At 40.3% G+C, this 72,089-nt stretch overlaps 1 pseudogene; it reads left to right on the top strand.

Annotated features, from left to right (window-relative positions):
- The first annotated feature begins 44,460 nt into the window (after positions 1 to 44,460).
- Positions 44,461 to 57,887, top strand: LOC141014938 (uncharacterized; annotated as a pseudogene).
- Positions 57,888 to 72,089: the final 14,202 nt, after the last annotated feature.

Below are 72,089 nucleotides of genomic sequence, written 5' to 3' on the forward strand. Positions count from 1 at the left end.
TAGTAGTAACATAATGGTGCTACAACAGCCTGCTGTTGGCTAACACAGAGCTAGCCAGCCCTGAAGACACTTCCTGGGAAGCCCTCCAGAAGGAAGTGTGGCTCCCACTGGCGTCGTGCCTCTCTGCTGCCCAGCTCTTCGTCTTCTCCGCCACCCGAGAACTCTGTTTCCCCTGCTGCCCGAGATCCACAAAACCCCTGTTTTTGGGTGACCATTCTGACTTTTCGTGTCTGAAAATCATCATCCATAAAATTGCAGCAGACATCAGAAAGACCAAACACAAGGTTATCCATTTCCCAAACTTAAATGCCATTGCTGAAGTTGGTCAGATCTCTTCAAGACTGGTACAAAATGATGCCTTTAGCAAAGCTGTGGGAGCCATAGATCGATGCCACATTAGAGTCAAGGGGGGGGGAGTCATGCTATGGGGGGTTGAAGTGAAGTCTGAACAAGTGAGTCTTGAGTCTTTTGAAGATGAAATATGCAATGCATCACGAGTGCTATTGGGTATTTTTGTTGGGTATCACAGTTCAGTACATTACAGATGCATTCTAAAACACAGCCCCATTTACGGGATGTTGACACCCTCGATCCTCCACCAGGCTATTTTCTTTTAGGTGATGATGAAGAACCCATCACAATCATAACACCTTTCAGGCAGCTGCTAAGAGACAGCCTGGGCTCGTTCTGTGATCGAGTTGGGCCTATTGGGTTGATGAAAACAAGGTGGAGGGCATCACTGTTTAATGCTCTGGAGGTAAAAACTGGATTTTGTTCTAAGGTCAATCTTGCTTGTGCCTCCCTGCACAATATACAGTATGTGTCAAGGTAGGATATACTGTGGAGGAGTACAATCGGCCAGACGATCCTCAACAGCAGGGAATGGCTGTCTGCTCAGGTTTCAGCACCAGCTCAGCTGCCAGTCATGCTGAGAGACCACTGTTATGCAGGCATGTAAACACCATGATCATTTATATTTTTCTGTGCTTTTTATATCTTAGTTTAACACCATGCACTGTGTAATGTGGGGTAAATCAAAAAGGGAAAAGCTTTGTTTTCATGCCATGGGATTTTTTAATGTGTTATGTGGTTAAAAAAAAAATTGAGTTCCTTTTTTCCCTTTTGAAAAGAAAAAAAAAGAAAAAGCAACAATGGTCAAAACAATGCTGAACAAAATGAACAGGGACATACTACGCTTCTTTCTTAAACACAAAACGAAGTCAATCATTTCTTTCTACCATTTTGACAAATACAAGAATTTGTCGAGTTCTTGTCTTTTATTTTCTCTCCTCTCTTCCTGGTCCTCCGGCTCCCTTTGCATCTGTTGTTCAGCTTATTCCTTGAGGAAATCCAGGGTTTCATTGGTCCTCTTTTCTTACGTGATGCTTGGCTGGACGAGGCTTGATTAGACGAGGCTGCTGCAGAAGGTGATACCTGTGGTTCTGGTGGAGCTCTGGCAGACTGTTCAGCTGTGGAGGGGTCAGGACCACAGTGTCCTTGATCAGAGGGACTTGTCCTCACAGTCTGAAGTATAACCCCTCACATGGGCTATGACGTATATTGGCTGGATACTGTCAGTTCCTCATGGCACTGTGCATGTAGCCTTTTCTGCTTGCAGTCGGGGGCTCTCTATCCTCTGTTCCCATGCCGGTTTCTGGAAGATAGACATCCTATTGAAAGAAAGCCTTATTAGAAGACAGTGAGAAGAAATAATGAGCATAATCATTTTAGATTTGCCTCACATTGTGACCAACCCAAGGCACACATGTGCACTAACCATGCTGTTTAATCAGCATCCTGATATGCCACACCTGTCAGGTGGGTGGATTATGCTGACATGCTCACCAACATGGATTTTAACATATTTGTGCTCAAAATTGGAGAGAAATAATTCTTCTCTGAGCATAGAAACAGTCTTGGGTCCTTTATTTCAACTTGTAAAAGATGGAAGTGAAAACAAAAGTGATTTTATGTTTTTATTTAAAACTCAATTGGGTGTTAAATCAATACAATGTGAACAGGCAGCATTTTCAAATAGTAATAAGATGTAAACGTATGGAAAGAAATGAAGTCATTTCCAGCACAGCAGTCTTACTATAAGCTGCTAGATTGTTTCTTTGTTCATTAACAGTCACAGTAAACACCTTGCTGACATGTTTATACTTGGATTAAATGTAACCAGCTGGGGGACTGACATCACCTGTTGCTTAGCCTCATCTCAGCTGTCTGTACGGTCCCTGACAAGGAGGAATGATCGTTCATTTTGGTTGTATAGAGCGGCATCACTTGCTTCCTTCTTTCAGCCTGCTTACTGAGGAAGGCCGACATGCGCCACCCCTCTTTGGCCTTTCAGTGATTGGCTGAGAGCAGGTGGAAGGCTTGGACTCCTTCTCACTATCTGTGCCAGGCAGCAGGGACATTTGAGAAGGATCCTCACATCCTTCAGCAGAAGTCAGACCCTGGTTTCCAAGGGTGGAAGAATTGTATGGACAGGCTTTCCCCAAGTGCCTCATGCATGCCATTAAGCCACGGCCAAGTAGCTGCTGTTGTCTCACCACTGTCTGTGACAATGCTGGTGGGGGATTCTTTAGCTCCTATTAAGACAAAGGATAACAGAATGTTACTGAAAGGGCTGTTGGGGCAGGATGCACAGTGATTGATTTTGCCTTGCCATACCCATTTTTAAAACATTCTGAACCACAGATATGCTTGCTCCGAGACTGATTTGGCTGTATTTCTCTTCCCACTGAAGAGATGATTCTAAAGATGGGCCGATCCACTTTTTTTTAGTTCCGATCCGATTCCGACAACTGCTGATACAGATCCCGAACAAGGGCTCTTTTTATTTTAATATTATCATTATTATTGTTGGTATTGTGTTTAAGGTTACATCATGAGGCTAAAATAAACCACACAGCACTTCTTATTAGAAAAGCACTTCTTATTAGAAAAGCAAAAAATAGTTGCAAAACAGCAGAGAAATAATTATCTACTTCATCAAAATAACCTTCAAGCAAGCTCATGGCTTCAACATCTATACAACTGCGATGACACTCAGTTGTATAGTTCGGGCATAGCCGTCTGTGAAATGTATTTTCTGGATGGCAGACTATACCTGGGCTCTAAGTGCTCCAACTGGCTGCGATATCCATCATTTTCCACGACAGACATTGGTTGGTTCGAGTAGGAAGGAAGTTGGAAGTTTTTTGCATCTCTGGAAAGCATCAGCGAGAGTCTGCTGCCTGGTGGTGTCTTTTTGGTTGTTGGCTTGCATAATTTCCTGGTACTCTTTCACGTGAAACTTCTGCAGGTGCTTGATTAAACTAGTGGTATTGTACGACACAACCGTACCTCCACCCCTTGACTTTACATACATTACATGTTGCTGTCCTGTTTTTCTGCATTTTTTGACTAAAATATCTACAAACTAAGGACATTTTGGTTAACCAACAGCTACTGTCTATAGCTCACTCAGCTGCAGACTGCAGTTGCAGAAAGTTGTCGCGGGTGCATGGTAAGATGTGGGATGGATTTTAGAAATCAGCCCATCCACTATATGTATTAGAAATAGTATCACTACGGTTTGTGATTAAGTTTTTTTTCCCTCACTTTTCCTTAACTTGCTTAAGTGCAAGCAAGGTGTTGTCCAGTGCGGCTTGTGGAGTTAGTTCAGTGCCGGTGGAGTCTCGTCCTTACCTCTCGGGGTGTGAGGAGGACACATCAGGTACATCCGACCAAGCTTTGTTGCACAGCCACGTAAAAAATTCCGAAGTCCTTTGTAACACTGATAACCTGTTGTCTTCTCTGCCTGGGTTACGACGTACTAGGGTGGCCTGGCTAATCCAGAGTCTGTTGTGTCTGTTTGGCGTCCCACACTTAATTGAGCATTATATTGACGTTGAACTTATTAAACAGAGATTTAGTCATGGAAATGCTAATTGAACATGTTGCCGTAGCCAGACCGATAACAATGTGGCAGACACGTTATCCCGCGCTCACCAAATTTAATCTTCCTCTTAAATTGCTTCCTAGGTTGGTGGGCGCAAGGGATGCTCTGGAGCAGACCACTGGTGTATTCTTGATCATTGGCTCTGAGATAAGACCAGCCGGTAATGTATGAGTGACAAAATTAGATATTTGATAATGCATGCCGGTAAAAACCACTTGCTTCATGTAACAGTCAGTGTCAGGGGTTTCAGCCGCCAGTTGTTTTTGGGTGTAATGATTATATTATGTATATTTGGTTAAAGTCATGGTAACCTGGTGCTGTGGTTCTTTCAGGACCCCGTTCTTATGGAGGGGGATGTGACAGCTCCCTGCTTGTTGTTCACCCCGTTTGTGTTGTTATGCAGCAGGTAGCCTGTCCAGGAGGCAGAGCTATTAGTTGAGGCACCTGGGCCCGGTGCACTCACCATAAAAGCCCCACCGCTCATGTCCGCCTTCTCTTGGCTCCACTCTTCACTTCTCCCTCCATCTGCGTATGTTTGTTTGTTTGTTTTTCAGCCATCCAACATCCTTCACACACACTACATTTTACGCTCATGCACACACGCACTCACCTCATTGGTTTTACTGATAAAACACAACTTGTTTAAGCATTAGTTCCCTTTGTGTTGCAAGAATATGTTGTTTTGTTAAATAAATTATTTGTTTGCCTTCAGCCCCCTTGTTTTTGTCACACTTTAGAGCCGGGTCGTGACGCACGCACACACGCACACACACACACACACAGGCAGGCGAGAGTTCCCTCTCACAGTTCATCACACAAGGTGATGTTAAAGTCCTCATAGGTAATTCTTGCCACTGGGCAGCCATCTTGGCAATGTCCCCAGGCAGTTATGGTCACTGGGACATAAAAACTGCATAGAATCATCAGTTAAATCTGATAAAAGCAGCTTAAAAAGTCTGATGATTTTGTGTTTGCAACAACATGGTTGGCTGATATCTTTCCTGGTTCCTGATGATAAGTATGCGACTGGCTTTTTGGGGGATGGGACAGGATATACAGTATGCCATACAACTGCCATTTCTGCCATCACAGATTTTTCTATTCAAAATGCTCTGAGTGGTTCGTCTCCTCTATAATGTCTCTGGTGATGGTCCTTTTAACTTCATTGTTGCAGAAGAAGTGATGCCCTGCTTATCCAGAAATACATAAAAAGGTTTACATTATAAATTCATGAGGTTATTATAAAGATTAGCTCTAGGTATGATTAGAAAGAGCAGAGCAGCGCTATAGCTTGTTGGTCGGCGAGGAGAAATGCTCTTCTTGTGTGAACGGCCAGGATACTGCTCGACTGAGAGTTGACCTATCTTGGCGCTTCTTGGCATCTACTGTGAGTCTGTGAGGACATAAATGGACTGCACCACTCTAATCTGTTCTTAGCAATTAAAACACAGATTCAGTGATTATTTTTAAACCCAAAAGTAGTTTGAAAAACCTTATTTCATCCCTTCATAGTGTGTGCAGGTATTCCTTTCACCAACCTTTTCTTTTTGCCTCAACAACCTTCAGCATTAAGGTAGGTGCAACACACAGTACAAAAATAGTGTCCAAAGCTCGCGAAGGCTTGCTATTTCCCCACCTTTGTTTCTTCACACTGAACCAAGCAGCTCCGGCGTAAAGCCACACCAGTGTGTCATTTCATACAGCACGCCGGTGCTGTGGATCCAAAAGAGGCTTGACGGTACACATCATAACGTTGAGATCTGTGTGTTTTTTTCAACGTGTTTCCCCCGGTGTCCACCTGTTAATCTAAACATGTACCCGCCGACTGTTAATAATCATATGGATGCAGTTATAATGTGTTGTGATTGTGAACAGCTTCCACAGTACTGTTGTTTGGTCCTGTAACGTTGCTTTGTGGGTTGAAGTGTGGGACATTACTCTTTTATTTGATGAGTGAAGGATCTGTTTACGCCATCAGACCGACACACCCCTGATCCGCGCCCCCAGCTTTTCCATTCACATAGACGCTGGCTCGCCTCTGCTGCGTCTCGGATACCACCCTCGGAGGCGCAGTGAAACTGTCCCCCCTCTCCGCATGTCCCCCCTCTCCGCATCTGTAACTTTCACACAGATGGCGATGCAGAGAATCGGAGAATGATTCCCACACTGAAAGTGCAGTGTGAATGGGGCTACTGAGAGCAAGAGCCTTTGTAACACTACAAATTCACGCTGCGCAACTGTGTCAGCAGAATATTGATGACCTAAAAACTTGCGTTTACAAAACATGTAGCGCCTCCTTATACACATTCAAATGACCTCTTAGTAGTTTTTTTTCATCAGTCAGTTACTATAATAATGACAGAAATAAAAATAAAGAAATTAACAATAATATATGTCAACAATCACAGTCTTGTTTCAAAATCACAGTATCCCAAATTATCCCAAAGAATGATTCATTCTAATATATCAAAAGGTATTCTTTTCTATAGGTTTACTAACTATTAAAATCATGCATACTGCTGAATACAAGGGATCTTATCTGTATTTACTGATTCTGCACTATACAGTATTCACATTCCATCAGCCCATAACGTTACGTCCTGTTTAAGTGGCAACTGCCGCTAGCACATATTAGCTAGTTTAGCCCCCACCAAGAACAATAATCCATAAAATTACCATTTGGCGTAGTTGAACAAAATCAACAACAGCTACCAACAGCCATAGTCTTTACAACCTTAACTAATGTGCTGTCATGGGTTAGACTGTCAAAATCAGAAAAATAACATCTTAAATCCCTGAGGAGCTACATTAGCATTAGTGATAGTTGCATCCACAAGTATGCAGTCACCTATAGTTCCCTCAAACAATATAACAAAGATACGCATCAGAGCAGATTTAGAAGTGGGTATACACAATGCCGACTGAAAACTAAGTAGTTATATGCCGTATACCAGCACCACTGGCTAAAGTTATATCACAAGTTAATCTGGGTGTACCGCACTCTGCCACAGCTAATTAACAGCGATCTCCACACTGCCTTCGAGCTGGATGTAAACATATACCTCAGACTGTATGTTTCACTTATAGGCTTATGTAAGGACAAACAGTAACTTAATGTTACACATCTTTAGTTTATTTAACTTAGTTCACAGAAGAGCTGTGACCATTGTAACGCAGCAGCAACAGGTCATATGAAAGGAGAAACATCTGTAGTGAGGTTTATAGGGGACCAATGATAGCGCTGATGGTTTCATTATTCTATGTCCATCACATTGTGCGATCAACATTTACTTCATAATGATGTTTTAATGACGGAAAAAAAATGTGTCTGTTACCAGTTTAAGTAAATGGACTTGCATTTCTATAGCGCTTTTCCAGTCTGACTGCTCACAACACTTCACAACACTTCACAACACTTGTCACGTTCACTAATTCACGCACACATTCATACACTGATGGCAGAGTCTGCCATGCAAGGTGCCAACCTGCTCATCGGGAGCAATTTGAGGTTTAGTATCTTGTCCAAGGATGCTTCGACATGCAGCCAGGGGAGTCTGGGATTAGAGCCAGCGACCTTCTGATTACTGGACGACCTACAGCTATTTCTTGTGTTTGTACAAAACTAACTAATTATAGTGTCTAGATGGGTCTGCATCTGATCCACATTGATGCAAAACCATTGGAGGCAAAGAATTGGAAGAACAATGGAAAGTAAGAACGAGCAGGTAAACCATCACGTGTACCTGTTCAACCAACTAAAAAATCTGGATCCATATCTGTACGCAGAACAGGTGGGGCTTAAACCTGAAAAGGGTGGGACTAACCAGAAGTTGTTAATTTAGCCTGAAATTGATAAAAGTCGATCTGAAGATGCTTTATTAGAAAACTATTTACAGAGCAGCCTCAGAATTGAGCTTCAGATCGATGTTTTTTGATCACAAGCGTAACAGAATGTGTTAAAGAACAAGTTCTTAATAAACCTGAATGAATAAACTTCAGCCAGCTACCCAGTGATGATTTTCCTTGATTACTACTACGGATACTGACACATTTTACTCGAATGATAATCATACTTGAAAAAAGTACGTTATTTGTATGCGATACTTCTTTCAGCCAAGTACTAGCTCAAACCTAAAGGAAATATATCCAAAACTTACCAGATGTTTCAGCAGTGTACCAGTAACAACACATAAACTGCTGAATGACACCAACAAACATAGGATTGTGTCAAGGTGTCACATATGAACAACAAATATTGAACAAACATAAACGCATGGCGATGATTGAGCCTGCTCTGACAGCGATCGATAAGGTCCATTTTTGGAGAGCAGCCAAGGTGGCCCTGATATCACTACCAAGGTCAGCAGCCAACAGTTTCCTCCTGAATACTTTTCTGTGCTGAATACTTATGATTTGTTATGAGTCAGCTCAATTAGAAAGGTTTGGAATGCAGTAACAGTTTGACTGAAATGTGTTAATGAACCAGTCCAGGATGACACTAATGTCTAACTTCCAAAAAGATCCTGTGTCATTAATAACTTGCAATATATCATCTTACACATTAAATACCAGTCATGTTAGACCTTATGAAAATACCACAATGTCCAGCTTCTATTAACATATCCAGGTTACAGATAATGGGAAGCATAAAAAGATGGATGGAGGAGTGTCAAAGTGTGATTGAGTGAGTCTGTGAAAGCAAGACAGACAAATAGAGAGCGGTAGAAGTCAGACGTTGGCCTTCCAGAGGTCTTACATCATCTTTTAATGAGGGCCCTAATAATCTTCAATGGCTGCTACACCAGGAAGGGCTGAGTGGCATTCAAAGGGAATGCTGTTAACTCTTCATGACACCAGAGCCAGTGGGGAGAACGCTGGGAAGACTTGGATGCATAGATTAAGAGATGAATGGATGGAAAAGTGCATGGTTGGATTAGTGGGGGATGAAGGGAACAAATAACTTGCCAGTTGAAGCAGTGTTCAGGAAGTGCATGGGAAGGACTTTGAACGGCTGAATTATGGAAGGATTACTGACTGATTAAAAGTAAACTCAACTATATAGATGCTCATCAGCTTATGATATACAGTCTCCAGCTCTACATGGATGCAACAGTTTTTTCTGAAGAATCAATGCTCTCTACTTTTGGTATGTAGAAAAATTATACATTTTTGGACATTTTGGAGCTAAATATTTATTCTTTAGTTGTCAATAATTCTGGGGAAAATTGGGAGAAAAGTTATGTTAAGCGTATGTGTAGCATGGCTGCCTCGTAGCTTGCAACACTTGAGCAAAGTTGGTCTGGGCCATTGATGGGCCACACAGCCACTCACTGTGGACCAATTTGCTAGAGTGCGCTGTAGAGACCATGTTGGCTAGGACAGACCATATTGTGACTTTAGTGACTTTGCTTATGGTGTTATACAGGCACAGAGTATTTCTGCAGGACAGACCCTGTGGATGCTTTGTTAGCCGGAGGGATGGCAATGCCAGTCATTTGGTTGGTCCACCACTTTCATCAAGACTGAAAAATGTCAACAGCTTGGACAGATTGCCATGCAATTTGGTGTAAATATCCATGGCATGCAGAGGATGAAATGTTTATTGCTACATTTCACAATGGACCTAATACAGTGTAAAAAAAGTCACACAGTCTGGATAAACTAAGATACAGTGCAGCTGCAGCAGAGAAGAGGCCGTGGGTGTTTCTTTGGCCAAAGCAGAGCAGAGCTATGAGTCCAGAGGGATTCAGCTGACGCCCTGGAAAAGATACATGTTAATTGTGTGTGGTCAGTGGGAGAGTGTCAGGAGGGTTCTGGGGCATTGATCACACCCAGGCTGAGGCTATCAGTTTGAGAACATTACAAAAATCTTCAGTCTTCTGAAGTTCAGTCATTAGTTGAGTCTATGTTGAGTCATCTGTTGTGTTGCCTGTTCCTGATGTCATTTTTGAATACATCCTCTGCCACTGATCTGCCTCCCTGCTGTACCCTGCACTTGGGTCTGCCTTCCTTGTTCTCAGCGTGACAGAGGGACCGCAGAGGCTTCTACATTTGCTTTGGAACTTCTACCACTCAGTAATGTTTAAGGTCTTAGTGCTGTTTGTGACGATAATCTCTGTCACATTTGTGACTGCAGAGCACTCAATCAGTTCAAGCCTTTTTGAATAGAAGAGGTCAGTGGGAGAGAGAGGGTAAGTGCATGGGTGCCACAACCATTACACACCCACACCCATGTATTTTCCTATATTCCTTATAGGATGCTGATTGGTCTGAACCACTGTGGTTTGGTCTCAAGGGCCTGGCAAGATGAATTTGCAATATCACTTGATCTCACAAATCCATCTGCTTTGCAAGGTAAGTATATTCATACAAGAAATATCTAAAAAGAATGAGTAGACAGACGTGACATTACAGAGCACATTCATGTTACCCAGAGCCTGGGCTTTCCTCTTGTTGCGCCTGCATATTAAATTGTCAGTTTTGCACATGAGATATTTTATAATCTAATCTACACACACCGTTGCCTTGGAATTTACAGAGCACAACCATGCTGCCAAGTGAACCTTTCATGTGACAGCAGCTAGAAGACACATTGTACATTTTGAGCTGTACTAGTAAGACTTACTTAGAATAGCAAAATCATCAGAGTATTTCATTTAGCCCAACACATCTGTGTAGTGGGGTGAGAGGAAGATTGCATCAGGACTTTGTGTCTTGTTTATTGTTAGTGAAGATCAAACAGCACCCCCAAGGATATTTTCTGGCCGATCTCTGTCCAGATCAATCCTTAGTGTGGTTATTTATGATGAAAGTATGGGCTTGTGCTTGGTATTCACATCATAACCTTGCCAGACAATCGCTCAGTGATTGCAATCCAGAGAGATGTACCTCAGCTGAGAACTGAAGATGAAAAGTTTTCTTCATCTCACCAACTAACTAATCGAGTTTTCACATCAAAACAGCACCTGGAGTACATATGAAGTAGTGTGGAGACTTGGGGAAATGGAAGCAAGGTGGGAGAAAATGAGCTTAATGTTTCTTAAAAGTGGTATCATTTTTTGAGCGAGTTTAGTTTTAAATAGCCCAGTTTAGTCTCTTTAATGAACCCTGGTTTAATTTCTGCTCATTTATTTTTTTCCCACCCTGTCAGTTCTGGTTTGTTCACCTTACTCCCAGTAAATATGATGTAACCATCAAGCACCAACCAACTGAAGGCCTTAAGCTAGTGTCTCAATGTGCAGTTCCTCTAGTCACCACTATATAGTGACAAAATGAAGCATGCAAAAGACAAGGGACACGCTTCCAGTTTCTTTTTAGAGAAAAAAATGCAATGAAGCCTTGGAGTACTAACTAACTACTTAAAGATTTCTTTGAATGATACTCTGACACACATAAGACCAAATTAACTATGACCCATACACATCCATTAACAAAAAAGCTGTAAAATAATGAATCTGTTTTTGATGAACACCCAGTGACTCTTAAGTATAAGTAAGTAAGTAAGTAAGTAAGTATAATTTGAGCAATTGGGTCGTATTAGAATTAAATATTTTTGTGCCATTCTTAGGTGAGGAGTCAGCAGAAAGTCAGACAGGAGGCCTGCTCTGTTGGCCCAAAGCTACAGAAGACTAAGGACAATTCTTTTTGGTGTATGCTCCCAGTGAGCAACTGTTACCTAAATGAATGGGGCCCCATTGTGGAGAGAACTATCAATTCTAGTTATCTAGTTCTCCTCATTCATACATTGCAGGAGCTAGCAAAGCCTGTCGGCAAACAAAGGCAAAGCAAGCAAACATTTTACAGCGTCTTATCAAAAATCTCTGGGTGTAAACATATACCTCAGACTGTATGTTTCACTTGTAGGCTTATGTAAGGACAAACAGTAACTTAACGTTGCACATCTTTAGTTTATTTAACGTAGTTCACAGAAGAGCTGTGAAAGTTAAATATCAGCCGAAGCAGTCATATTAACATAGTGTTGGACTACATGCATCCGTTAGAATCTCCGTTAGACACTTTCTCACTCCCAACTCATCAAATACGGCAGCTTGGTTAGTGGCTTTAAGCTTCAAACTCAGAGCTCTACCTACAGGTTTCAAAATAAAGGCTCCGCTATCAAATCAACAATCATACGTAATAAATGCAATGCAGTTAGACTTTCAAAATAAAGCTTGCTAACAAACAATTCACATGTGACATATTCTGATTTTGGACCGTTAACTTGTCAAACAGTCTTGGTTTGATTAAGTTTAGGCACAAAAACTACTTGGTTGGGTAGCACAAGTTACATCATTTATGTACACTAACTCACATTAAAAACAAATCACTCTTGGCAACAAACGGAATGCAAACCCTGGTCTCCAGAGGGAAACTCCTTCAGAGACCGGACTTCTTTCACTCTATATACTACTGCATTAGAGGGGCGCTTCAAGAAGTGATGCTAGAGGGGTGACTACTGAGCGGCCTGGTCAGTGGGCCACTGTATTTTGAAGCATTTGGAGTGAGAAGGCGCTGCTCATCATGCCCTTGAACTCAATACTTGTATTGTTTCTCTGAAACCGGAATGGTTTTGGAGAGCCTTGAACTCCTAGTCCATTGAACTCTGCAAGAAGAAAACAGGGAATGATCGATTTGCTACTGAAATTGAGTGTCTAGCTCCGTTCTTCACTGAAATGAACTGGCAGCAAATTTGAGACTGACTGAGTTTGAGGGAAGGGGGTTTCGAAGACAGGATTCTCATTGTCTGCTTGCTCATCCCACCTCATGCCATGTCCTTGTCATATGGGACATATAAGAAAGATGCCCATGTTTACGACTTGTGAACCTCCACATCATCAGATAGCTCAAGATGTTTATATGTGTTGTGTACTTTGCCCCTGCCTGCTCCTTCTGTTTTTTATTTCCTGTTATTGCCAGCTTTTATGTTGACTGCCTTTTGCACAGGCATTTTGGATGCATTTTTGGATTGTGTGTTTGGACTCAGCTTTGTTATTGAAGCTTGCTTTTAGTTTTACAACCTGCCTGTCTGTGTGTTATGGAAGTGTATTGCTGCCACTCAAGGAAAAAAACAACATGATAACATACTGTAATAACGTGAAACTTTTGACATTATTACAATATGTTATCAAGTTATGACGTGAAACTCAAGTAATTTAAATGTCCCTCATTAAAGGTGAATTATTACTTTTTAAATGCAAACAGAAGTCATAACCTGATAACTAATGTGGGAAAAGGACTTGTTACCTCTCTGGAAAGTTGGAGGTGTGCCACCTGTCACCTGCAGCTCTTCATCAAACAGCTCCTTCGTGTTCCATTACTCCACAGACTGAATAAAACTGCTCCCACACATATTTAAAATTGATCTGCTGTCTACAAACACAGAAAATGGCCGTTGTTTTGCTCTGTAGACTCATTTTTGATGAACGACAGTGGTGCTAACTGAAGACATTGCATTTCCTTTGACAAGTCTACTTCAAAATAAAAATCAACTTTTTTAAATAGAATTGTATTTTTATTTCAATTTCTTTTTTTCAAAATAGGATTCTATTATATTTTTGACATCAGGTTGCGGGTCGGGTGGAGGGGGAGGGGGCCGGTGGTTTGAGACGCCTGATTGAAAAGTATGATTATCATCCCAGTAAAATGTGTCAGTATCCGTGGTAGCCATCAAGGAAAACGGGCATTAGGTAGCTCTCTGAAGTTTATTCATTCAAGTTTATAAATAACTTCCTTAATGAGCTCAAAAGCACAAAAAATGCTGACATCACTGTTGCCAGATTGGGTGGTGTTCCTGTTTTATAGCTGCATTGTACGTTGTAGCCTTCTATCTGTGTACACACCTGTGAACACTTGAATTGTTGTTTAATAATAATGTCATATTGAAAAACTGTGATGAACCACATTAATTGATCAAGTGCCCATTTCTCTCTCACATAGTGGCAGGTAAGGTTTAAAATGTGTAAATTTAAAATTGTCAAAACGCTGGCGATTAACATCCGGGTTACACTGGCCGTCGGAAATCCACAGAAGAAGAAAAACTATGTCATCTGTGGGGCGCTGTAAAATCGCAGTTTTTTATTGAAAGAGCACCATCAAACATCTATATAAAAGGACACAAATAATATAACAGCCCAGATAACTACACAAAGCAAAAAACGATACAAACAACGTGTAAACCATGGTTTCTGCTGTAGCAGTGTCTATAGCAACCACCATAGCAATGATATCATACGTAACAGCCCGACAATTTTCTGGCGAAACCTGCAATAATCTTCATAAAAACTAACAAACTAAAGACAGTGGCGGCTGGTGATAAAACATATTTTGGGGGGGCGCACTGGAGGGCGGGGGGGGGTACAAAATACACACTACTTGAACATAAATTTTGCTCTCCTTTCCTTCTGGCCAGCAAATTTTACAATGACTCTCTGATTGAAGTCTGTCATCTCACATACAAGTCTCAAGTCCCCAATGCATTCAGCCTCTCCTGGGTCATGGTGTTTCTGAGAAAAGTTTTTACTCTTTTCAAGGTCGAGAAGCACCTCTCAGCTTCCGCTGTGGTCATGGGTGTGGTGATGATGATCTTTAAAAGAGTGATAGTTTCTGAAAAGACCTCTTCTAGATTGTTCTCCATAAACAGATGGAATAGGTCCACAGCCCCAAAGCAGGCTCTGAACTCTTCCTTGCTGTAGATGAGACCAAGTTCTGTCTTCAGCTTGCTTCCATTCAGCATTGGGTATGCCTTCAAGGTGCTGCGCAGAGCATCTTCAGGAAATGACCTGTGATGTTCCTCAAACCTGTCCCCCTGCAACAAAGTGACACAGACAAGGTGGTCTGTGAAGGAGAAGCGCTCCCTGGTGTGTCCCAGAATGGTATTGCACACCTACAGAGAGAAGAATACAAAAATATGTAGAGAAAAAAATTATTAATTTTACTGCCACTGTCACCTTCTGTTAGTGCTGCATGATTTTGGAAAAAAATATATTATGCTATTATTTTGACTGATACTGCAACTGCGATATGATTTGAAATATTAGAGGGACTAATATTTTTTGCATAATTTTCATTTTCATTAAAAAAAAAAAAAAAAAAAAAATTGTGGTGATTTGTACCAAAGCCTAGAATAGCTGGAACATCTCTGCAATATGACAATGATATAGAATTGTATTTCAAAACACATTTCTCCTTTAACAGATATTACAACCTCCGATGAAACATGGACTATGACAGATTTCTATAACATAAACTCACCTCTTCTGCAATCCTTTGACGATCCTCTGAACTGAGTACCCGACACCTCTTTGCTGGCAGAGAACCACTGCTTTGCTCACCCATGGAATGGAGAGAATTTCTGTGAAAGGACAAGGAGAATTCATAATAATGATGATGGGGAATAAAAATGGGGAAGAGAGATAATGATGAAGAAAAAGTAAATAATGATCATATTACTAACAGGAATACTTATTACCTGATCTTTTGTATGTCCTGTTTGAACTGCTGGATGCTCCCTTTGATGTGTACTGAGTCTTTGTTCTTCTTCTGGAGCTTGGCATAGAGGAGGTCCACATGTGGCATAATGTGGTCAAAAAGTTCCAGAAAGTCCTGATGTTCCAGTAGCATGGCCAAGGCTCCTGCTTCTCTGATGGTATTCGGGTCAAAGTCACCTGAGTCTCGTATGTTCTCAAAACAGTGAATGAGATCCTCCCTGTGCTCAAACACAGTGTTGATTGCTCAGCTGTGAAAGTTCCATCTGATGTTGCTGGATGTTGGCAGTCTACAGGCCACCATTTTATCAAGAACACATGTACGCTTGGGTGATCTTGAAAAAAAGGTCAGAAAAAAAAAATTCTCACCTTGGAAATGTGAGAGGTGGCCTGTTGCATGATCAGGTTGAGCTGATGTGCGTAGCAGTGGATATAGTGGGCATTTGGGTACACATATTTTATTTTCCTCTGAACACCTGCAGTGGCACCCCACATCACACTGGCTCCATCATACGCCTGGCAGATGAGCTTACTTTTCTGATCCTCAGGAACAATGGCAGCAAGACGCTCTCTTAATGCAGTAGCAATGGACTCAGATGTAGCTGACTGCAGAGGAATGAAAAAATCTATCTAAATCAAAAAATCTTTCCTGTATGCTGTGTTTGTCATCAATGTAGCGTAGCACAAGCAAAAGTTGGGACTGTGTGGCAATATCTGTTGTCTCATCTGCCTGGATTGATTAAAAAAATCACTTTTTTGAGCTTCTCTGATTATTTGGTCCCTTGCTACAGACAACATACAGTCCAGGAGCTCATTTTGTACCGTTTTTAAAGTACCCCTAAAAACAGTGGCGTTCTCAAGGTGTTCTTTCAAAGGTCCATCCAGAGAGGCAACAAATCCACCAACCCAGGAAATATCCCAGGGTTAACAGAGCTCTCACTCTCATCATGGCCACTTAAAGCCAACTCAAAGGTCCCACAAAATTTTACACAGTCTATTATTCTGGACAGTATGTGATGATTTTTTGTCACCTCTTTGTTGTGCCTTCTAATGCCAACACTATAGCCCTCATCTAACTGTTCAGCAATGCTAACTTTGCCAAAAAACCTTAGCTTCAAGCTATTGTCAATACGGCTACTTTCGTGCCGTTTGCATTTTTCAGATAGATGTTTCAGGTCTCTGACGCCTGTTGTTGTCCACAAAACTTCAGTGCCAACACTTTGAAAAAGCAAGCAGGGAAAGCAATAAAAAGCATTGGTAACATCACATCCAGCTAGCCAACTGTGTTTGGCATAAAACAAGCGGGAGAAGCCCCGGGTGTAACTCCTTCCACGGTCACTTGCCTGCTGCTGAATTTTTAAGTCTGGTTGGTCCAGCCCAAGCTCCTTTATACGCTTCTTTTCCTCAAGCGAACGCCTCGTGAAAGGATTCTTTTGCAGGAAAATTACCAAATTTTCTTTCGCTGCCATTGTTTCACCTGAAGCTACCATTGTCTCCTCAAATACGTACGACTCCGCCTTTTGCATCAGTGACCATCGTGCCTGCGCATCTAGGCGGCCAAGGGTGTGACTTTGATTGACAGCTGTCGTGAATCAATCAGAGTGGATGAAGAATGGCATAAAAAAGTGCTGATTTGCCAGGGACGCAGAGAGCTGCGCCCAGAGGAGAATCTTTAAGTGACCAATAATAGACCAGCATGAAGTCACATGCAAGCCAAAAGTTGAAGAACATACATACGCACTCATTTGGCCAGCGTCCCTCGCCCTTGAAGCGTAAAAAACAAAACAAATAAAACCAATATGGAATGGGAATGCTTAAAAATCATTAGCCAGACACATTTTATGAGTGAACAGATGTCATAATTATTTTTTATTAGGTAATTTATGTTTACTGTGTCTATACTTTTTCCTGCAATTTTGATGGGGGTGGTGCCCTAGCGCCCCCTATTAACAAGCCGCCACTGACTAAAGACCACATACAATCACTGAGCAAGGATTATGAAAATAAAGTCCACATTTCTTGGTAAAAATGTCATTAAAACACATTTTAATGTAATAATTATCTTAAAATATTGCATTTTTCACTGGAAATAAAAGGAATCGCAGCCATGCTTTGTGTTCTCGCAGCCAGAAAGTTGACGGTCACGTGACGTGGATGCAGGCAATAAAAAAGAATAGGCCAAAAAAATGTAGACATCGCACAATTTAAGAGGCGTTACTGTGAAACTACTACATTTTGCCCTGTGGACCAAGGTAGCTATTACATATTTTCATGTGAGACTAGGTTGCAACAAACTATGGTAACTACAAAATGACGTGAACACACCATCAGTGCCAACCAAGCTGTTTAGACTGTAGTTGTGCCGAAGTACAGGATACAAGGGCTTCAAAACTGAAGAAGAAAGTTGTTGGTTACATAAATGAAATTATTTGGACCCACATTGTGGACACAACTTTTTTGGTACAAGGTAATTACAGTACAAGTATGCATTGTGTCACACTGGCAGCTTACCCCAACTCTCAGTAATGAAACAATGTGATATTGTTTCTATTACATGAGGACATTATTTACCAAAACATAATTGATCAGATACTGTCAGGTTTTGCAGATGGCTTCACAAAAACAGTGTATGCAAATGTGTGTTTTTAATTGGAACAATACAAAGTGTGGTCCTACTTGATAGAAGCACATAATGAGGAGTACCTTGTACCTGCAACCTGTCAACAACTTTAAACTGCAACAGCATTGTGAAAAGAGTAAACTGGGATTAGATTTAATGAGACAACGCCATTGCAGATTGCACACTGGCTATCGCAACTGTGTGTGAGTGTGTGTGAATTACCACAGGTCAACGGGGAGTAGAAAGCCTCATGAAGGCAGTAATAAGTGAATCCGCCAGGTGCTCTCTCAAGCTTAGCTGAGCATGTCTGTTTCAATCAACAACTCACACTACAAACATCCCACAGGTTGAGCTTCTACTGCTGGATTTGAAGGTGGCAGGAACACACTTAATTCCCTGAAACCCTCCTCTGTGCTCTCTCTGTCTGCGGTTCAGTCATTCAGACAGGCTGCCCTCTTAGTCACTGAATAAAATATGGAGGGTGATATGAGGCTTCCCATTGACAGAGGAGGCAAATAATGAGAAAACCTTGGTTATATCACTGTGATGTCTTTGAGAAATAGTTCCATAGCAGGTCTGTATTTGAAGGCCAGTAAGTATTGGCAAGGTCCAGCGTTTTACCTTTATCACATTACATCTCCTCGTATTGATCCTGTAAAACAACTTGAGCTCCTTGACCTCATTTCACAAACAGACGCTGTGACATTGTGCTGGCAAATTAAAGTTCAAATCAATCTCCCCTGTGTAAAAAGAAAAAGAGCAGAGGGAGGGAGGGAGGCAGAAAATGGGAGACCTTAAATAAAAGGTGTCATCTAGCCCAGTGGAATTTTAATGAAGTTAATTCATAGTCTCTTCCCACAGAGAGAGGAGCAAATAGCAGCTGCAATTTATCAGCAAACCAGAGTCAAACGTCCTCAGTCAGAGGAGGGGGAGGCCTCTTATCAGTGCCTTTAAAAACGACAGCAGTAGTTATAATATGGAGTTTCCAGATCTGTTAAAAAACGAACATGACAATGGGGTTTGGTATTAAAGTAATGTCAGTGATCTGTGTGGGGAAAGTGGGTCACTGCACCTGTGAACTCTAGTAAAAATATTATAAGTTTTATAATACGTTTTTGAAATATAAGATAAGCAGTTGTGGGGTTTTTTGCAGGCGTATCCAGCCTAAAGTTTGTTCAGTCAACTGTATAGATGTCATTTCAAGGTTTGCCATTTTTAACGGTACATTAATATTATATTCATCATAGAAGTGAGATTTTAAAAATAGGCACAGCAGTGCACCTCTAGATTTTGGTTTGCAAGTTGGACAGCGCCATTTCAGTAGTAGTCTAGTGTGGCTTGTATAAAAGCAAAGTGAACGATACATTTTTGCTGTTCACTATGAGAGTATGTGGAAGTGAGATTCCACGGGGCAGATCTGCATCACATTCTGGCTGCGACCGAACCGCCACAGCTGATCACTGAGTTTCAGAAGTGTCTCTCCGCTTTGCTCCATGGAGAAGACGACCAAATCTGTCTTTGATGGAAGCAGACAGCAGCTGCGGCAAGCTGCACCGTGCAGATCAAGCCAGGCAGGAAGTCAGATGACGGAACGACATAGAGCATCCGGTCAATTTTCAAAATTAAACACTGTGTGCAGACTCGGGACCTACAGCACAACAATGTCGGAAATAACAACAACACCATGATAGAAGCAGGAGAATCAAGGAAAACAATGAGACAAACACAATCTGAGCAGCTCAGCTATATGACGCTCCACTTCTGAATCACTCCTGGTGGGCTTGAGGCTGAGAGGGGGTATAACACATAGTTTGTTTTTGGTATTTTCATGGGATTAATTAACAAAATGAAAAAAATAAAATAAAATAGAATAACACCAATCGTATCGTGTCCTGTAAAATATTATGTGTTGAGTCTAACACTCTCAATTTTGGGATGTAAATGTGACTGTGATTTTAAGACGGAATTGATAGAAAATATCGCAAAATGGTAAATTAAACAGGGAAAATCTACGGACCCAGAACAGAGCCTTGAGGTATCCCCAAAAAAGAATGTAACAGGCAGATAAGCTGTTACGACTGTACGAAAAGAGACAAGTTTAAAGAAATAAAGAATTGTGAGCTACCAAGTAAATATAAACAGAACCCCAGTCATGCCCTGCCAGTGTGCCAGCATTGAGCTGGATGCTCTGCCTTTTGGTAAGAAAACAAGAAAAAGAAATAATAACTTTTTAATTACTTCTAAGAAAATGTGTATGTTTCTCATAGTGATCATTAGGAATCAAATGTTATCCTTCATAACTGCGAAAGGAATATGATTTAATTTAACTTTTAGATTTATTATGACTGTTCAGAAAAGACTAATTTTCCCAGTACCTTCACTCTCCTATTCTTATTTCTCTTCCGTGCTGCTTTTCTTTTTCTTTATATGATATAAAAAGAAGAAACTTTACAGAATTGCAGAGTGCTGAGCCTTGAGCCTGCCTACAAGAGGTCTGTACACACAGTAACATAGACATATGTATGACGTCTGTGGCATTGATGTTGTTCTTGTTAAGTTGTTTGTGTAATTCTTGTGGCTGTACAGAATGTGAAAATAATTATCCTGGAAAGGACAATAAAATCTATCTATCTATCTATCTATCTATCTATCTATCTATCTATCTATCTATCTATCTATCTATCTATCTATATAGTCTTAGACACGTGCAAAACATTGCTTCATATTTGAGGACATTTCATTGATTATTCACATGAATTCTCTGGAGGCTTCCCTTGACCTCAACCTTTTTAGATGCAAGCTAAACCCAAAACAAATCCACATAAAGACAATCAGTTTGGCACAAGCTCAAGTGGCTAAACTGAAGTGAAACTAATTTGGGGACCTGGTTTTGTCCGCAGGAATGTGTGTGTATGGCCAGGCCACGCACGCACACACACACACACACACACACACACAGTGGGATGTGATGGTGAAGGAGTGTGATCAGGGAGACAAAAAGAGAAGATGAGGAAGGAACACAAGGTGAAGTGTAAGCGGATGGAGAAGATGGATAAGGGGAACAGGGTCAGGTGTCTTGTGTCAGACAGTGAATACTGAAAGTGAAAGTCAATCCAAAGGAGTTCCAGTCAGCACTCAGCAGGTCCGCTGCCCCACACTGCCTCCATCACACCCTCTAACAAAATATCGATGCTTGCCTACTGAGAATGTTTATTGACTTGGCCCTAGATGGTGGTGTCAAATGAGGATATTCTGACGTGGTTCCAGTTTTTTGGAGATGATCCGAGTGATTTATGTCTCTCTGGTATGACTCAAGCTAGCGTTTCCTACTTGCTTATGCAATAGATAAAGCAAGTCCAAGAAACAACAGGTACAGCAGTATATCAAATATACCCAGGGAGCATGGGAGAGATGACAGTCCAGACCAATACATATTTTTGCAATATACTGTAGTGGTAGAGTAAAACTTATGGAAACTTTATTTTGAAAAAATATTCAGCTTCTGGGGGAAAAAAATGCAGGTAAGGCATTCAAACAATAATGCAGATGGAGGTGCCGTTCTAACACTTCTCATGTTACCATTGCTTCAGTTTTCCCCTTAAAATCTTTATGCTACCCACTGGATAAAAAGACTGTCAGCATATTTCAAAGCAATCTGCAATCTGTCAAACACCATGGAAAAATACATTACTTGATTTTCTTTCCCACTACACAGCTTTGAAAAGTCAGACACATAATTAGGGCAAACTTGTTAACAAGCTTTTGCTTTCAAACATCCAGGTAACACAGAGCAACGTGGACATGCATCTGTTGTCATGTTTGTGGCAACCTGATGAATGGAAGCCCTACAATCACTGTTTCACTGTTTTGGTCTCCACCAGAAAAATATGCTGCTTTATCTGTTAACATTCTCTGAATTTGTGGGCTGCAAAACCAAATTAATGACACAAAAATGACTCAGAAGGTCCATAACACTGAGCAATTATCATCCAAGTGGGGTGATGATTCTGTAAAAATATTGATTAGAGCAGCTTCAAAGTCTAAGACCTCCTATGTATGATAAGCAAGTGTTCAGAGCTTATTGTAGAGGAGAAACAGGTCTTGGACAGTATCCACCTTGGGAGAAGGAGTTGGGTAAAATCCCAACAATCAAGAGGAGTCTCACCTGGCTGCCCATGTAGAGTTTAGAATGAAGGGAACCAGTGACAGACTAGCTGCACTTCATATATTATACTATTACACTTACTGTATATCTAATTTAAAACGTACTATTATATATTATTGTCATAGAGAAAAGACGCACATGCAGAATTTTTTCACTCACGCTTCATCTCAGCGCTCCTGTGGACACGGGCCCTAAGATCACATGTTTGTTCATGAATAGTTAATATTAGCCTGAAATCTTTTCTTCATTCGGTGCTGCATTTGGTACTGAGAATTAGTTTAACATAATTCAGCACTATGTGTTCAATGTTTCCATTCCATTGTCCAATTTGTGGCCCTTTGCTTACATTTTGTAAGACAGTACGGCCCTCTGGAAAAAAAATGTTGCCCACCCCTGGTATAGAAAAATCTGCTCGCTGTGCTGCTGCCATTAGGCTACTGCTGAGTTATACTGGAACTGAATATATCATACGTCAATCACCGTCAGCAGTAGTCTGACATTAGTAATGACTGTGTGCAGAGGAACTGTATAACCCCAGCAGGAATAACTTTGCTAGCTTATGAATTAAATCGTCAAACTCCATGATTTCTGTCAGTAATCAAAAGACAGGCATAATTTATTATGAAGTTAGAAACACAAGATATTTTATAAGTGGAAATGTGGCCAAGAATGTAGAACCAAGTTAGCAAAGAGACATGCAGGGAGGCACTCACCATTAGCGTGTTTAACAGAATTTGCTTGGTCCTGAACACCTCCTGGTAGGTCCTGTGTCGGCATGCCACTCAAACTGCAATTGAACCCTTAGAATTTTGTAAGTAAAAGGTCTTTTCTTTCTAAAAGTTTTGTTGGTGCAGCTGATAACAGCACAGAACTGAAAATACACCAAGCCGTCTTTTCAACTGGCTCTTGTAGATTGTAACTTTTACTTCAATGGCATTTGATGACTATACTTTTAACGTCTCAGTTCCTCTACAGGATCAGCTGGATGGAAGTCCTTACATGCATTACAGTGTTTTACACAGGTATAAAATTAAGGCACAATTACAGTAATGGCAGCACTTTTTGTGTCTATAGGGTGCTTAAAGCCTTGATTCTAAATTCTGAATAATTCCACACTACAATAGTGTGAAAGAATACCTGTAAAGGTACCAATAGCCAGGCAAAAATATAAAGTTTGCATCCCCTGTCACCAAAATAAAGTTGGCATTTTATGTTTCTGCAAACATTGAATTGATTAAATTGTGTATGCGTCTTACGGTTCAAGCGTGGAACCACTGGATATTTTTAACGAGACATCGGGACATTTTCCAGTTGTGTTTGTGCCGACAGAAGCAGGTAATGATCTTTTCCTAATCCCCATCCAAGTGTTTTTTGTGCCTAAACTTAACCTTGTTGCTGCATAAGTAAAAGTAAAAGTTTCTGAAAATCTGTGGTTTTATAATGCCAGCACTTATTCTGGCAATTGTGTTGAAAGGTTTACCTGAGGGTGGTGCAAAAAGAAATCTTAGGAAGAACCAAAGATGGAAAGACTTCATGATTTGAAACATGACTATCTTAGTCAAATGAGATGGCAGTCAATGATGAGCGCTGCTCTTGCCCAAAGTGTTGAGCAGTCAGACAGATCAGCCCTTATGCTAGTCATACAAAAACAGACATCCACTTTTGAAACAGCTGATCCTACAATAGCTCTGCTCAAACCGTTGCCAAATGCTTACGATGCACCACCATCCTGACAAAACTTTATATTGTGCAAGTCTCCAGTAAAGCCTGTGAGGATTTTTGCTCTCTCGTATACATAATTTCTTTTTGTTTACACAGAAGTTGTCTCTCTGTAAATTTCAACTTTGCGTCAGAATGGATGAAAAGCAACCAGGTCATTTAAATTCTCTTCTCATTATAGTCTGGGAGACACAGATAGAGAGGTCCAATTTACATTTAGATTGTTTCAGCAGAAGTAAATTAATCAACACTGCAAGCCAGCCAACTCACTTGTACAGAATACCTAGAAGAGTGACGCACATGCACGTACACATATACTGTATACATAAGTATTTTATGTATATTGTACTGTATATGAATTCTCACTTATGTCCCACAAAACGAAGTAATTTGTATATTTTTACACAGATCAAGAGATGTATCAACAGAAATACCAGCCTACTGAAGCAGCTTTAAACTCCACAGTGTGAACTGTTCATACAGCTCCACTCATTGCTATTTCCTTTAAAACATCATGGCTACTTGTGTCGCCTTGTGAAAAAATGTTTCTTCTCTATAACCTTTGTTACTGTTTCATTGCCAACATCCCAAGGTTAGTTATTAAAGAACTTCTGCACCTTTATGAACAATCAATCAACGTCTGAATCCTTGAATTCCCTCTCCGGCTTTCATCAAGGTTTCATCACAGCCATGGTTGTGTTTGTTTTGTCCCTGACCCATTTGGGTGGTTACAATCGACCTCATTTATGTAATTGCCTTCAGATTTGGGCTTTTTAAAATCAACTAAACTCCTCTTCAACTCAACCAAACTCATTTTGTTCTCACATTAACTACAGTCATGGTCAACTGAACCTATGATTGGGCGTTCATATCACAGACCAGAACTAAGACCCCATAATCATCGTAATGGTATAAACAATAAGCTCTATTAAGGCCCATAAGGCTTTTCCCTTCTTGACACTGATTATTTTACATTTCTTTATGTTGCAACTTCATGCTTCTTTAGATAACATTTTCTGTTATATCTCTTGACAACACTGTGCTTATGATCTGGTTAGGTTTAGGCACAAAAACCACTAGGTGAGGAAAAGATCACGTTTTTGCTTAAGTACCTATTTTGTTCAATAACTGACAAATTCGTCTGGAAATGTCCATACTTCTCGTCTAATATATCAGTTTTTTGTAGCTGCAAACACGGCTTGACATTGTCCCAAGGTCTCATCCCTGTAACTCCATCACCATCCCCTCCACCTCCTGAGGTCAGGTCATAAACATGTAATGTGAATGTATTACGACACATTTTGTAGAAATTTCAATATGGTACAAAGCTTATGACATGTACAAATGTGAACGTATCAGTAGTTCGCAGAAACGTATCTACCAACATTATATGCTGATGACTGGGCTGATGCCAAGCACCGATCTGATACCAGTGATGTTTCCTTCCTCCGTTATGTGTCAGGCAGTAAATTTGTCCTTAACCTTAAGTTGATGGTCATTCATCAACATTCTGTCTCAGCTTGTGAAAATCTAGTTATATTGTAGAGATTCATGGAATTGTGCTGTTACAATACATCTATCTCATGCTGGAGGAGTTCATGCTGTAGGATCACGGACAGATCTTTCAAACAGCACTGAACTGCTGTGATAAATTAGAATCAGAACCGATACTGCATTCACTCATCTGTGCGCCAGTACAGCAGGTGAAGACACAGATGAAAGGGAAAAGGCATCTCTCAGTGTAATTACATACCCCGTCATCTCTTCACAAACCACTCAACCTCTATATGTCTGTTTTTTTCTTACCAACCAAAACTGGCTGACAATGTTTTCACAGGTAGGTTTTTTAGATCGGACAAAGTTTTTCCCTCTAATCAAACTTTTCTAATAATACTCTAAAAAGTGTTTTAATCCATGGCATGTATCAAAATGACCAAAATCAAAAGTTATTTTTCCTCTTACCTGTACTGCTGTCTATCCATCTAGATTACTTTGTTGAGAGTTGCTAGACAAAAAAACAAAACAAAAAAACACATCTGGTTAGACCTTGACACTTGCTACAAAACCTCTAAATTAGAGGTCCAGGTGGGTCTCAGCTCTCGTGTGTCAGAATAGCAATGTGTAGCAGTGACTATGTAGAGGCTCTCCTTTAAGAGTGAATAGCTGAAATGTCTGACCTCTGTGATACAGGCCTGTGCACTTACTGAATGCTAAGCCTGGAGTTTGTCTCTGCTATTCCTTCTAATAGATACAATAGATTGCCTTACTGCAGGCTATAACACCAAAGTACTGTACACTCTTATATCCAGCAGGGTTAATAGTCTTTAGCTTACCACACTGGGGCTTTTGTTCTGAATAGTCCGTGTCTCCCAACCCCCCCTCGTGAGTCCAGTGCAGCATTTATTCTGAATTCCTTTTCATTTGCACCTGGCCTGGTCTGATTATGCCATCCTACGGAATATAAAGGGGCCAGGAGCTGCATGGGCCCCTCCCTCTGTCCTCTAGCCTCAGCAGCAGCCTGATGTGACCCAGCAGTCTCTTTTGCTGCTTTGTTTGCTGCCTTGTTTAGGAAAGTTGGGACCTGAAAAACAGGCCTCCAGACTAACTTTTGTTACAACAACAGTTTCAACTATCCTGAAGTGAATGTAAATCGTTCTTAATCAAACTGTTGTTTCTTTACTTTGTGATTATAATCTATAGTTGCTGGTTAGAACTATTGACATCCAAAGTACCTCCAATCTGTACTCAGCTGAAGTAGTTCAGTGATTTACTTTAAACACAACTTGTGTTGTCACATTAAAAAAAGCTTCATGTCCCTCTGAACAAAAACTCTCAGTCCTGCTTTGTGTTTGGCTCCTTTAGCTGTTAGTTCTGTTAACTCTATTAGCTCCACTGGCATTAAGCCTTTAGCTACATTAGCAGTTAGCTCTGTTGGCCAAACACACTGCAGGAATCTGTTGCCCACCACCTGCTACTAGCTAACTAGCTTTTTTGCTTTTGATTTAGACACAGCTTTGTTGTTCCAATGTAGCAGTATGCTGTATGGTTCTTCCACATGCTACTGAGGCTCCTGTTTGTTAAATGAATAAATTGTTAAATTGCCAATATGTCTTGTTTCTTCAGACTTCAATCATCCAATCCACCAAACAACATCAAACAAGAGTCAATAGCAGAATAAGCTGTCTGGCAGAAAAGATTTGGCAAATTTTTCATGAGTGCAACCCACATACTCAGCTCTGCTGCTCATCCCACAAATGCATGTTCCTTACAAATGTGGCACCATTTAAAAGGGAAATAAACAGGCTTTCCAACGGTGTAAGATTTATTGCCTAGAAGCATTGTTACAACAAAGAAATAATCTACCAAACACAAATTTCCTTACTTTTTGTGCTATGTTTAGTTTCTTTTATTTGAAAGGAATACGTTTCTTTAAAACTGTCTGTGCAGAGTTTTACATCCCACACTAAATAATCATAGACAACACCAAAGGACAAAAACTCCCGCTCACTGTTCACCTCACTTGCAATCAAGAATCAGTCAATTTGAATTACAATTGCAAGTGAGGTGAACAGTGTGCGGGAGTTTTTGTCCTGATTTTGTCGGCCATTGGTCTCCTGCGCACCTGTCGATTCACAGGTGTGTAAAAGTTTTACTCTGTGAACCAAATGATCAAAAAAGTACACCTAGACATAAAATGTAATATTGTTAGTTGCTAATCAAAGCACAGAAGCTACATTTTTTTTTAATTTAATTACAAAAGTGTTGGGTGGTATTGTATGGCCTCACGAAGGCTCTCCTTAGAAGTGCAGATCTGGCCTATTCATGCATTCACATGTGGTGGTTACCACTATAAATTAAAATTGCCCGCTCATATAACACTAGTGGGATGATGATATGGAACAATTAAAAAGCCCAGACCTTTTAAAATAAATGAATATCCCTGGACACAGGGGTGTGTAGGCAGACAGGATCACAGTCTAATAAATGAGTACTTGAAAACCTGCACTATTTCTCGCTGTAGAGAGTTCCTTCAGCTTCTCAGTTCATAATCAGTACTCAACTATTACGTGTTTGTACTTATTTCTTCTGTGATAAACTCAAAGTAATGGTCGTAAACTGTTTTGGAAATGTAGAGACTCTACAGCTTCAGCATTTCATCAACCCAGTTTTCCTCTGGAGGATATTTTTTCTGGAGGAGCACTGGCAGGGGCGGATTGGCCATTGGGAGTACCGGGACTTTTCCCGGTGGGCCAATCAATAATGGGCCGATGGCTGCCCGTTTTTTATTTTTTATTTGTTTATTTATTTTTTGCTGCACCTTGCCATCGTAACTCTCCCGGCCCAGGGGCAGAGACATGCACCGGCCCACAGAGCTCCGCTGCAGCCTGCAGACACAGCAGAGGCCCATTGGCTTGTCTGTCTAAAGAATACCTGGCCCAATGGCCCTATGATAGGCTACAGAGGCCAGGAGTCCCACCCACGCATGTTCTAGACCCCCCTCGCCCAATCACCTTTAATGACAAGCAGTCATGATGAGAGAGAGAGTGAGAGAAACAAAAAACACCAGCACATGAAAAAACGAGAATTACGAAATGGAGAATGTGGGAAAAAAATGGAAAGGCGGAGCTGAAAAACAGAGACAAGAAAAAAAAGCTCTCGCGACTGACGCTGCTAAGAGCAAAAAAAATTCCGAAGTGTTTTGCTGCGGGGACCAGCGTGGCCGGAGCTAGCAGCCCGCTGCCATGGTGGTGGTGCAGGAGGAGCAGGTGGAGGAAGACTTAAGCAGGTGTGTGCCTGCCAGCATGGTGTGGATAAACACTCATTAAATGTTCAGAACGGTTACTTAACTGTCTATGAACTTTACTTGACATAATAAATAGCAAACTCTGCATAGTGTGGTGTGTTACAACTAGGCCTAAAGTATTGGAAAACAATAACCATATTCATATACTACCCTGATTAATTGATTAGTTGCTTTTATTAACCACTTAACCACTATTTTCATCAAAGGATGACACACATAATTGCAAATCTGCAAGCTTACAACTCACATGTTAATGTGAGCAAGTGAGCAAACATACTGTGTAATCATCATTTATTTTATTCAAGGCTCCAGAATATAAGGGATATTTTTCAGTATACTACTGTTATTAAGGGCTTGTGTGTTTATATGTACATCAACGGGGCGAGTTCAAGGTTCATTTATTGTCATTCAAAAACGTGCTTTCACATGAACTGAGTTGGCACAGTATCTGTGTGCGGATTGTCGTGGGCCGGTTTGGACCAAAGAGTCCAGGGCCGAATTTTTGTCCCAGTCCAGGCCTGCGCACTGGGGACAAATGTTATAAATAAATTGATAAATAGCAAAAAATATTCAATCAAAATGATCAACAGAATGTGAATAAATAACAGTTTTGACATTATGAAATCAACATATTGTGTAGCAGAGATTTCTATTTAAACCTATGGTCTACGTTCTGAGAAAGATTTGAAAAAAGCATCCCTCCCCACACACACCCCTCTCCTCTGTGCTCCTTAATCCCTCCCCTCCGAGCTTGTATCGCCCTCCCCTCGAAGCCTCCCGCAACAATACAGCACGAATTAGGTAATGTTGTTAGCTCTCCAAGCCTAACATATTTCTTATGAAGATGTAAGCTACATTATGTTTATGTTTGTATATTTAGCTATATAGTGCTCTGATGTAAACAACATCTACAACAACACCGACACACACACAAACATTTGTACTAACTGGTGTGTGTGTTTTCAATATGTACAGTTGTGCTCATAAGTTTACATATTCCAGCAGAACTGTTCACAATCACAGAATGTGAATAAATAACATTTTTGACATTATGAAATCAACATATTGTGTAGCAGAGATTTCTATTTAAAGCTATGGTCTACGTTCATTCATTCATCTTAATTGCATTACTTGCTGCTACATTTAGCTGCCACGAGCAAATAAATAGGCTGATTTGGTGTAAACATGATAGCAATTTTAGCTTACAATGCTAACATAGAGGCTAACGTCTCCGTCGAACAAGTAAACAAGTGTTGACAATACTGCAGAGACAGAAATTGTTTCGACGCCGTCTAATAACACAGAAAAAAACGGCAGCTTTCACAGTCATAAGCCAGCATCGGCATAACAGTTATCTGTGTCACAACATCCACAATAAAGACGAAATATTACCTGTTCAACAAAAACAGGTCCATATCTTCACGGAGCTTTCGCCACCGTTCAAACGATGACCCGATGTTTACTCGGGTTTGAGCCCTCTTTATGTCACATCTCCGCTCTGTGTCTGCCTTTTCAGTGACAGACCTTCGCTTTCTTTCAGCCTTTGCCGGTGGGGCAAGCAGAGGCCACTTGCTACTGTAGCTCTGTTTTCCCTCCGTACCTGAACTGCTCAGGGCCAAACAAACCTCTTGTCCGCTTGTAGTTTCAAATGCGGAAGTGGGTCGGGACGAGCCGTGACCAGGAGCAGGGGAGTGAGCGAGGGGACTGGATGGAGGGTCCGAGAGAGAGAGTGCAAATTTGAGCAAGGGGAAACTCCCATTCAGACCGGATGGCTCTTTTTGGTCAATTTCTTTGCAGTTTTGCAGGCGCTAGAGAGAATGGATTTATTTGGTTCCTTTTGCTCTTTACATTGTGTAGGTCGTACTATTGGGCCATAACCACCATCTGAATAATGTTAATAATAATGATCAATCTTTCACATTGTAGACCATAGCTTTAAGTTAGCATGCTATCCAGTTAGCCCCGGTCCAAAGCTCTAGTGCTAGCAGAGTTAACACCAATAGTCTCCCAGTGCTCTGTGCTCCCAGTCCAGACTGATAGCTGCACTCCTATCTGAGCTGACTAGCTAACGGCAGCTACAGTTAGCAGCAGTTAGCAGCTACTCTGGTGATATGCTGCCCCCTATTTGTTTGGAGTGTGAATTAGACAGGTGGCCCGTTCAAAATCCTGTTAGAAACACTTTATATAACTCTGTAACTGCTTAAAGTAATATATTACTGCAATTTGTTAATTTTGTAGCTTGTAGCATCAACACAGGTCACCAGGGATGTATATTACGTGTTGGAAACAGTGACAAAAGGGAGAGTTTTGGATTGAGTATTCTTATCGAGTGGCTTTTCGTAGGACAGAGGAAAGAAGTGTGGGCTTTGTTTAGAGTATACATAATAATCAGCCTGCTGGGGATCAGGAGCTGAGGCTCAGCAGAGCTGCTGATAACACTCACTCCTCTGCTGCTTCACTGGGGACACAGACACACAAACACCCAGGGAGTCTGGAAGACAAGCTCTGTCCTGTGTAGTTATTCAATCAAACACCCAACACTGACTTCTGCTCTGCTGCTTCACAATATAGAATCTGCTTCTGTATATATTCTGAGTCCCTGCTGCTATGATTATTCAATTATATAAATATATAAGTAAATACACCTTAGCTGTGAAAGCTATGTCCCCTGTCCAACTTCATTGGATGAGGGCTCTTGTTCCTCATAAATACCAGTTTAACCCCTGGGTAGTTAAACCAAATGAGCAACTCAGTGTACAAAAGACTACCAATACAGCAACTGCACAGGTGAAATTAGCATTAATTGTACACAATGGCAAGTAAGTAGTATAGTACATTTTTTGTTTGCTTTGTTAGTTTTTCATCAAACATTCTTCATTCTTCATCCATGCACCTATTGTATCTACAAAACAAATTTCACTGTTTTTTCACATAATATTGCTTTATTTATGTAAATAATTTGCAGTCAGAAATATTTTTTACTTTGATTCAAGCAACACACGTATTTTGTTGGGACCTTGAGCCAGTTGATGACACTTGAATGCCACATCTACTGCAGATATGTGATGGCTGCATAGCTACTACACTGCCTGGGGATTACTGACAAGCTAAATCATCAGTAAACACGTGAAACAGACTGTAACCTTACTATTATAAATCTTCACAACGTAAAAAGTAAACTAAACTTTAATTGCAACAATTGTGTTTTTGCTGCCATATTTCACAAGTTAAAGTAAAAGATTTAAGACTTTTCTATGCACACAAAAGAATTAAGACAAATTTGTTCAAATCTGTGTGAACACTTTTTCTCTGCTAAGATAATCCATCCACCCGACAGGTGTAACAAAAACAAAATCAAACTTACTGTATGTTTTTCAGAAGCAATAGGAAATGACACCAGGTGCTCTCAGGTGTAAATTAGTAAACGCCAGATGAATGCGAGGTACTCTTTAAGTTACTGTTACTGTACTCTAAGTTAAAATGATACACTTACAAAAAGGTAGCACATAGACTTACTTCAGGCACACTCACACAGAGCCAAGGATGTTGTTAAAAAGCCTTTATTTTTTAGGGCATATCAGAGTAGGTATCACAAAGGAGGAAAACGCCGACCGGTTTCAACCCACACTGAGTCTTTCTCAGGGCGTGACAGGAAAGAGAGTCAAACAGTGTGAGCTGCCGTGATTCTCCATACATACTATGGCCCGGCGTTTCTATAAATGTCATAGGTAGGCTTTTGAAAGTGGAGGGTATTGAGCATGTGGAGGTTAGTGGAGGTGACTGGAGGTGAACATATGCCCAAAGGTTTTGTAGGAAAAAATCCACTGAGTCCAGCTGGTGGTAAACCTGCAGCAGGCCACCTCTCTGACCACCGAACCTGCTCCACAGGAGGAGAGGAGAGAAACGGACCTGATGAAAACTGTAACCAAAGAATTACAGCCGGCTCACAGCCGGGTCATCGGTAAACATTATTATTTCATCGGTCCACTCAGCCGTCTTCCATATTATTGTTTCTGTTTTATTCATTCAAAGATTTACAACATCGCTTCACAGTTTTTATTGTGAACAATGTTATGAATGAATATTTCTCTCTCTGGACTGAGATCTAAAAGATACTAAATAAACTGTGTATTACACAACACTACCAAATATAAAGAAATATATAGTCTATGTCGTATTATAACAATGAAAATTATGATGATCTCATCACACTCTTTCTCTTCATCCTCTTTACTGGCAATGGTGTAGCTAACTTATTTCAGATGCCGTTTTGTACACAGCCCCATTTGAAACACCCATCATCACGTGCTGGGCAAGTTAAGGAAGTATTAGGGGGTGGAGCCTCAGGAGGTTGCTTGCAATGCATCCTGGTACATGTAGGCAGCCTGTGCAAGCATGAAAAACTCTAATAACCCCAAATGTCTCTTTCAAGACACCACGGACTGTGGATTTATTGCCTCAATTAACTACATTTACCGTCAGTGCTGACTGACATATCCACAAAAAACATGGCGACTTTCTCCTTTAACAGTCAGGGGCTATAGAATGCTTCTGTAAGTGAAGTGCATTTCTTCCACACATAGGACATCACACAAAGTCTACTGCTGGAACCAGTTTACCGTGTCCTTTCCGATGATTGCGTGTTTCCTGTCATTTTACTCTTACTTACTGTAAAATAACCAAACCAAATGCTGTCTTGTAAATATAACAGTATTTTGAATGGCAGGGATACATCTATGCACAGACATAGAAAATCCACATTTTAGAGCTTCTTTTTAATACATTCCAACTTCATTACAGGTTCCATCTGTATGTAAAAATAATGTGTGCAGTGGAGTGGGAACCAGTCCTTCAAACCAGGGCGATGGTAATCACCACAGTGTGTTGCTCAGTGGAAACATCTTTTGAAGAGATCAAATCTTTGAATTAACACATACGCTTTTACTCATTCACCCACATTACACACAAGTCAGCGTTATGAAATGACAACAGCGTCTCAGCTGCAACACCTACATTCAGAACACACAGAATGTTTTTCACTGGAAGTATTTATTCCCAAGGGAAAATGTTGACAGTGTGTTCTGGGGATTATCCTGAGAATCTTACAATGCTTTAATCACCACAAACAAAATTCTATTCTCCTCAATACAATAGTGTTGATGTGGCAGCAGAAATCACATACAGATATCAAAACATGGCCAGCTTCCTCTAATCTAGTATCTGCACACCACGGGAGGTAAGTTTAATGTGAAGATGCCGACCACGTTATCGCCATCATGCTGCTGCTGTTTACAGTTATCCTGATGCTTATTTAAAAAATGTACTACAGAATGATTTCCTGGGTGTATACATGTGTATGTTCTGTACATATGCATATAAACTACTGTATATGTTTTCTATGTTTGTGCAGCATGAAGGAGTGTACAAACTTTAATTTCGTGACACAACCCTGTGTTGTATAATGACGGATACAAAATCCAAAAATTCAAGTCAGTTACCCAAGTCTCTATTAACTGGACAGACATGGTTCACCCTGATGAATGCCACCTGTTCATGGGGAGGGGCACATTTGTGAGTTCTGATCATTAGCACAATAAATGGTGCTAAAAATTGTCATATAAGGCACGAGTGAATACACTATCTGTATCTGTCTGTCTGTTCAACCAACTCTAATATATTTAACGTAAATGTAATTTATTTAACATATCAGTATTTGGAATGGGCAGGACTAACCAGAAGTTAATTTAAGCCAGACTCAGAATTGAGCTTCAGATCAATGTTTTTGACAACAACACTAAAACAGCTATTTCCAGAACAGGCTCTTTATAGATTTAAATTAAAAACTTCAGGCAGCCACTTAGTTCCTTCATCACAGTACAGATAGTGGCATGAACAGTATACACATACTTGTAAAAAATAAATTATTAGTATCTAATTCTAGTACGCCGAAACTCGCTCAACCCTAGCAGAGAGTAACAAAAAAAGATTTTCTAAATGATGTCCAAAATATATATATATATATATATATTATACATTATATAATATATATATATATAAAGAGAGAGAGTTTTAAAACCAAACCAGTGCAGGTTCAGCGATTTAAAAAATCTGAAGTTGGATCACCTCTCCATCTTAAGACTCCATGTTTTAGTGTGTCTGTTCTATTTGCCCTCTCTTTCATCTGAATTTTGATCTTTTTCATTCAACAGGCATGAGACACATGCAACTCCTCCACAGAAATATGGAGTAAATTAGGACTGTAAAGATCCGTCCGTACACCCCAAACTTAAATTATGCATTAATAGAAATGAATATTTCAGTTACAGACTCCTCATATTTCACCCTGGCTTTTATGATCTGAGGACCCCTTTTGCTTACAGTCAGCAGGCGGAAGTCCTCTGTGTGCTGGACAAACGTAGCTTTTGCTATTTCAGACTGTTATATGTCACCAAACCTGGTTTGACATCACTATGCAATATACAGCATGCAAGGTTTGTTCTGTTTCTTAAAGCAGTTGTGAAAAACTTACAGAATAGTTAACGCCTTTAGTGCACTGAGAGCAATTACTGCCTTAACCCAATGCTGAGGAGCTGTTTTGGATGTATGATGACAAGGATTTGCTCAGTTCTGCCTCATATACATACAGAAAGATCAGTACGGGATGAATACAGCGCTACAAGCAGATAGCAGACTCTGGTCCATGCGCCAAATATCTCTCTGTGTTCACAGTCCAGGAGCCACCTAAGTTGCATTCCTAACCGAGCCAACTAGCTAGCAACAGCTACAGTTAGTGTTTACTCAGGTGATATTCCGCCTCCCATTTGTTGGGAGGTTGGATTTGACAGGTCAATTCTTACACATTTAATTTAATTTAATAAGTTTATTTGTATCAGGGACAATGTACAAAATAACATTAGTTTCGAGATAAGAGAAGATGCTTTGTACCGGATTTAGCTTACTAGCTACTTTCCATCCGTAGTCCCTGGGCAAGTGAGTAAGAACAATAAAAACAAGTTGCACCTTTAAACAAACTAACCTCAAAACTTTAATCAAGCTCAGCAACTAGCTGGGACACCAATCACCACCGACTTCTGGGTAGGAGAAATGAAAATGTTTTTGTTGTGACAACCAACACAAACCTACAGCTGATTCAAAAGAAAATCATGCATACAACACAATAAACACAATTAATAAGAAATGTAATGGGACGAGCAAACACAGACACTTGCTCACAATGCACAATGGTAACCACAGATGTATTTTTTCAGGCACGCCTGGCCTGCCATCCAGTTCGTTCTTTTGGGATTCAGTAACAAGAAAACTCTCCACCATCTTTGACTGCAGAATCTCATCACACCGACGGCTTTGTCTGCTGGGAGACAATCCAGAAATCCACTTACAAAACCATTACAAGAAAAACCTTTTCCTCTGAACTGAAAATCCAAATCGCACAGTATATTAATCACTGCACCTCCCAGTAAAATACTTATTAATGAGGACATTCATTGCGTTGTGTCAGACTGGTGACCCAGTGTGGCCACAGTCCTTATTGCTCATTGTTGATGAGTGTGGAAAGTCATACTTTATGATAATAATAATAGTAATAATAATAATAACAGTAGCAATACTATTAATAACAATAATTGGTATTAATTATTATAATATTAATATCAGTAACAATACTATTACTAACAACATCAACAACAACAATAATAATAATAATAATAAAAACAGTAACAATAATGTTAATAACAATAATAATAACAGTTGCAAGATCAAGATGTTTTGCTCATCACTCCCCAGTATCTCCACATAAACATATCATGGGAGTGATGACGCCCGGGCCATATCAAATGTGAGTTGTCTGATTGACCTACATTCAGTCTTGTAACGTAAGTTATGTAAGTGACGGTACTCAAGCCAAGTTACGTAAGTAAAGTCACTCACGTAACATATGTTACTCCATTTTTGTACATTAACTTACTTACGTTACATGACTTAAAAACAAGTCACTCTTAACTGGTCATAAACAGGATGCAGAAAACAGTCTCTGGAGGGAAAATCCAGTGTATGACCACCCAACCACCCCAACCTGACTCAGACTTTTCTTCTCCTTACACTACTGCACTAGAGGGGCGCTTTATCAACTGATGCTAGAGGGGTAACTACAGTCAGACTCACAGCAATAAAAATGTCATTCACAGATGTATAATGATTCAATGTAATGAGTTCATTGTTAGCTGGATGCTTATAAATAAGTCAACAGATTGATATTATAAAGGGTCACCCAAAACAGGTTCTCAATGTTTCCATTTCAAAAGGATTCAGGAGGAGGGTATCCATACGCAGAAGTAATGATCAGCCTTGATATTCCAATACCTGATCCACACAAAAGCCCCATTATCTGATAGCCACAACAGACTGTGATGGAACAGAGTGTGTTCAGCTTGCAAAATGATGTTTGGAACAAACTGGGAGTGTGTTCGACCAGCTCGGAACAGAGTGATAATGCTCCCCTGTTGTGCGGGGTGAACACAGATAGGTGGTACATCTGAGGCACCATTCATCACACCTAACTCCACAAACGCTAGGAGAATATATAAGTAGCCTCTCAAGTTTCTCTTTCAGCCTAACAGGCATTATAGCTGAAGAAGGGTTTTTAATACTCAGCCTCTGTGAAAGGCAGGGAAAGTGGAGACAAGAAAGTTGTGCTCTCAGAAGTGTGAAAATGAAAAATCAATCAGCTCTTCCAAACAGTGTACTACAGCATGACAAAACAATTACTTCTGAATCAAGTGTCTGTACAGACAGAGAGATGAGTCTTGTGTGGGCAGAGAGAGATCACATATAAGTTTGCGTTTGAGATTGTAGTTTTGATTTGTTATATAATACGATATATTTATTATTAGATCAAGTACTGATGGTTAGCTTGTGGATGTGTCCAGTTTGCATGAACAGGTATGATTAAATTAATGTTCGTACCATGAATGCTCAGGTTGGTTAGGCTTGTCACAGGCAAGAAAATCTGTTTCTATACTACCCATTGGTTTAGCCAGATAGGTTCTGTTGGGAATTGTAACTGCTGACAGAATTATCTTCCACAGTTGTGTTTTATAGCGGGGGAATGTGATGCGTTGTGTTACAACCTTTTTCTCAACGTCTTTATCAAAGAAGCTTGCTTGAAGTGTAGTTGGAATCCTCCCTTTGAGAAATCTTCATGTGTAAATGTTCAATAGTTGAAGTGAAGGAGGAGGCCCCTAAAGGGGGGTAGCTATGATGTTGTGGCCCTCGGAGGACTCGAGGCCGATGAGCTGAAGCAGGATCTCTTCCTCAGGAGACAGTGGAAAGAGGAGTCAGCCCAAGCTTCACATGGACAACAACTAAACAGCTGACCTGCAAACAGTGAGGTGAAATGCTGACCACTGGGTCTTCTATTTTGTCTTGAAATGCAAACCTTGGAGGTGCTGACCCTTAAAATCATCTTTTGTACACAGCAACTTCAAGCTTGGCTTTCATGTTCCATTAGCTGACAGTTCACTCTAAAAATTACTGTCAGAATCCTTGGTGTTGGTCCACATCAAGCATGTAAAGAGCAGTTTCCTTTTATATGCTTGTTTGGTACTTTAGGTTGGATGAAAACACTGACATTCAAAGTCAAGTGCTACCACATAACTGCTTTAAATGGAGTGTGAATAAAATCTGAACCAAATACTGGAAAAGGACACAGCACACACAGGTTTAAGGCAGAATATCATCAGTCTCTCATGCTTGGAAAGCATAGCATCACAAAATGATTCTATGCTGGACTGGACTGAAGCTCTCCTGCATGCAGTAGATTCTCAATACCTCCTATGAATACCAGAAAAGGTCAGTTGTAGCATGGAGTGCAAACTGGTTTGAGATGTACCTAAACTTGGATCAGCCTGGAGATTTCCTGGTGTGTAACTCCATCAGCACTGAAGACCGGAACAAGCCACACCAGTACGTAGGAAGGATACAGTAAGTACAAAGATAACAGTGTGGAGTAAAAATATTCAAAGACATACTGCGAGGAGCAACTGGTTGACCTTCTGCTCAGGGTTTGAAACAATGTTCAACATTGGACAGTCAGTGAACTCAGTGAAGTTAACGTGTTTTTGCATGCATGTCATTTTGTTGCCCAAATTTAGTTTTATGCTTTTCATGTGACACATAAACACCTTTTACAGTAACATTTGAGTAAAATAAAGCCATAATGATTATATATCAATGACTATCATTTCATACAGATAAGCACACACAACAGTCAGTTTAAAGGAAACACATTAGCGTGAGTTTCAGCTTTTAACAGCAACTCTATAGGTTGCTCTGTTGGTTGGTCCCAAAAAATTGCCCCACCATTCTGAGGCCACAGTCTGTCATGAAGGTCAACTGTGCGTGTGTGTGTGTGTGTTTTGCCAATTGGATAAAAGGATGCATGGCTATGGGACGGTCCTATCGCAAAAAAGCCCATCACTTTCAAATGGATTGATCCTTCATTCCACATCATCCTGTCAAAAAGGACGACAGGAGGGCAACCAGCAGTGTCCAAGGAAGTGGAGGCAGAGGCCACGGACGCGTGAGGTCGACAGGTCAAGGAGCAGAGGTTCTCAGAAAAGATTACATACGACGAGTAGAAGATCTTCAAAGCTCAAAGGATTGCACATGAGCAGGTACTGAAAGTAGTCGAGCTCTGTTCCATAAAAATATCTCATTATGTTGCTCATCTGTTGCTTTACAGGTCAGAATTCAAGGACTACGTTTGGAGCAATCACATCAAGTGCTGAATTCTGCCTGACACCTATTTATTTGTTGTTCTGTATTTAATCCTCGTTTTGCATTATCTCTAACTTGTTTGAATAAAGTCTTGACAATGATAAACGCCTTTTTTTTATTCATTTCATATTTACCAATTTTACTTTTTGGGGGGGTTAGCAAAATGTCACTTTCAGAGTAATTTACATTGTTTCACACTTTTATTATTTTTACTATGTATTTTTACAGTGGTGTGTACAAGCTCTACTTTCGTTTCTGCTTTCTGCACTGAAAAGTCGTAATTTCTGCAAAAATTATAATAATCACAGAAAACTGGATAAGGATGGAGAACTAAATGTGTTTACAGGATATAAACTTACATCTGAATGTGTTTATGGGGCATACAAATGGTATTGATTCTCTCAAAGACAACACAGGACTGTTGCTATGTAAAAAAAGTTAAAAAAAATAGAGGTCTGGGGTTAGGTGGGTGATGGGCAGCTTATGTGATGGGTGGCAAGTCATTATTTGAAGGGGTTGGTAGGTGCATTGTGTGCAGCAATTACGGTCAGTGTTTCCCACATCATTCTACTGTGGTCAGCTGACAGTCAGATCATGAATTGAAATGCAAAGTCTATTTTGTTAAAGAAATGTCTTACTAATATGCAATAGTCTCAAGCGTTAGGCTAACGTGACTGCTAGGATCGGTACTTGAAGCATTTTCCTGGCGCAGCTAATTAAATAATGCCATTCCTTTTTGTATTGTCTCCCTGCTATGGAGCACATTCATGCACATAAAGCAAACCAACTTGATATGAAAGGACACATGCATATATGAAATGTATCCATCAAAGATACATGAATAACAGTGGTCTGATCCATGTTGCTATCAGCATCAAGTTACACTCACCTGTCAGAGAGAGGGACTGCAGAAATAGTGGAACTGACGTCCATCTCACAACTATAGGACACAGAAATAGGCAACATCAGCACAATTGTAAAACATCCAGTTCAAAGTCTATATGAATGAACATCACATAAATACCATCTAACAACATCGGCTCACAAATACAATGCAAACTATATTCACAGATATATGCAATCTTCCTCTGACCTCCGAACAGTGGACTTGGCCTTTTACATGTGTAGCACACAGGAATTAGTCCGCCTCTCACATACAGCTTGTCTGGCTAATGTCCAAACAGCCCAGGGTAGCAGTGCATGTGTGAACACTGCTGTATGGATTAGATCCACAGTACGTGAAAAAATTGGCCTGCGTGTAAACAGTAACGTTAGCTATGTTGACTACATAATGCAGAGTAGTAATACATTTCCCAGCTTGTTACCTGTCCAACAGACACACAGCTAACATGGTGTCCATTTTCAGGCCTTCGACTCCATCAGTTGTCTCCATCGTTGAACAGCCACTCCAATGTTGACCCTCGTTTCACCTCTTGAGCTCTCCAACTTCTTTTTGTTTGTAGCCTTCTTGAGTTCAGTCTTTCTTTCTTGCTCTGTTTGGCAGTACAAGCTGCTGTAGGTACAGCTGGTAGTGAGAAGTGTGGCTGTACTTTCTCTGCCATCCTTGTCCGTAAACAACTCCTGCAGTGCGGTGAATAGACTCCGGTCAGGCACAGTGAGTGATGGGCAGGTAAGGACAGATTGATAGACAGGTAGGCTGTCCATACAATATCTTAGGGACACTTAAGTTGATTGGATGAAGTTATTACAACCCTGTCGCTGCCAGACCATGGATTTTTTTCTTTTTTTTCCAAAGCATTTTGTTTTTTGATTGCTGTCTGGATGTTAAGAGATTTTATACAAATATAATAAAAAAATGCTTCTGAACAGAAGCACCAACCCCAGCTTTAAAAGTATAGTCATTGATACTGGGGTGACTGTTGAAATTTGAATTCAAATAAAAACACACCAATACCATCAGTGCTCATTCGGAAACCCGGCCCCCCCAGTTCTGTGAAACATCAACACTATAATAACCCACCAGTCAAGCAGAAACACAGCAACCTCAGAGATCTCTACCTTTATAAAGCTCCACTGATGTTGACACGGGTCATAGTCCTTTTTCAAGTATTGTTCTTCTGACCTTCTCCTCTTTGGCTGCTTTTTGGCCATCTCTCCGTCTCCATTACATGTGACAGAGCTCAGTTCAATTTGACATTTGCTAAACAACAGTTCAGATACATTCTGTACATACATACAAACACTGCTTTCATCCCAGAGACAATCTCTGTTTGTCCCAAATGCATTTTCTCTCCCCAGGATGATGAGACACCACTAATCTTGCCCTGCCAACTGGACTTTCTGGGATTTGGTTCTGTGTTATTGTTAAATAAATCCTGGCTACATGTTCTGAGTGAACAAAGGGGTGCCATTCCCTCTACTTCTCCTTGAAAAGTAGCAAGGTTAAGAACTGCGCTCATATCACTCCATGGTTGGTCAAATAATTACTGAAGACAGCAATGAGGTAACATTTTCAATCATGCTTCAGAAAAGAAACCTTTGATGTGATCAGACTGTAAGATGTATCAGAAGAGACCAGGAAGCAGGTGTGGGAGTGGAAAGAGCAATAACAAATAACAATGCACCAGCACTCATGCCTATTTTCCATGCAGACAGGTGCACACTGAGCATATGCTGTAACAGATGGAGGTCCCAGGGTGACTTTGCCTCTGAGATATTCCCATTCGCCTCAGGTTTTCTTAGCGTTCCTGATTACCTGTTGAATAGTAGAGATTCTTGCATGTGCGGACTGATAAAGCAAGTTCCAAATCAAGCGCTGCCTCTCACCTTCCACAGAGAGACTCCGCTCGCCCTCAGCGTTTTCTGCAAAATACCCGACATTCTGCAGCGGTAAATTAAACAGGAGCCATTTAAAATTCATGACGTTGTGGAGGGAAGAAGTGAACAAATGCAGCCATTAAGATGTTTGTCGCAGTGCTTGCTGGTCCACAGGGGGTGAAAGAGGGAAAAAGAAGAACTGTGTGGCTGTTTAACGAGATGATGCCAACTGCTTTCTGTGAAATTTGGATAGCCATTTAAGAATGATAGATAAGTGATTTCTGCAGGATGCGTCTGCTCAGCTGAAAGAGGAATTTATCTGAACGCCCTTCTGGAAGCGGGAAAGCATTAGTTGGAGAGCCCCACTGTTACACGACAAGTGTGCAGTACTTTTGTTTTAACTTTCATGATTGACGGGTCACAGGAAAGCTTCACGTGGAATGTCATTAAGAAATCCCTGAGAAGCTGGAGTGGAAGAGAAGTGAGGCTTGAGGTGAGAAAAAGGTGCACACACACACACACACACACACACACACACACACACACACACACACACACACACACTTACAACTTACACATTCCTCTCTGACAGAAAATCTTTCTCCTCGCACAACTTGTGGTTTTTGAGTGCCAGTGATGGGAACAGGCCCTGTTTAAGCGTGCAGACAGCTACCGTACATCTGTGCATGGGCAGGAGGGATGAGGTGCACTTTTCCCTGAGTTAGTGTTTTCCGTCAGAGCCAAATGTTTTTCTCAGGCCTGTCACTTAGATCAAAGTGGGCCAAGGCCTTCAGTCTGCTGACCTGCCTCACACAGCATCACTGCCAGCTGAGAACAATCAGTCTGACTGCTTGCCTCCAGCTTGGAGCCCATGACTGGCTGTCACTTATAGAAAGATATAACATGTTGTGTGGGCATACAGGCATAGAGTCTGTGCACTGAAAGCATGAAGAAATAGAAGCAGTGTCAGGCGACCAAAAAATAGCTAAATATTCTGTGTATACATGTGTGTTTGGTGTGAAAGAAAATTACTGTGAAAAAAAAACAAAAAAAACAAAACACAAGCTCGTCGGTGTGGTTGAAGTGCAGGTTAAGCCCTGAAACCAATTAATTAATGTGATCCCTATAAAAACATGTGAAACAGATCATATAATATCTACTCTTGAATTACAGCCCAGTGGCCAGAATAAAATGTTGGCAGTTAATTTTTTAGCAAACCACTGATACGTCCACATTTGTAGGTATCATACGTACCATATTGACATTTCTCCAACACGTCACATCACATGTTACAAGGTAACTCATCATGAAACAAACATACTATAAAAATATACATAAACTAAATAAAACTACCCTAAGCAGTCATGGTTTGTCTTTCCACAGTCACTTCTGGTTTGGTCCAAATAAATCTGCTGCTGATGTCTGACTCTCTCCGCCTCCTCTGCCACTTTATGCTTCTCCTGTCCCTTCCTGCTGTGTCTTGTCGTCCCCAGAGTCAAAGTGATCTACATAGCAGTCAGAACCGCTGTAGATCACCTCTGTACTGTATCCCCTGTCTTCAGACAGACGCCTGGTGCTCTCAGAGGCTGTGTGCAGTCCCAGTCTGGTGTCCAGCCAAAAGTAAATTGACGAAGCAGAACTTTTGTGTATATGTACACATGAAACACTGTTGGTGTCACCAATTATAGAGATTTCTGCCTCTGAATAGTTGTTTATTTCCATGTTGGTGCACATCTGTGCAAACACAGGCTGATTAGTGGATCTCAAGGTCTTGTTTACTGTGTGGTTGCCCCCCAGAAAGACCTGCTTGGATGGCACGCCTGAAGTTGTGATTATGCAGATCGGCTGGCCCAGAGTAATCTTGGGGCTTTCAGGCTTAAAGGACAAGTCTGGTGATATTTTACAATGTACTTATTGTTGAAAAACCAGCAATAAAGGTGTCCAATCACAGGCTACAATCTCATGACTGTGAATCAAAGGTTGTAAGTTGAATTTATACATGGTATTATATGCTGCGCCTATACATGTCAACAATATACATACAATATACATATATGTAAAGTCAGTGTTATGGCTGAGTATTTTTGGCAGAAAGGCAGAGATCGGAGACAGATCAGTCGAAAGGTGTTTATTTACAACAAAACTGAGATGCAGGGAGCGAGGAGGGCAGGCAGGCTGGATGGAGTGGTCTGGCGGCAGCGAGGAAGGATCCAAGAAGAGCAGATGACGCTGTGGGCCGAGCAGAGTGACGCTGAAGGATCTGGACACGAGGAGAGGGAAAAACACAAGCATGAGACAGTGTCCAGTCTGGGAGACACAGCAGTAATGACTAGATCAAAAAACGTAGTGACAGAACGTGACAGAACAATCTGGCACTGGAGTGGTGAAGAGCCCAGGGTAATGTAGCCGGAGGGTGATGAGCTGATGAATTGCAGGTGCGTCTCTGCTGCGGCAGGAACCAGTAGCCACGCCCACGAACACGGACACACTGACGGTGAAGGAGCAGGTGAGGGAGAACGGAGGGGGGAAAACAGGACAGGAAAAAAACACAACAAAACAAATACAACACAAAAAGCCCCCGACTGTCACGACCCAAACAATGACAGTTTGTATATTATACATTTATGCAAATAGATATATGTCATTTGTATAATTAATGATATATGTTACATATATCCCAAATATGTATTTCACATACATAAACATACATATTTGTATAGGCTGGACTTAGATGTAAATATATTAAAGTGTTCCAATTTCTAATAGGTTTCATCTACGGTTTGTACATATATGTACATATATTTCATATATGGGAATATTACCTTTACATATGGGAAATCCCTTATTGTTCAATTGAAACAGACTTCTACAGTCTTCTTCTAAAGTATTAAAGAGCACAAATTGAACAGAAAGGCATTTTTGATCAAAAAATTTACATGAGCAGCAGTTCCTTGAAATGCCGTCTGCCACTGGAGAACTGCCTATTGGTCTTAGCACTTTAAAGGATTTGCAAACTCTTTAAAGCCAAAGCCATGGTTCGAAAATCTGTTGGGGTATTTCTGATGAACAAGTACATTCAATAGAATGTAGGCAGAATGTTCATCTTGGCGCCAACACAGAGTTGGGAAATATAGTGAAACACAACAGAATTAATCACAAATTATTTATTTTTCATTTCAGGTGACTGAGGTGGAGTCCATAGACAGTGCTGTGCCAGACACAGAACAGGAGCTCGAGATAAAATACATACAATTTAAGACACTTTGTCACAGTCATGTAAACAATGCAGAAGTATGTATACAAAGTATGTATTTTGAATATGAGGTGTGTCCCTACAGAATATATCACCATCAATCTCAGAGGCTTGTGGTGGAGTACACAGACTATTCAGTCACAGAAACAGAGCAGTTCATATATGTTTTTTGTAACATTTTTTGTTCGGTATGAGGTTCATTATAACAGAATCCATCAGAAATTTTTGGTGTACTTTCACAGGAGAGTGAGATGGAGTCCACTGTCAGTGCAGGGTGGAGAGCAGTGCAGTAAGGTAGATTTGGGAAAATTAGGGAGTAAATAGTTGTCCACACTGATTTTGATATAATTTACTCATGCCTAGGGCTGAGTGGTATGGCCCTCAAAAAATATCACAGTATTTTTAGGCTGTATCACAATCTACAATATATATATCTCGATATCGTGAAATGTACTCAAAGGCACTTCATTCACGAGCAAGGACAACACCATCAACGAGATGTACATGATAGTTTATTGAGGTGGAATATGAGTACGATGTTGAAGAAGGCAACTGAGTACAAGTATGATGTTGATGAAGTGTTGGGCAGCTGCGTTGTGGGGAAGGCTTATTTAGGGATCAACGGCAGCTGGCAGACCCCCAAAAAGCGCCCTCAAAGACAGAGATAAGACTGGGCATTGTGCAGATCTTGGAAATGGGAGCAGATGTAGCGTTGGTAGGCTTTAATCACGTGTTCTGGGACCCTTTAGCTGGAGGCCGTCGAGGCTGCTCCAATATGGAAGGAGTGGCCGAGAATATGCCGGGGTATATCCCAGACAAAGTTAAAACTTGCCTGAGTTGGGACAAAAACTAGGATCGGGTAGCCACCTCACCAGATTATGTGATGACTGAGGGGTTGGAAGGAGAAGTGTTTTGAGATTTTTTTGAATTACATATGATGCGTGAGCGACTCGAATGGGCTTAGGTCCGTGTCTAGTTTGAAGTACATTACAGGAATTGTTGATGAAGGTTCTCAGTCATCCAGGTCATGGTAAATCTAAGTGCTGTATCGTAGGCAACTGGACTTGTTTCAGTTTGTTGAAGACGTTTCAGCTCTCATCCAAGAGGCTTCTTCAGTTCTAACTAACTGGAGGGGAGCTGCAGGCTTTTAAACTCTTTGTGGGAGTGTCCTTACAGAGTCGTTAAGGGTCTAAGAAGCGAGCGCATTAACCAGACTGTGCCTTCCATCGACTGCTGCCTGATCGGGCGACTTGTCAGCAGGAAGGGGCAGCAATCATTCTCGTTTCTGTTGGCCAGTACCATTTCATACATAGAGAGGGGTTAATTTGCATAAACAAGTATCACATTTTCCATTTATTTTCCTAAATCCTGTTATGTGTGCACTCTCAGTCTTCTCCGTCTCTTGTGCGACTTTGGACTCAATTTGCTTGAAGTCCTTTTTTGTTTTTCCAACAGAACAAATGGTTAAACTTCTTAAAAGAATCTTAAAACCTGACCATTAATTGTCGGTAAAGTGATGAGACACCTACTGGATGTTATTCTCTAATGAGACATCCTCCCTTTGCCTGTTTTTTTGCCCTCACCTGGACATCAGTTGGCATCCCGCTGATGGTCTAAGGGAGCCATGTCCAGTCTTTTTTATCTCTTGTGGGAGCTGTCCTTCTAATTCCCTTTTGGTTTCCTCGAAGTTAAAATGATTAAACCTCTTGAATCTTAAAACCTGATCAATAATGTCAGTAAAGAAAAGTGATGAGACACCTACTGGATGTTGTTCTCATCCTCCCTTCGTCTTTTTTTTGGCTTCACCTGGACATCAGAGGACGTACTACTGATGGTCCTAGGTTAGTCTGGACGGAAAGACCTTTGTGGCTGTTTGAGAAAACTTCTCACTGGCTGCATACATAGGTGGAAACTGCAGTCCACTTACAGACGACCAGCCATGGCAGCAACAAGACCATCAAAAAGATCACAGTCACTACTGTTAAAATCCTAAAAGTGGAGAAGGTTTGGATATTTCTTTTTAAGCCATTTTACCTTGAAGAAAAAAATAAACGCTTAAATGAAATATATTCTAATTATTGTTTGCAAAAAAAATCAAATATTATCACCATATAAACTATGTAGATATGTCAGCTGAAGACCAAAATTGACACTGACAGATAATGTATCTTCCCAGCAGACAAGACATTTTTACAGTATAACTTAATTGGATTGATGACCTTTAAACCGTGTCGATAAACCAACTGTTTATCTGTTTATGAAGATGTCAAACATGATCAATACATGAGTCAAATGTAAACTAACTGAGCTTTAAAACTGGGGTTACATTAGTAGATATTCATGTTTTGATATAACTTTCCAAATCATGTTTTTATTGAGCACTACAGGCAATATCAATCAGACTTGTTTTGGTTAATCTTATGAATGGCCTGGTGTTTGCAAGTAACTGTCAATCAACATTTCTCAAAAAAATGAATAAATAAATAAATTCCAGACATCTTCAAAATTCTAAATATACAGTTTAGTAATGGTTTTCTGAAGGCTCTCTCTGCTGTATGCACACAGGTTGAATGTTCAGAAAGTAGTGATTCTCTGCCCTGTGTGATACTATAACAGTACAGTTTGGTTTCATAATGAATGGAGTTCCAAATGCCAGAACTCCATTATTCAAGCATAAATGAGTGAAAACAATGGAACAACAAAGTAATATGTAAAATGAATAGAGGCAAAAGAGTTGTTTAAAGTCCCCCTTCAGTGTATTTTAATGTTTATGATATTTCATATTTTCCTTTCCTGACAATGTTGATGAGCCACACTGTTTACCAAATGTTTTTGATAAATGACTTAATTTTGTGCTCAAAGTCACACATTGTAAGTTGTTGCTAATATGGAGCAATGACGTATGACTACAGTAGAATCTGGGAGTCATACGTCATCCTCCAACAGGGGTTATAAAAGCAGCGTGGCTCATTTAAGAAACATGGCAGTGTGTAGTGTGTGAGTGGCCGAGCAAGAGAAGGAGAGATAGCTCAGGTGAGTGTGTTCAGTGCAAACAGGTGTTAGCAACTGGAGCAGAGGGAAAGTCGTCCGGTGGCAGTAAATGTACAGTACAGGTTACAGTCTGACCATGAATACACTCTGCAGCTTCTGTGTGAGTGACAGCTAGCACTGTCCCTGCTAATATTCATGCTGCTGTTCCATGCTAATACTGATGCTACTGCTAATCCATGCTAGGGAAGTTGATCTTGCTAGAAGGGCAGCCTGGTTGCCATGGTAACAACTTTGTATGACTATTAACCTTGCCCCCATTCTCTGTTTGAGGAGGAACATTGACCGTTAGACAGGAAGAGGCACTGACTGGAGAGGGCTTCAAACCCTTTTGGATTAATAGCTGTAACATACTTGACTTAAACTGACTTGTTTTCAGTAACGCTGCGCTCATCATCTTCCCAGCATACAGCTACATCCATTGTCACAGCCAAATATGGCCACTTTTTAATTAACTGGGCTGAGAAAAAAGGTTTTGGTCGGCTTGTGAACATGGGCCATTTGAATTTTTTCCATTATAATGTAACTACCTTCTAACGAATCACACCCCCCTCTCATTCAATTGATATGATGTGTTGGTGCAGCTCAACACACCATTTATACATACAAGTGCAGGCTTTTATAACATAACAACAAGGTTTATAGATGAACTATACAATATTTATTAACCAATGAACAAGTATTAACTTAAGTTAACAGTACATTTACCATTTATTAATGACGAATGAAGTGTTAAAAATGCCTCACCAACATGGACAGGGAGAAAGGCACAGCCAAGTGCTACTGCTGTATAATCACAACATTACATAGAACTGAGAAACTGAGACTCTAAAAATGACACAGCCAAATACACAGCCTATTTAAAGAAATACATAAAATATATTGCCCCTCTTCCATTTTTTCAGGAGAAAACAGAACTTGTGGTTGCACAAAAGCCTTTTGTCTGGCTGTGACTTTGGTGACTGTATATCAAGACAGTCGACTGCACGTTCTCACCCCAATGGTGGACACTACTTGGTGATTATATTGAGCAATAATTCATGTAGACTTTTATGTTCGGTGTCCTTATATACCCGGAATGCCCTTTTTGTTGTTAGGGGCCACTAGTGGTGCAACAATCCTCTTAAAAGTAGCAATATCACACTATAAAAATACCACAAGTATGTAGTTATTTTAACTATGGGGAAGATTTCGCCACTGCACACAGGATGACATTAAACAGATTTGCTCTCTTAGACATTTAGTTGCAACTGTAACAGTGAGTCACGTAAAAAAGTAACAATTTCAGAGGTGTACTTGATGATTTATCAATATTTTTGTAATATCTCACATATGCCCCTATATCAAGAGTGATGCTGCCATATATGTTACCCAACAGACAATATATGATTATTACATACATATATCCTTGGATATAGGTTTATAACATATATTAAATACTATTCAATAATTAAAAAGAGTGAATGTGTACATACAGTATGTAGTTCCAAGAACAGGTACCCACACACAGCACATAGAACAAACCTGGTGTAGCATAAACAAACAGATTTGGTGACAAAGATTCAATCAGTCTGAGCGTCTTTGTCTTGTTGCGTGGGCTGAAGACACAACAATGGTCCTCCTGGTAGGCTTCTATATGATGTAGCTAAGAGCTACAGAGTGGGCTATAATTGTTTTGTGTTAATTCTATATATTTGTTTCTAATCATAGAGATGTATTATAAATACATTGTGTGTTTTTGTGCTACACTGCTGAAACATTGTGTATACTTTACATGTAATTTTTATTATACCAATCTTTGACCCCATGTGGTGCATGAAAGCATAGTTTATTGTTAATATGTGAATAATTAAGGTTTTAATCCTAATGAGACACTGCTCTAGCTTTAGATGTGGTAAAAAAAAAAAAAACAACAAAAAAAAAAAACAACAACATCAACAAAAAGCATAGTTAAAGGAACTTGGGGCAGGATTTGTGAAAAAATAAACATGAATTTTAAGTTTTTTAATGCTAATGGGTGATGAAGCGTTCAAAACCAAAAAGAATGAGCCCACCCACGTATCTCTCCATTGCCTTGAACAGGCTGTGTGCTGCATAATGTACTGCAATTCGGTGTCCGAATTTCCCACGCAGTCCTGCGGACGTGACGTCAGATGACGCTGAATGCACGTCCTTGGATACGGGAAGAAGACAAGCGCGGTGGACCCAAACTATTTCCATTTCCACTGCCCAAATTGCCAGAAAACGGTCATCCGGAAAATTCAGTTTCTCTCTCACCTTAAGTCATGCAAGGAGACACCTGCACCTTGTCCTTCAGCTGCACCTCCACCTCTTGCCCCCACCGTGGCTTCAGCTGCATCTCCCCCTTATGCTCCTGCCGTGGCTTCGGCTACACCTCCACCTTGTGCTCCTGCCGTGGCTTTGGCTGCATCTCCACCTCGTGCTCCTGCCATGGCTTCGGCTGCATCTCCACCTCATGCTCCTGCCGTGGCTTCAGCTACACCTCCACCTTGTGCTTTAGCTGCACCTGCACCTCGTGCTCCCACAGTGGCTTCAGCTACACCTCCAAAGGCACCACCTCCTGTGTGGGGTCAAAAGCAGCTGACTGTTCAATGTATCCATTGTGGACTTACACTGAATAGACGCAACTTACAAATGCACATACGTAGGAAGCACTCGGACAACAAGCGGGACATCACAGCTAAATGTCATCTGAGCAGTGAATGCATTGATCCCGAACATGGTGTTTTTGTTATCGTAAAATCATTTACTGGACCCAGCACACCTATCCACGCCATAAAAAAGACAGTCGGCAAGGATCAACAAATTAGGTGTGAAATGGACCAGTGCAAGATAAATGCAGACTTTGCTGAAAGAAACAACCTTTTTCCATTTGAATGCCACCACCTGCAGTCCCTCACCCACTGCCCACCTGCCAGAAGTGAAAACCCTATGCTGGAAGAGGATGTGTTGACACAAATGGTCCAAGAAAAGTGGTTTGGTGAAGCCAGAAAACAAAAATGTCTCCAACGGCAAGCTGAAGCTATGAATGTGGGTGGACCACCCACCAAAAAATTCCTTTCTGTGTACGAACCAGACATCTCATATTATAGTAGACTAGGTAGAGTGCTGGTCACGTATGACAGTAAAAGAATTGAATGGTGCTGTCCATGTGCCAAACCAAGACAGTCCTGCATCCACAAGACCATTGGCAAGTGGCATCTATTTCAGATAGACCCGTCGCTTTTTGTCAATGTTAGGTGTATGGAAGATACACTTGCAGAATCGTTTTCAGATGTTGCAGAGGAGCAACACAAAGAAGGGGCACAATACCCACCTGATGACCCGATGCTGTCACGGATGGTGCACTACATCTTCAGGAAGAAAATTCCTGCAGATCTTCCTCATGATGTTATCAGTGCAATGGGTGACTCTCCGAGGCACCTAATTCCTCATGAGACCATCTGCACTGAATGCACAGGCCAGACACTGCTGAGTGAACCACAGCTCATCACCGCAACAGCAAAAATTGTGACTCTGACTGACATTATAGAAGGTATGTTTGTTTTTTTTTCATTTTTTTTTTCAAGCCAAATTACAATATGATAATAATAGCAGCTACTATTATCATATTGTAATTCTGGTGAACCAGCCTTTAAGTACAGATTTAAAGTAAGAACATGTATGAGTTTTAAATGATTTCCGGAGCTTACTGCAAATAGCATAATTGGCAGCTGTTGACACATCTGACACACCAACCTGTGATTGTTTTTATTAGGGGTATCAACGTATTGCAAGTACGTTGCTGTAGCTGTGGCATGATCTTCCGCTACCAGGAGTGGAGCGACAGAATACACAACCATAATGATCACACTCTTGTATCCTTGCATCTTTGTGTGTTCCTGCGAAACACTCTCCAGGTATGTTTTAATGGTTTGCAAACCAGAACAAACTTGTAAAAAGACTCTAATCTGTAATAAGTCTGATAAATGATTTTTTTATAGACTCACCAGGCCATTGGAAGTGCTGTAGAGGTGCTGGAGAAGACGTGTGGCAAAAGATTCCCATCTAAGCAAAAACTCTTGTATGCATACCTCCATTATGAAGCCATGACAGGTCATTCATACACATTTTCATGTGTCACATGTGGTTACCATCCTGTCACGGTTGTTCCATAAGAAGGGAGTCTTCAGTATGCCCAGTAAGTAAATAATTAAAGAAATAATTGCCCTGAACTTGATATGAAATATCACAGTAACCTGTCACTGTCATTCATTTGGTATCACAGGTTTGATTGTAACCAGATTTTACATGATCAATACTGACACTGTACTTGCCTATAAAATAACTCATTACGGCAGCAAAGTGACTTCTGGGAAATGTCATTCCACCAGACTTGAAAGAAGCATATGTGGATATCTTGAGCCCACTGAGGTAGCATCATTCATAATAGTGCAACATTTGCATTTGTTGTTGTCCTGTTTCTTTTCTAGTAAGTAGCATAGAGCCACCACCCCAGGATTATGAAGGGAAAGTTAATGTTGAAGACTTCTGGCAGTCTGTGTCACTAGAAATGGTCAGTCGGGGATTGGTGCCAAGTAAGTATGAACTACATCCAGAACCAGAATTTGTCAACATCCAAAATATGTTTGGAGTGACATTAATGAAAATCCTACAGGTGCTGCAATGGGAGTAACATATTCTGTACTCTTCTTCTGAAATGTTCCTGCAGGTAACAAGCAGAACCCGTTTTTGGTACGGCCCAGTTACCATTACTGGGCACAATGGATTGGTCCCCACACAAGAGGCTCCAGTGTGGTGTCAAACACAGAGCACTGCAAAATCCACACACCAAGGAACCCAAATGAAGAATCCGACCTCTTAATTACCGGGACCGGCTCACTGACGAGATTCTGAAACTGAAGGTATTTGCACACTGTGGAGTCATTCGTTATTTGTATGGGTTTTCTCATTGTTGAATCTATCAGGGCTGTCGTATTTGCTATTTAACATCATAGATGGAAGCTGTGCAAAGTCTCTGCAAGGGGTGTGGCATAGACTCCAAGGGCTCCAGGATGGACATAATTATGAGGCTTCGCAAAGAAATGCAGAACCGGTCAGCATATGACAAAGTGTTTGCAAAGGTCTGGGGGGCTTCTGGTGAGTTGATTCATATTCAAAAGCGTTTGCATCAGTAATAACTTTCAGACTTACTACACTTCACTGTAATAGTTACTCATAATGGGTGCAATGACTTTCTTTTACCAGGTGGATGGGTTGTGGTCACATGCCCTTGTGCTGTTGTTTATGGAGTTAAATTTAACCTAAGGGCTGAGAGCCCAAGAGATTTTGCTGATCTGCTGCTATCAATGAAGCATTTTCCCAATGTGACCTTGTATGATTTTGCAAGGGGACTGGCAACACATACAAACATAAGAGAGCCACAGTCCTTGCCCTTCAGCCCTCATGAGGGAAGACTGCTGGATCCTACTGATGACAACATCAGATTGGCCTCTGCAGAGAAAGTGAAAGTCAGCTTGCCTTGGCTAACTACAAAGAAGCCAGTACCGGATGAAAATGGCCACCCTATGACAGGGTCATCAGAGCATTATGCTCTTTATGACCGCTTTCACGAGGCAAACACCAAAGACCCAAATGATGTGTTGCGCAAGATAGAGCTTGTGCCTGAGTTACGTGGCTGGGCCAATAGCCAGTGTGCCGAGCAGCTCTTCAGTGGAATGAGGAAAAACAACCACTTCTTAAACATGATGAGTCCGTCGTCCCATATCTTTTTAATGAGGAACATTTTGCACCACTACAACAATGGACGCAATGCCAAAACAATAGAGAACATGAAGAAAACATTGGGGAGTGGACTGCAAATCCAGTTGAACTCCAGTGGGCAGACAGTTTTAGATATGTACTTGCACAGTATATTGTGACATTCAGGTGTAAAACTGTTATTGTCTTAGTAAAGCCACATCCTGCAATTAAAAGGGTTTATTAATCCAGTTTGTGGAAATTCCTAGCAGTAAATGTTTGTTTTGGTTAACACATACTGGTCAGAACAAATGTCATAATCTTAATTGTTTCCCTTGCCTGCCGACAGCATCAGCATCCACTGCTGCATCTTGCACAGCTGCCCGGTCTATAAACACTGCAGCAGCCTCTGTTGTGACACAATCTGTGGCACCCCCTGCTGCAAACCAGGCCGCTGCCATCATCCCACCACCGACCACTGCTGCGAACCAGGCCGCTGCCATCATCCCACCACCGACCCCTGCTGTACACGTAGACCCTACCTTGAACATAGAAGCTTCTGGCATGAGTGCCACAATAGCAGTGGAAGCTCCAGCTGCAACCACAACAGGTATTCCAGAGATCATCACAGTACAAAAATGTAGCACCTAATACTGCACTATCTAATGCACTATAATCTTATGTTGTACAACTTGGAACAATATTTACTAAGTCAGTTGCTGGAAAGACATGCTATGGTACAAATTCCACACGTTGCTTATTATGCTCCTGTCATTTCTGAAATTGGGCTTCTCTTACCATATTGCAGGAGGTTTTGAGGTTTGCGATGAACACTGTTGTAGAATGAAGCACATATACCACCTATGTGCAAGAAGGGAAGTAACGGAGCACGAGATGGACAAAGGACAATTGACATGGGTAAATGTTTTTGTTATTTTTAATTTGATTTAGTTCTAATAGGCCTAATATGGCCCGCATCAAACACAGTGAAGTATTTTTCTTCATATAATTGAGTTCTAAAGTCAGTTTACTATTGTCTTTTGTTTTTTGGTGTCTAGTATAATATAGTAGTAAGTATTTAACTGATACTGTCATTTTAAAGCTCGATGATGTGTTGGATGACACAAAATCACCAGACGAGGCAATTGGTCAAGTGGGCACCACAGTTTTAAAAAGGCTGGACTTCCTCTCCCTGGGATTGGACAGAGAAGTGGAGGCAACAGTTAGTACACTTTTAATCACACAAATATTTGAAAATTGTTTAGTAAAATGTCTTTGTAATCCATGAAACATTATGTTGTTTTATTACAGATCATCAACTGTTGTTTATCACTGATCATCAAGATTGCTGGGCAGAAGGTGTGTATGGATATTTTTTGTAGCATTTCGAAGTACAATTTTCAATCATTAATAGTACTTATTTCTTTTATGTAAACCCAAATAATTTAAACTGGTGTTCTGTGATTTACAGGGAAAGAATGTTCATGCTGTGGATGCCTATGTTGTCCCCACTTGGAAACAGCCTCTCAATGTTGACCCGTTTCTCTCGCTGCCAGTAAGTTCTATGCATGTGTTGTGTATGGCTTTAGTTTGTTGAACCTGTACATAGTGACAGCATCTCAGACTATGGTTGCGTATCTAAAAATATCTTCACGTTGAAACTACAAGCTCTTACTGTTGTCATTCCAATGATGCAGGTAGATGCAGCATCTACAGACTGCATCCTTTTTCCTGTATGGAAACCAGGACACTGGATAATAGGCATCATGTCAGAGTTTTTTATAAGAATGTCACCATTTTATTATTATTTGGTCACACTGACAGACTCCGCAAATATTGCATCTACTTTTAGATTTGAAATTCCAGTACACAGTCACACATTCTCATGAGAAGTGTAGTCCATGTCATGAAAAATAATCTGCTTTGTCACATATATGTTCACTTAAAAGTTATGAAAAAGGCGTTACAGTGAAGCTGTTTAATGTACAGTTGCAGTAGTCTGCACAATGCAGATTCAACCTTTACTTGAAAATTGTATATTTTACTGGTCCTGAAGCCTAAACTTAAGAGGATTCGTCTTCTTGATTCCTCCAAGCTTAGTGGCTATGGAGACTGCCATTATTTATCCATGCTCAGGTTTCAGTCTAATATTGAGGAACCGTTCATTGTTCCCGTAAATTAATGTCCCGTTAAGTTTTTGTGTTTTGCATGGTGTTATATTATTATTATTAATATTGTTATGTTTAGGAACCGTTCAATGTTCCTAGTAGAGTTAAGTATGTTAGCAACCGTTCAATGTTGCTTCTGCTGTGTTCTAAAGAAGCCTTCTGGTGATGTGTTCATTATATTTGTGGCAATCAAGGTAGCACAGTCTGGAGTCATACTATGCACACCTCCTCCACTGTTGCTTAAAGCAATAATGGAAGCCAATTAATCGACAATCGATTGTCTGTGCTGATGGAAAAGGTGCTATTCAGAATGAAGCATGGAACAGCAAGCTTAAACTGTTTAAAATGTTGCCCACAAATGTCACGCCACATCACAATCATGTGAGGTCTTTAATAGTGTATTTCAGCATGCTATCCTTCTGTCTTTTATAGCACCATTGCAGCACAGATAGTGCCAGGATCCTGGGCATTTGTTTCAAACAAGGTGAAGGAAATTTTTGATTTTTATATGCCTTGTGAAATGTGCTATGCATTGAAATAGTATCAAGAAATGTAATTTTATTAAATATATTTGAATATATTTGAGTTGTCAATAACTTCTGGCATTTTTATCAGAATGTTCCAGCACAAGCAGGCAGCGTGGACTGTGGTGTGTTCATGCTAATGGTAAGTGATAAATAAGTGATGGGATTGTGCATCAACAAACATAATAATATAAGCAGGTGCCAAGGGAAAAGGATCATTGACATGGTTTATATGTACAGTAACAACTCTGTGTATCAACTCTGTTTTATCATATGAAAAGAATGTAAACAGTTGTTTATAATATGGATTATAGTACGCACTATACATGGCACTGGACTGGACCTTTGACTTCACTCAGGTCAGCAATTTAAGTCTGAAATTGTTAATGTACAGATTTTAGGATTGACATTACAATGACATCTGTCTTCATCTACTAGCATGATATACCACATATAAGGAGGTGGCAACATGTATTGATCAGGTATTTTATTTATTAATAATTTCTTTATGATTTTGTTTGCATGTGTTTCTATTTTTGGGGAATACAATATTTATTGAATACATTCAGTGCTCATGCTTTCAGTATTTCTATTAATGCTGTTTGGCTTTATACTAACTGAAGATAATGTCTTCGAATAGAAAATGTAAAAATAAAATCTTATTTGTTTCAGTTGCCATCTTGCCTGTTGGAGATGATATTTGCTGAGGTGGTCCTTCATGATGGAGACAGCTTTAAAGACCCTGTCACTGGTGTGTTCCTGCTTCAGAGCAGTGGTGGGAATGGACTGCTTCCGGAGAAAAGTGCATTTTCTGTGGCTTGACAGTAAGATTACAAAAATGGTTGTAGCTATATAGTTATGGTTATATACTGCATGTTTTCCATGTTAAATAAATTGTCTTCTACAGGTGTTGCAAACTGGACCAATTTCTCAGCAGCATACAGGGCAGACTTTTACAAAATGTACACTCTGGATACATGTAGAGAGTGCAGGGTGACATTCAAAAACTGCATACCAGGTATGAAAATTGTGCATGGAAATGTAATGAGTACTTCTTTCAGTTATTGCTACCTAAAGATGACTTGTTTGTTTTAAAAATGTTGATAGACGTTGTTGCAAAGACTGTAATGTGTTGACCAAGTACTGGAAAACTAATTTATTCCCATTCCATGGGCATCCATAAGGTGGTGGTGCAGTAGTAAAAGTAAAAGAATAAATATGGATATAAATAATTTAATAACTAATAATTGTAGCCCTTTAAAACTGACACAAGTAAACGTTGCAATTACAAGTAATAAAACACAAGAGACACAAACATAGAACCATATGGTGAGTATCTCTATGGGTAGAATACTGACCAGAGGACTTCTAGGCACTAAGGATTTCTTCAATGTGACAATCCATAGAAAATACAGGGGGGCCCTCTAACAAGGATTTTTTTTTATTTACCGACAGGCTATTCAGGAAAAGGGAAAAGAGGGGTGCTGCAGGGCACCTACTCTGAGAACTCGCACCCTGGCTTCTGCGCTCACTTCTGCCAGCTCTGTGCAGGGTTTTCACAGTAAATGGTGGGTGAGCATTTATTTATTTTTATTTAGAATTTTATTTGGTTCAAAAGACAGTTTCCAGGATGCTGTGAATATTAGTCCAAAAAGGAGCCACAGAGGGGCAACTCCAAAATATATATGAAAATGCTTTGTGTCCATGTTTATGCTACATCAGGCTTTGGCTACACAACTAATACTTGTTAGTAGGATCAATTATCTATTGGTTTTGGTCTTCTCATGGAATTTGTTGACAAAGTATAGAATATATCACTAGATTTATCCTTTCATGATTCCTTTCAATTTTAGACACTCCACGAACCTGGGATCTGAGTCACACCATCTCATCGTTCGTCGCATTCTACATCACCACCCACCTCTGGGATGCACCTTACAACATCCACACACCATCATCCCTCATGCACACCTTACACTACTGATATCCACACTCCACACCTTGTTAATGTTGAGTTCAATTCATTGCCTTTTTTGTTAAATAAATTACTGTTCTTAAACCGTTCATGGCGTTTGTCATGGCCGAAGAGCCAGGTTATGACGGCAGCTGCAGAGTTTTGTTCTTACCCTAGGTTTTTTCCCTGCCCATATGTATCTGGATGATGATTTGTCCCATTCCCAAAACTGTTCATCTACAGGTATTGAATGAAAAAGGCATAACACCCCGTGTTATTTTTAAAACATCGTTTTTACCATGGATGGTAAATCCAGGTTCCAATCATATTGATCAAAGGACACTCAAAGCTTGGTATTGTAATAGCAGTTATAAGTTAAATTTTTTATCTTGTGGTCCCTGTTGTACTACAATAAAAATATATTTTCATGGATAAGATACATTTTAGTATCTTTAATCAACTAAACTACCTACTAAATAGGTATTCCTCATGGTTTGCCCTCACAAGGGCTGAGTGGAAGTTCTCTGTGTACGCATGTATGCAGTACTACTAGTAAACAATACCTGTTACTGGAACTGTGTGTGCTTTTATTACCCCCATGACGTCCACTTGACAAGATGAAAAGGAGTCATTGTAGGAATAGTGATATAGAGAGCAAGTAGAGAGGCAAATAATGATGTAGGCCTATGTATATTACAAAATATAAATGCATTTGTCTTTTTTTGGCTGATCTAATTATAGATTTTCCATTTAGTTTTATAGATGACAACATTTATGTACATTAAAAAGAAAATTACGAAGTCCTACAGTTTGCAGGTGTCGTAAATGCAGCAAGTTTCATAGAAGTCAGAAGTCCGAAATCCCCACTGTCCTGAACGAAGCACGATTAAGGTACTGGATGTGGGCGGGGCTGGACCTGGTGTGGGCGCGGCTGGACCCGATGTGTGCGGGGCTGGACCGTCCAACCCCCCGTCCTGCATGTCGCAGCCGTTAGTACTTGACTGAAACGGCCAGATTTCATACAGGATGCTGAATGAGTGTGTCTCTGTAACTCTGTGACAAGATTCCTCAGGTCAGAGTCATCTACAGGTGGTAGAGGGCAACTCACATACCGATCGATGAATACTTAGAGTTTATGCTCAGGCTCATCATGATTTGGTGACCATTTACCCACAATACACAGTGTGCATGGGGAGATCCACGCTGTTGCCATTCAAACCTAAACATATAATGCTTGATTTTGCTGAGTGGGTTGCAGTCACTCAAGATAAGATCCCGAAACAGGTATTGCAACCTGTGGTGTAAATGCCTGGCAGCAGTCACAGGGTTTGAAGCTAACAGGCGACACCTGTCTTCCCAACACATTGCAGTAACCTCATCATCAGATCAACTTTTTCCTTGCTGGTATGCAATTACCTGCGGAGTGTCTGACCAGCGTAAATCTGCTGCAGACAAAGTGAGGAACCATGTCAACAATCCCAGCTGCTTTACTGCTGCCAGCAGCTTGCACATTACTGTCTGCCAGTATGGAGTCCCGAACAGTTCGCAGAATGTAATGCTTAATCTTTAAAGATTATATTCCTCACCTTTTCAGGATCTGTTACCATGCCAGCTGCCACATTCTCTCTTGGTCTTGTTTGTTGTCTGGACTTATGAACAGGTATAACATGCTGTAACATGCTTGTACCCATTCAGCATTGTGCATCAAAGTAGTTTGTGGCTGACAGCTTCACTTGTCTATGTACCTGAAAGCCAAACTCTCCCCTGGGAAACGGGGGGTAGGCTTGCTCATCACATTGTTCATCCATTATTATTGCCACAGGCGTCCTTCCTTCACCAGGTACAATGCCGTAGATACTGTCTGAGTTGAGGCTTGGGTCAGGGTTCTGTACACGTGTCAAGTTGAACACCTTGCAGTTGTGCCACAGGCTCCACATCTGACTCTCGATCTACTTCATCAATTTCTTCAGTGTCACTTGTTTTTTCTCCAACAAGGACTGCATCATGTTCTTCAAAACTGGTGCCAGTCAGTCCAATATTGTTTCGCTCTGTTGTATCCATAGTTGTATGTAGCCCATCTAGCTGCTGCCAAGTCTCAGGATCCTCTGAATTACTCTGCTCCTCCCATGAGTTGTTCTCACTTACTCCTTTATAAAATGTATTTATCTCTTTTACCTTGTTTGAACCTATCTTTAGGCAATGAGGTCTGATGTTCTGGTAACAAACAAACCTCTTGTAACTCAACTTTCTCTTGCTTTCTTCTTACAACTTATTTGTTGCCTGCATTTGTTCTTCCTTCTGCAGTCTTTTTCTCTTAGTTCTAATTGTGACGTATCACCCATCTTATGACGTGACACTGCTTTTCTTCAATTTTCATTTTCTGCAACTTTTCTCTTCTGCAGACTCTCGGTCATCCGTACTGCTGCTTTTCTTATCTTGTCATTTTCTGCATGTGTTACTTTTTGTTGTGCATCATAGTTCCTTCGTTTCTGTCGCTTTCTTTCTCTGTTGTTTTGTTCCATTTTGTCTGTGGTCATTGGTGCGTACAAAGTTGTCTTCCTTTTACAGTTCTGTTTACTTGCTTTCCTGAACCCCTCACATAATGCATCTGAACTTTTTACTGCATTCGCCTGACACAGTTCTTTCAAACTTGCTTGATCGCTGAAGTATTTCATTGGTGCACTGTTTTCTGTGGTGCATGACCGTGTAGCACTTTCAAGACGTGTGACATTAAAAGGAACAACTTCAAATGGATCCCTGGGAATGATCCCTGGGAAAAGAGCAGCATGTCCTCTTTCTGTGTTCATTCCCCTAACATCTCTGCTGTTACTATCAAATAGATAGTGCTTCCCACCTTCACTTAACAGACCAGTTGTATAGCTTGGTGTTCTCATCCCGACTGTGACAAACATGAAAGGCTGTAAAACAGACACTTGACACATGGCATCAATTAAGGAGTGGCATCCTGCATTTACGTCTGTCATATCCATGTCTAGAGCTAATCCATCAACAAAGGGATTCAGTTTCTCCAAAACATAACAGACACCTTCCAAGTCAATGTAATTAGGGAGTTCTGTGATCATGAAATATTCGTCTGTTGTGCTTGAACATTTCTGCAAAGTTTTGTACAGTCTTTCCAGAACTATATAGATATCTGTACTAGTCCATGTTTTTACTGGCTTCTCCACTGCTGACAAGAAAAACTGCAAAACATTACAGGTGCACTGTTTGCCTGCAGCCGTGCCTTAACGACTATCACCCTGATGAAAGCTCCCTCTGGCAATGACGGAAATGATGGAAAGAGCTTGTGAGCAGGCAAGACAACAATCTTGCCTGCTCACAAGCTCTTTCCATGTAAGTCCTTCTGTCCAAAGACTAGAGTATATTTATTAATCGGAAAAGGCCCTTAATTCAGATTTCACACAAAACAAACACCATGAGCCCACAGCACATTTTAGAATTTGAGCCCATTGAAAACGTTTTATACAAAAACTTTACATAATAGATTGTTCCTTTAGACAGTACACATATTGGCATTAATTTGTGTATTTAACAACATTTATTGTTACCCTATGATTATTCTACATGTTTGGCAAGTTCTTTGCATATTATTCCACATTTTCTTAAACATGTCCTTCACATCAGCAGAAGTGGAATCTTTCTATACCTGGGTGCTTACATACCTCGATGTACTATGTACAATTTTTCTTATTCCACTGCAATTTTCTGACAACTGTCATTACTGATTGCTTTGCACACAGTTTAATAAAACAAAAAAATGATTAAAACATAAATCCATATCAGCAACTGATACTTTTAAAATTTAAAGGCTATGTGTCACACACGACCTACCACACTGATATTTTTCTCAAATAAAACGTGTTATATCAAGATCACATTAAATGTTTTTTACCTGACTTTCATATCGGGAAACAGAAAGGTAAGAAGATGAAAGTAATGCATATTACTGTATATGATAAAAATTGAGGTGTAACAACTACAAATGATTGAAAAACAAAGGGGTAAAATTGCATGTAAAATGAAAAATGGACTGATAATTTATTAAGTGATTTGATTAATTTTAAGAAAAAAATGTGTTAATAAAGAAACAGTTACTTTTACCCTTAAGGACACCTTCCTTAAATGGTAATTGCCATTTTCTGTGTTGTGAATAACAAATAATGAATGTAAGATGCAGTAAATTATAAAACATAACTCTACTTTAACTACTTTAACAACTCTACATCATGAATTATTTAATCAAATTGGCTTTAACCCATTTCTCATTCACTTGCATTTTTACCTGTGTATTTTTGAATTTACATGCATTTACATCACCTCCATTTTTATCACTTAATATTTATTATATATGTATACTATTTGTTCCTCATAGAGAGAACGGTGGTGGAGCTATCATCCATGGTTTGCAGAAGCGTTCACTGACCAGAAATCATTCCTGTCTAAATCCGACCTCTGTCTGATCGTGACGTTGGAAGACGGAGGCAGGGAAAGTAAAGAGCTGGCATCACTGCTGCATTTAGCTAAACATGTTAAACATCTCTTTTTGAGCATCACAACTTCTTTCCCTCAGATGACATGATGACGGCAGGTTCAACGACTACTAACTTGCCGAACGAAAACCAGAAAGAAACACTAACGAAAGAAGAGCAGTCATTCTCAAGTGACATTGATGACTGAGTATTTTACACAAGATAATTAGTTCATGTTCTTTTATGCATTTTCTCTCTGGACACTTATTTAAGATGCCATGTTAATTCACATAAAGAACATTTTGTGAATAACTCTGAGACATATTAGTAACTATGAAAATAATGTTTAAATGTGTTGGCTTCATGATATTTTGCAAAAACTTTAATGCACTGTTTATTTAAAAAATAAACAGTGCATTCTTCCTTAATATTACCCTTAAACAGATTTTGCCATTGTTGACCTAATAAGCTGTTCAGCAATCACAATTCGTAAATATGTTAACTTAAGTTATCAGAGTGCACAGATATTAAGGAACTATGTAAGTTATGCCGTCTAACATGTGCAAATAGGCTATGTGACAGTACAGTTGTACATATTTTTTCTTATTTGCTAATACAAACAACAACACTGCATTGACTTGTTACCTTTTTTTCAAGACAACAATTCCAAGCACAACAAACAGACCCTATAGCTGTAGCATCATCTGCAACAGTCCACAACAATCACTACAAGTCAGCCATAAAAAGTAATGGATTATATCATGCAGGGGTGAAAGTACCTAATTAAACTACTAACTGAATTAAAAAAAAAAAAAAAAATCCATCCCGACCTAATTGGTTTTGGTAATATTCATCTTTACCTAAAAATTCCATCAATCACCCTTTTTAACTACCTGTACCCAACTGAGGTATGCATGATTCTCTTCACTATCTTTATTTGACCATTTGTCTTATTTAATTTCATTACTAACATTCCCATTTTTCACAGTTTCCTATATCCCTATTTAATTGATATTTATTTTATGCATTTATGCATTTGACCCCATACACTTAACTAGTTCTGTAATCCAGAGTTTATTACAAAACATGTACCAAAACCATTAAAAAACGATTTCTACTAATCACACTACCACAAAAACCATACCAACCCTTCTTCTTGACCCACCACTCTATTTTCACTGTCCAGAAATTGTATGCCTCACGGATGCATACAACTTAATTCATTAAATTACTTATTTCTTAAAACAAACTAGAACTAAGTCATTTAATTGCACCCTTGATCGGTGTGTCACAGGCTCTGCTGCTCTTCAAGCTGTTAATTGCATTGGTAAGTCGGCCAATTACAATAACTAACATCACATTGTTTTGAGAATGAACTAACTCTTTCTTCATTATTAAATGTTGCCTTATACAGTATTTGTGTTTTGGGGTCTGAACTTTCATAACATAATAATAATAAAATGTTTTATTCCCCACCGCCCCCTCTAATGTTAATCCCATCCAAATGAGGCTTTTAAATGTATTGTTCAGCTCAAACTTGAAAAAAGAGCATTATCTAAAATGCACTTCAGAGGAATTGTATTAAATAAGTCTATATTGGGTTATCTTAATTGTGTCTCATTTTTAAACAAAGGCTTTCTCATTACATGTATGCTTCAAGGATTTCGGAGTGTGACATTTAACAAATAAATAAGCTATTCTTTGAAAATGAAACACTTTCTATCTGTTTTAGACCTTAAAACTTACAAATGCAAACAAAAAGAGAGCTGCACAGTTTTTGCATATCCACACAACTGTTACAAGTCATTGGTGAGCTGGTTCCTGTTCTCACCTGTATGAAGGACATTCTGTGAGCGTTTTGCTCCTCCACAATCTGCAATCTGCTCACATTTTTCTCTGCTGTGGCTGCAGATATGGCACTTTCCTTCTGTTCCAGTCTCACACAGTTTATTGGGAGTCTTTCATGTGACTTTTGTGTTTTTTTCTGTCATGAATACAACTTAAAAAGTCAAATTTCTGTGATGAAACATACTTAAGGTGCAGGCTTAAAAACAAACAGAGACAGTTCTCGACATAAGAAATAGTGGTTTGTAAGAGCTAGCATGAGTTTTAGATATACAATGTTAACATATGGCTTTAAAGTATGTATAAACATAAGCAAAACAGGTAAATGGACTTTTTTTTTTATCTCGCTCAAAGATACCTTGACATTACTTCTGTAACTTCCGTTACAAACTGTTATTGTTAAAAGTCTTAAAACCCAAAGTCCAAACTCAAACAATAAAAAATCCAAAAATCAAACCACAAGAACAAAAGGTAAGCGGCCAAAAACACAAGAACTAAAGGCAGACAAAGAAAAGTCTCAAAAACTCCTGGGGACATGAGGAGTACAACGGGGGCCAGGGAACATAGAATGCAGGTCTGACACAGGGAAACTGAATAGCAACACAGGAGACACACAAGATCAGACAAACTGACAGAGTAATTGAAAAACAAAGGCTTGAATAGACAGGGAATGATGAAATAATGTGTGATGTGATGTAGTTGTGGGATGTTATATTGTGTTACACCACAAGATGTCACTGTGTGCTTTGGGGGCTCAGAGAAGTGGGGGGCTTCTGGGTAATACTAGCATCGTTGTAGCTAGTTGAAGTAGCAACAGTTGTGTTGACATGTTGACTATTAGCTGTGTAGTAGCTCCTAAATAAACGAGCATGAAGTTACATCGAGTGAGTCCGTGAACTTCATGACATAATGGAAAACAGGTGAGGAGCAAAAAGGCCGGGAAAACAGACAAAGGGAGGAAGCGAAAAGCAAAACATGAGACACATGAGGAGAGAACTTTAAAATAAAGCAGAAAATAACTGAACCAAAAACTCAAACCATGACACAAACCAACCTAAGTAACTTACATTGCTAGAAGTAGTAATGTACTGTACAAGATTACTAATTACATTACTAATTACTGACACTGATGCAGCTGGCAAAAAAGAAAAACAAAAAAGTTGGTGACCCGATGTACAGAGGCTGGGTCTTCGCCTATGATCCCAATTTGACCCGGGGTCCTTTGCTGCATGTCGTCAGTCCTCAGCTGTAGCTGTATCTAATGAAGCCATGAAAAAGGCCCAACAAATATTTTTAACTAGTACAACACAAAAAACGACTTTGTTAGAGCAACAAAGTATAATTTGTTACATCTGCACCTCTGACAATTCCAATAACCCATATTATAGGCCACAGACACTTCTGACATACTGTACAGAAACCAGATACACATACATTTATTTTTGTGACATAAACATATACAGATAGCAGCTTTGTATTATACCACTAGTCTCTATGGATACCAGCATGAAGACCACACCTTTCTCTAAATGACATAAAATCCTCCCTTCAGATCTGTGGTTCAGGTCCTTGGCTCAGAGGGATAAGACTTCTGCTTTAAAGACTTTCATTTACGTCCAGATTAAAACACTCGTGTTTTCACAAATGTTTTTGTTCTCTTTCACAGGATCACCTCCAGAAGAAGGGAATAGCACATAACATATATGCATATACTGTATACAACATATGTTTGAGTCCAGTCCATTCACACAGGTTTCTGGGTATCATACGGCAAATTAAGTTTGAGATTCTAATATTCAAAATTCTTTTTTTTCAAGTTTTCAACTTACTGTGACTTTTTTCTTAAGGTCTATTTATAATCTGTGAAATAAAAAGTGCATTAGTTGCTTTGTGTGCTCTTTTCTATTATTCCTTTTATTCAGTCTGTTTTTTTGTCTTTTCTATTTGACTTTTCCTTTTTAATCTTTAACTGATTATAGCCAAGCACTTTGTTGTAATGGTTTAACTCTCTGATGTTGGTTGATGATGATGAACCCACAGAAAACTGTCACAGTTGCCCTCAGCTCTCCCAGAACCGGAAGAACATGAACTTGCACTGACCTCTGAATGTGTGTATTTCCAAACACTCCTACATTACTTGGATCGTTAGTGGCCTGGTACTCATTTAATTCAGAATAAATTATACATCAGAGTCATTTTGCTTGCAAACTTTTCAGCTCTGTGAAATCCTCTACTTTTCCGGGTAGGAAATTTAGCCAAGAAAACTTTCATTTATAGCAGCAAGGTAGCGAGGTTGAAGAAATTAGCCAGGGGCCAGTGATTTGTTCTGCACTCTACACTGTAGTTGTGACACAGCTGGTCCACACGGTCTTATTTTAGGCATTGAACATCATCATCATGGTGTCATGCATGCTGAACTGCAGAAAGATGTATTTACCCGTCTTTGGGACACATAAAACACCATCACTCGCTTCTGGCAATATCCTACACTGACTCTCCCTTTGTCTCCCCTTAATGCCTATTGGCACTTCAGGCTTTTTGGTGCACCACTCCAAATCAACTGTTGGTTTACACAAATCACAACACTACATGCTTTTACTAACCATTTTAAATTGTGTCACGCTCTGTGGGTCTCTAACAACCTTGTCAACGCAAAAATTATGATTTATACCATTTTCAACATTTTGTCACCTGAATAATGTAAAAAAAAATACATAAAAGAGACAGTGTGCAATCTGGTCTGGTGATGCCAGTGGTATTCATTTAAATGCAAAAGGAATTATTGAAAATGGATAAAAATTTTAATAAAATAAAACATGTGTAATGCAAAGTGGGTCATTAGTAGTCTTTAACCCAAATAAATGTATCACAAAAGGTTTGAGGATTTTTCAGCTTTTTTCTGAAATCACTTTTTCTTGCCTGCAAATGTACTGTTGTGGTTCATTTTTGTCTGCTGGATGTAAATAGGTAGCTCTTAAGCAATGAGTTACCCACATAAACTGAAAAGGCAATAATACTGCATGTCACAAGTGACATCTTGTCCCTGCTGCTCCCCAGTGGCCAGTTACTGCAGAGCACTGACCAGCTGAACCAACACTGTGAGTGCCTCGGAGGTGTAATTTGAAAAATATGGCCAGAATTTGATGGTAGCTAAATAAATATGAGGCGACATCTCACCAGAATAACCAACAACTGCTGCTCTTTTCTAGCTATCCTTGCCTGTAGCTATTTACCATTAGCTTATTAGCACATGGGTCCATAGAGCCCCAGAGCTCAATCTTAAGCTCTGCGCAAAGCAGCCCACAGCCCAGCAAGTGTCATTGCTAGTTTCGGACCGATGCAGTTGTCATTTTCATGCCTAGTGCCCACATTGTGTAAATACCAAATATACCTGGGCCCACCTCTGCTCCCCTGGGCGTGTTGGTCTTAAAGTGAGGTGTGGTCAGGCGCACTGATGGTGGATTGCTATCTTGAGGCAGCAGAAAGCAACAGTGCCATAGACCAACAAAGAGCTGGTCTAAAGTCAAAGGCGCAGACTGTTTCCTGCTATTTAAAGGACACATTAGATGGTTCACACAATTCATACACGGAACACTGATTTTATGATTTGAGAGGCTGCTTTCAGTTATTGTAAACATTTCCATGAACACGGTCATGTCACTCTAACAAACATCGTGGCACATTTAATCAGCAAACCTAGCTACCTACCAAGCTGTAGTTATAAACTCTGCACTCTTATAAAAGCCTCGCTACAGACCGTCTAAAGTCTAGTGTGTTTTTCCATGAGTTAGCGAGGCAGTTAAGCTCGTCTTAGCTTAATAGAAGACAGAAACTTGAATTCAGACGGTGTACTTTTTCTGTTCAGTAAGGGAAATGGAAGAGTATTTCCTTTCTTGACATTTGGTGAGTTCTGTTTATGTATTACATTGAAAACTGACATATGTCAGCCACAACATGAAAAACCATCAACAGATGAACTAAATAACATTGATCTTCTCGTAACAATTCAATGTTCTGCTGGGAAACCTTGGGTCCTGGCATTCGTGTGGATACCACTTGACACGCACCACCCACCTGAACACCGTTGTAAACCAAGTCTACAACATCCCCAGATCCCAATTTGATCAAGCATCTGTGGGAACAAGTTCATCCCACCAAAACACAGGAAGCAAAGGATCCAATGCCAACATCCCAATGCCAGACACCACAGGACACCCCCAGATGTCTTGTGCCCATGCCTTAATATATCAGAGCTGTTCTGGCAGCACTAGAGGAACTTGCAGAATATAAAGCAGGTGGTTTTAACGTTGTGGCTGATTGGTGTATGTCCCAGCTGAAATGACTGGGGCTATTGGGATATCACCTCTTGTCGGTACAAAGTGGTATTAGGAGGCAGGATGGGCCAGGGCGAGCTGGTGAGCATGCTAACTTCAGTATATTGCAACACACTGTTGTTTCCTTACATTCTGTTGATGTTAGTTCACTTTTAACACTTTTTAGTTATGCCTAGTTGCTTCCAGTCAATACCCTAGAAATTATTGAGTGGTTATTAATGATAACTGAGAAGAGTTACTGCCATGGGAGACCATGAGCCAGGGAGGCTTCAACAACAAATGTCCTTTCTCCGAAGCTGTCTCTGCTCAGCTTATCCTGAATTGTGTTATCACCCTTGGGTGTGTGTGTAGCATCCACACATACTATAGTCTGCATTATTCCAGCTAATTGTTGCAGAGTGTCCGCAGCCAGAAGTTCATTCTTTTCTTTGTAACTCACTCATTTAGCACGTAGCCTGCATGGCATTCTTGTATTCCAGCCTCAGACAGCACAGCACAGATTTCCATCTTTCTCTACAATAGCAATGATTGTCTCGTGAAGAGAAAGATAGAGGGAGAATAAATATGACAGAGTGAGCATGCTTGCATTCACTGCATGCATTTGGACTTGCTGGAGTGAAGATAATCAGTGTTCATTCCTCCCATCTCCTCTTCCACACAGAGAGTGAGAGGATGGGAAATTGGGAGGCAACAGGTAAGACGCTCTAATTATTTGCCTCACTGTCAAAGACATTAACCATGGCTGAGAAAACAATGCAGCTCCAATGTCGGAGCAGAATAGGAAGCAATGATTTAGTCACACACTCATTTGCAATAACAGAAAGCCACGTTCAGCATCACGTCGCGCTGCTCGGCAACTTCACACAACTGATTAGAGAGGAATGAGTCAGGAGCGAGGCAGAGACGACTGCTCCAATGATCATTACCTCTGTGGTTGATCTTTAAAGCTTTATTTGGCTTTCAAGCTTGTGAAACTAAAACTTGTCTTTGGGCCAGTATTTAGCACAGTTACACAGGAAAAAAACCCTGCATTATCAAATATCTTTATGTTAGGCATAGATTAATTGACTATGTGCAATGTGAAAGATGGTGCCTGTTCGCGTTTCTCCCCAGCTCTACAAAGATATTTAGTAGGGGTGTGCCACGAGATCTCGTGATGTTAAAATGTGATGATATTTCTCGTTGAGGTGAAAAGCTGTCTCGCGAGTTTGGTACATAATAGATGGAGCAGCAGCCAGCATGACACTTGTAAATCGCTGTGAGGCAGCATTTTGGGTACCCGGTGGAAACAATAAACGGTGACAGAGCGATAGACATGACACAAACAATATGTCAGCACTGTAAGAACATAGTGGCGTACACCGCGACTAACACAAGCACTATACAAAGACACCTATAGAACCACCACAGCTCTCTACTTAAGTCAACCGCGCCTGTGAGGGAATCACTGAAGGCCAAACAACGCTGACAAAGGCCTTCGCATCTCAACTTCCACAGTCTAGAGCCACAGCAATAACGAAAGAGATCAGCGTTTTCATTGCAGCTGGTGTGAGGCCATTTTCTGCAGTGGAAAATCTAATCCACACATTAGAACGTTCTACATGCTTATATTCTTAACAAAAAAGAGCATGACCATCTTAGGCTGGGCAGTGTCGTTGTAGCCAGCTCTCAGCTCTGTGTCATGCTTGAAGAGAAATTTGGTCAGTCTCCATTTACACTGTAAGTATTGAGAGTACTACTTTGATTGTGGTCTGCATTTAAAAATAAGACAAAGAAAAACATAGTGTTATTTACTTTTGTGTTTTATACTGTTTTTAGTTTTTCCTTTCGACTCTACCCACTATAGTCAACATCATTTCTAGCTAAAGCAGGTGTCTGTTTATAACAGAATACTTCCAGCTCAGCAGCAAACAGCTGACAGAGTTAACACACAACTGGTTTCAAAGAGCATTTGGTGCATAGAGACAGATATTTTCTTCATTTGGGACCACCATGAATTCCAATATTGCTCTCAGTCTGCTGGATTCTTAAAGTGGAACTTCTGTGTTGTGCGGAAAGCTGGAAGTCATTAGTCCACTCCAGATCTAAACTAATGTTAGCTTAGCTAGCTAGTTACAGTTGTGGTCAAAAGTTTATATCCACTCATAAAGAACATGTGTATCATGTCAGTCTTCAGTTCCAATGATTTCTACGGCTCTTATGTTTCTGTGATGAATGAGTGGAACACAAACTACTTTTTAAAAAAAACATACAGTAATTCTAATATTTGGTTAAATGGCTCTTGGCCCTTTTCACTTTAATTAGGTGCTTTTGATAGTCATGGCATGGACTTGTTTCTTCAGCACTGTCCACATGTTTTCAATGGGGTTCATTCAGGCCATTCCAAAACCTCAAGGTTTGT

Source organism: Pagrus major, chromosome 19, assembly GCF_040436345.1.
Source record: "Pagrus major chromosome 19, Pma_NU_1.0".
Classification (NCBI taxonomy): Eukaryota; Metazoa; Chordata; class Actinopteri; order Spariformes; family Sparidae; genus Pagrus; species Pagrus major.